The sequence below is a fragment of the Lampetra planeri genome, chromosome 24, assembly GCF_965212315.1.
Source record: "Lampetra planeri chromosome 24, kcLamPlan1.2.h2, whole genome shotgun sequence".
Classification (NCBI taxonomy): Eukaryota; Metazoa; Chordata; class Hyperoartia; order Petromyzontiformes; family Petromyzontidae; genus Lampetra; species Lampetra planeri.
In genome coordinates this window covers 8,462,499-8,523,446 of record NC_136130.1, presented here as the reverse complement: position 1 = coordinate 8,523,446, position 60,948 = coordinate 8,462,499, and the positions used below count along the sequence as shown (strand labels likewise).

The 60,948-nt window shown below is 47.8% G+C and overlaps 1 protein-coding gene across 1 annotated transcript; it reads left to right on the top strand.

Annotated features, from left to right (window-relative positions):
* The first annotated feature begins 20,589 nt into the window (after nt 1-20,589).
* On the top strand, nt 20,590-43,199 carry LOC144726839 (doublesex- and mab-3-related transcription factor 3-like). The gene is made up of 2 exons (XM_078605794.1): nt 20,590-21,303; nt 41,917-43,199. The coding sequence occupies exons 1-2, from the start codon at nt 20,697-20,699 to the stop codon at nt 43,197-43,199; spliced, it is 1,890 nt and encodes a 629-aa protein (XP_078461920.1). The 5' UTR covers nt 20,590-20,696.
* Nucleotides 43,200-60,948: the final 17,749 nt, after the last annotated feature.

The window sequence follows — 60,948 nt, the reverse complement described above, 5'->3', positions numbered from 1 at the left end:
TATGATGTCGACATTGAGCCAGACGTATTCTCAGGCTACATCTGTGGCCATGTATTGCGAACAATTTAGATACGAAGTGGCCAATACGTAACAATTATTACGTTATAAATATACATTTTTATATACGCACACGGTGTGCATTTATATACACATTCATATACACAGAGTGTTTCTATATAAAATGTATATGATACTGAGGCAGGCTATGAAAAACAAAGACATATATAAAAATCCCCCGAATAGCCTTTTTTAAAAAAAGCTTGTTGGGGCAAGTGCTGTTAGCGAGTAGCACCTATGAAGGCCTGCAGGGCACACGAGGGGGTGGGTGGCCAGAACCACGCCCGGCCGCTTTTGTCTCCCCCAGTGGCGATGTTTACACACCGCACCAGGTACACATTTTGAGGCTGAGTCGACACGCACATGAACACACACAAACACACGAACGATATATCACCTGATTTTAAATACAGGACACGTTAACTTTTGTTCAGCTCTACACGTTACAGCGCGCGCGTGTGTGTGTTTGTATACATGGGCAGACGGTCCTTTCGCCAATCCACTTCAAGGCGATGGCATTTCACAGTATGTGTCTGTGTGTACAGTATTGTAAAGCAATTTGTAATCACAATGATAGGCGGCTTGCACTCCGTTGGGATTGCAGGGGGTGAGGAAATTACTATTTGTTACGCGATTCGATCATAGTTATCGCTTCCTTGTCTGTAAAAATTGCAAGTGGCTGTGGCGGGGGGTTTCGAACGGCCCCTACGTTTGATGAACTGAATCATACGGGGACATAAGGCGCACGACTTGCAAAAACATCGATCGTGAGTGAATTAAGCAGCCGATGAATCGTGTTAACCCTTCGTGTGTACTACGTGGAAACTAAACAAATAAAGGTTCCTCTTGTTGATTTATTTGACCAAAAAAGATGACAATACAGTTTAAGTTTCCTGTGGAATAACAAAAGCACAGCGGATGGGCTTTTGACCCAAAAGTCTCCGCTCCCGAGTGCCGCTTATAACGAATGACCAATACTCATGACATTTCTTTAGCCGCGAGAATCCCAACGAGTGTCAAGAGCTGCGTTTTAATGAGGCTCTTGCTACATCCTCAGTCCACGTTGGGCATCATCTGGGCGAACCGCACACGCAGACTGCTTGCTGCTGCTGCTGTCTGTCTGTCCCAGGCCGTTTTTCATAGTACATAAAATCGTGTACTCCCGTATATTGAAACAATATAGGAGGTGAGTGGTGGCCCAGCCTAACCCTTTTTGCGCTATGAACACAGCCACCTAAGTTCGATTCCCGACCACGGCTAACACCGGCGGAGGCGAAGGAGATACCTGAACCGGTTTCTGCATGGACAATCCCTTCATTCACCAAAACGAACCGACCAGGGTGGTGAAGTATGGTCAATCAATCCCCCATGACGAACGCGGCGCGGGGAATCCATAATCCAGACGTAGATTGACAAGGGCGACTGTGCATTATTATGATTCATAGTATTATATAAATAAGTTAGTACAATTAAAAGATATGCTAGGTGCATGATTATCATCGCAGGATCCGTGAGAGTCCGCGGAGGCTTCGGGGGGCATTCATTCAGCAGTGGACTGACCGTGGCTGAGACAGCATTGGGTTTTTTTTGTGTGTGCGCGTGTATTATGAAGCTCGCTGTACGTGAAGCATATGCTTCAATTGTGGTGTGTAAACACATCAATAAATACGCCTCAATATACCTCTCCGTCGAACCCGTGACCACAAAAAAATGTGTTTTCGCCCATAAGCAGTCGTTTGTTTAAGCAAAACAAAAAGACTGTCCACCGGTTTGCTTTAACAAACAAGACTTTGAAGATTGAAACCAGTAAATCATGTAAACGACTGAACACAATATTGCTGCATAACGATTGTGCAGATAACTAATTGGTTGATGGACGAGAGACAAAAGGTGATTTTAGTTCTACGCGAAAGGGACGTTGCGGATATCAACTTTCCCTGATTTGCCGCTGTTATCTTACGTGCAGCCCTTTGTCAATCCGCTGCTGGATGAATGCCTCGCTCAAGCCGTGTCGATCCACGGGGGTTGTTTTGACCATACTTCACCACGCTGGTCGGCGCGTCTTGGTGAAGGTGGGGGAGGGGGGTGAAGAGTGCCATAATTCGTGGCCGGGAATCGAACTCGGTTCAACCGCCAGGTTCACGGCTCAGTGCGTCAACCGATGCGCCACCGCTCGGCTCGTTATTATTTATTTATTTGCCAGCGAGTGAATTGTGCGGGCGCATTGTATTGGGCTCAAAGGCGTTGTTTGCGCGAACTACGAACAATCATTGCGCTCCAGTGAGCGCAAGAGCTAATTCCCCGCTATAGCTCACCGAACCGGTACCAGGGTGCCTGCCATTCATTACCGTCGTCTCCGGATTATAAGACGCACGTTTGTACATTAAACTAAAAGTTGAGGGGTGCGTCTTATAATCAGGTTCGTGTGTGTGTGTTAGAGAGAGATAGAGAAAGAGACCAGATTGGTACTACTATTGACGCCAGGCACAAGTTGTTGTTATTTTTTTGTTGGGTACGGGCGGGAAGTGTGCGTGCTTGTGTGTGCGTGCGTCTTACTCTCGGAGGCGTCTTATAATCGAGAGAATACGGTATCACGACGACAAGCGCGTGTGCACAACAGAATCGGTGTGCCCACTGCTGACGGCCCTTGTTGAGCCCACCACCGACAGCAGTGCAAGTTCCACGGGCTACAGCGACATTTAACACACAGGTAAGAAACGATCATCTCGGAACGGTGGCGCGGTGGTGCGCGCACTGCCCTACGAAGACCCGAGTTCGATTCCTGGACGAGGCATACAGCAGCATTATATTTAGCTTTGTGTCAGTGTGTTCAATGAATACGTAATTAGCTTAATGTTTGCTCTACCCGATGGGTTGTATCACCCAGCGGGGAGTGGTGGCGCAGCGGATAGCGAGCGCACTGCGCTACGAACCCGGTCGCGTTGAGTTCGACTCCCGATCAAGGCTGACATTAGTGGCGAGTGATATATCTTCCGTTTCTGCATGGGTAACCCCTCCTTCACCAATCGCAACTCACCAGCATGGTGAAGCATGGTCAACCACCCCGTCACTGCCGACGCAGCTTGCAAGGAGGTCTTCATCCAGCAGCGGTTTTAACATACGACTGTCATTTATCGTATCGTTTGTGATGGCGCCGATAGGAAAGTATGTGGACCGATATTGTTAAGCAGAGTCTTCACCAGCAGTGCGCAGGGAGACAAATGGGGCCACGTCAGTTCCTGGTGCACAGATGGACGTACAATGCTGACGAGTCCTAAGAACGACGGGCCCGGAATACAGCTTCATTGTTTTCCTCCTGCCGACTAAATACAAAATTGATGCCAATCACTCGGCCCTTTTGATATTTTGACCCGAGCAGGAATGGTGATGTCACATTGACATGCAACAATCATGCTGAGATTTCTCTTAATACTTTAATGTTGTGGATAGATTATTATTAAAAAAAAATTAAATTATTTGTTTATATCCTGCACCAGTTTGCGTGGCAGTTGGGTTGCCTTTCCAGTCCGTAAAACCAGCGTCTCCTTTCTGTTGTTCGTGTTACTGGCCCTGCGATTTCGCTACGCGGTGCGCGTCAAGACGCGGTCCATCCTTCCTCGTGTCCTGGAAGCTTGCTTCTTCCTCCGCTTTGACGAATTGTTCGTCTTGTTTCTACAAACCACTCGGACGCCGCCGCTCACGTTACATTACGGCCGCGAGACCATCGTTTCGCCCTGCGGAGGGGGCCTTCCATCAAGGGTGCTCTTGCGGAAGGCACATCGAGACCGATTTAGCAAGTGTGGCCTTTCTCCGCAATAGTTCGCTGGGTTGTCCATCAATTGCATCCGTATTTATGCAGCATCTATAGTGCCATCCGTATTTTTATAGAAATCTTTCCGTGTAATTTCATCAATATCCACACCGTATAGTTGCATACATATTTGTTGAAATGCTTTCATATACGTGTGTGTGTGTCTGTACATGTATTTTCCAATAGATGTGTCATCTCGGATTTTTATCATTCTTTGAGGTCGTACGCATATTGAACATGATTACAATATCAGTAAAACATTATGACGACGTCAATTTGTCTATTTTTTTTTGAACAATGTTGCTTTATTATTACCGCTATTTAAAGACACACGAACGATTCAGTGTGACTCCGCTGATTCGTATTTCTGGGCGACGGCAATTTGCAAGCGGCACTCGCGCGAGCTATATTCTGTTAAACAGACTTCACATTTTTTAGTTGTCTTGTGTCTAAGACATCATTAACAAGGCAAGGTCAAACCACCGCCGGATGAAGGCACCCACGATCCCGTGTGATTGCGTATATGCCAGTGGCAATGAATACGACGTGAATACAGGCATGAGGCGGTGGGGCAGTAGTTAGCGCACTGCACTTACGAAACCCCACGGATTCAAGTTTGACTCCCGGCCACGGTCTAACATCACGGTGAAGTATGGTCATGCATCCCTCTTAACATAGACGGCGTTGGAAGGGCTCAATCCAGCAGAGCATTAACAAATGGCTAGAGATTGTTGTTTATTATTGATACTACTGATGCAATTAGTCACAACAGAGTTATCGTTTCGAGCAATGGACGATGTGAACAAAGACCATTGCTCCGTCAAAACGAATTGTTCACGGGGAAATCGCCCGCGTGCAATTACAATCATACGCCGGGTATATCGATTCGCACGCTTGGCTACGTACGGTGCGAACGAAGTTCAACGTACGTTTAGATTCTTCAATTACTTGCCGATAGATGTTTGCCCCCCCCCCCCACAGCTCTTTGATGATGATGATTATGATGATTATCACCATGAACATTAAATTGATTTAAAAACAACTTTGACCGTGTTTTTTTTAACGTAGAAATTGCCGCCAACACGCACGAGTGTCTGAGCGAGCAATGTAACTTCGCAATCGTGCACGCCGGTGGTGTCAATCCACTGCTGGATGAAGTCCACTTCAGTGCACGCGTCGGCCGTTAGGCGTTTGTTTTGACCATACTTCACCGCGCCGGTCATGCTCTTGGCGTACTGGGGTTCGTGCATATTCATACATCGTGATGGCCGTTGTCTGGAGCTGCCGTGAGGCTGAATGTTTGCAATACGGTGTAACGCAGGCACATTAAGATGGACCTGTTAACTGGTCTATACAAAAGAGGTCTTATCTTGTACCAACACACCTGGACTGTCTATTGTGGGTTGTCCCAAACCACCCAATTCGAAGCTTAATCCATGGTAATCATCGGCGCTTGGTCAATCCACTGCTGGATGAAGACCACTTGACCATCCAAGCCGACCAGCAGCTGTTAGGTGGAGATTGTCGGATCCGGAACAACTGAACGTCTGTTATATAAAAAGAGCTGTATAGCTCATCGGATTCTGATTGAACCAATGGAACTGACCACATTTGTACACGGGCTGATTTCATCGCTCCGTCTCCTCGTTATATATATGTAATAATGCTCGGCCTCTCGGATTTGGACAGGTAGATGTTTGTAAAACACGACGGTGAATGCGCCCCTAAACGTCTCCGCATTTGTCTTCACTCCCACCGTGCACTTTCTTCACGCCACTGGAGCGCCATAATCACACTTTCTCCACAGTCACTTCCGAGTCTCTTGGGGCAGGCGGGGGGGTTTGGCATGAAGCAAAATCTTCAAACCTTGCCTGTGGCAGCGCCACATGCCCTCCCGTCGCGCCGCTGAGACTCCCCTATTCATGGTACTCCCGTGAAGGTGTTCTCTGATATTCTGCACAGCTCCCCCGATGTCTGATTCCGTCGTTACCGCGTTGGTTGTTTGTTGTTGTTGTTGTTGTCCGGCATGCTGTCCGACGTTTCGCTCCACATTCTCGAAATTGAATTTAGTCCCCACCAAAGAAGCTGAGAGATGGGCTTTTTTTCAATCTCGTGTTTCGTGGTGTCTTGCCGTGGCCACCACGTTTGCTCTCTGGATGTCTCCAGTCGTCAATTCAATATTCACCTGCACGAGACATCTCTCTCTACCCTGCGACGACTCACCGACCCGCTGAGAAACCCGCTCACAACACAAGCGATGTCACAACCCCCTCGCGATTTGTGATTCCCGCCCGCGCACATGTTTGGGAGGCACAAGGGTTGGTGGATCACGTAGGGAGTTGTGAGACTGCCAAGACTCGCCGGCCCGTTGAGCGAGGTGGCCAGGAGATGGCGAGGATGGATAGTGGGTTCGTCAATCCGTCTGTGCGGCTATCTCCACACGAGCCAGTCCCTTTGTCCACAATAACGGGATGGGTGGAATTAGTCAAATATGTCAAGGATGTGCCAGCACCCTCCTGAAAACGACTCGTGCGGCCGAGGGATGCGTTACTACTTAACAATCACATTGCTTATCACATGATCAGCCAGGATCTATTCACTGCTGGATGCGTACCACCCTAAGCCGTCACCACCTCTCACGGTCTCGGCCATGCCAACGGATCAATGTGGCAATTGCACGTGAGCTGATGCAATCGCTTCATCACCCTCCGCGTCCGAACGTGTTCCCCGCCCCGCCTTTGATTGTTACTCCGTCCTTAGTCTCGACCACGAGGTCATCACTCCTCACAACATACGGTATTTCCTGTCCAACCCCACCGATTTCCCTCTAGATTGAAGTTCTCAAACATACTTCGTAACACGGCGGGTCGACAGGGAAGCTGTATCATGAGATATCCGTGGGGACATAGAAATACAATACAACACCGTTTAAATTGGATGCAAAAATTGGCTTTTGGGGAGAGAGAGAGAAAGCAATCAATCTGGATCATATTTCCTGGGCGCAGGCAACGCAGAGGATTCTGGATGTTGTCAACGGCGCTGCTCCTCCATTCCCATCGGGAATGTTTCTTTCATTATTTATTCTACATTCCCTGCCACGCGGTTCATTCCCTTGCGAGTCGGTTTGTTCCACGAGAGGGCGCTGGAAATGTTGATCCGCACATCGTTCATTCTCTTCCCAATCGGGAATTTCGATTCGCTTGGTCCCTTTAAAGCCTCGCCATCGGCTCTCCAGAACGGCGAGTCGGGGCCCCGCGCACGCGGTTATCAATCGTCATCCCCGAGATGAATAAAATGGGCATTCATTCACGCGGTGCGAGGGGGGTTGCGCGTTATGGTTACGGACCCATGCCACTTGATGTTGACATTTGTTTTTGATGGCTCTATAATGGTGCGCCCTTATTGTAGACCACTCACGGTAGCCTACGGATGATTATTATTATTATTATAATAGTTCGTGCAGGTTACAGATTCAGATACCATTTTTTTGCTCAAATGTATTTTGTCTGTCTTAATGATGCCCCTTTGTGATGTATTGATGAGTGTTTACGGCAGACCCATTATCTCTGCTACTGATTATGATTATTATGATAATATTGGTACGTATAATGCGATAGACGTATTACATGAACGGGTTTTTTTCTAAATTTAGCTTGGTCATATCATGATGCGCTTTGCGATTTTTGTCGTTGTTAGAAAAATGCTTTCAATATTCTTGTTGCTACTGATGATGATGCTGATGATATTGGTACTTAGGCTACACAGTTGTCACAAACAGGCATTCTTTTCTGAAATAGATTTTTTATTGGGCGTATCATGCGCTTAATTATTTTCATACGAGAGTGCATATGTTTATGCTGATGATAATGGTGGTGGTCGTGGTGATTATTATCAATACGATTCGCTTTGTTTGGCATTGGGATAAAGGCACGATTGGATTAATGAAAGAATGTTTAAGGGCGATTACAATACTGCTCCTGCTGAAGATGGTTCGTAATGAAGAGGGAAAGGCAGCGTTGTTTGGATCGCTTGCCGATGCATTCACTTGGCAACGCTTCGCTCGCTGTACACATCATTGTCCATCGACAGGAATAATCGAGTGTATTATTCACAGAGGCGAGGCTACTCGCAGACTGCTGCTGCTGCTGCTACTGATTCACGTGACTGATTATGGGAACGATGATTTTTTCTCTTGCTTGTGTTATTGTTTTGTGGTAACACAAACGACGTTTAGAGACCCACGCTTATTCATGTGATGTTTTGCTTATCGCATAATCCTCGTGGTGAGTTAATTTTGTTGACTTTTGTAAAGGCTTCTGATGACGACTTTGATATCGATTATTGATGATGATGATGATTATTACAATTTGAGTAAATATATCACGGCATGCCTTGTGATGCATTTAAGTAAATATTTCATTATAAAAAAAATTAGAGAACTTGCGACGCGACTGCAACTGGCGATGATGGTGATTACGATTACGCTGATGATGATGATGATGATGAATAATGATGATGATTATTGATTCGCACAAGATTCGACTGGAATAATTTGATTGTCAAATAGTGCGCCTTGTGATTTTGTTAAATTTTTGTTGTTATGCCACGAGTGATTACAATGCTGCTACTGGTGACGATGATGACGATGATGAAGACGACGATTATTATGATGATGATGACGACGATTATGATGATGATGATCAGGTTTAGCCCTCTGAGCACTCAAGTCGAAGCGACAGACGACTGCCACCGACACGCATTTATTTATTGATATTTTGTTTTGTACATAACACATGCAGGCCAATGCGATTGTATTTAATTATTTTCTAAACACACTGCTTACAGAGCTGCTGCTGTTGATGACGATTACTGGTGATGATTGTTTGATGATTATTGCGGTTACGATTTTCAGTACAGACGATGACACGGGCTATTGTTATGCACGTGTGCGTTTTGGCGTAAATTAGTTTTTCTAGGTCACGTAATGAATGCGCTTCGTGATATATTTTATTATTATTTTGCATAGACTGTTTGTCAATGCTTCTAATGACGACGGTGTCGATGATGATTGTTGATGATGTGGATCGTGATGATAATTATTCATCCGGTTTAAACTCTAGACTATATCTTTTAACGGAGAGCCATCGTTGTATTTATTTTGTTAGCCCATATAATGCGCCGAATATATTTATTTATTTTGTCAAAACTGGTAGCGAACAATGCTAATACTGCCATGAATGCTGATAGTGATGACGATGTACACTAAACACGCGCTTAGAGTGTTTGGCTGCCGTACATTTCCACATAAAGCCACTTCGTTGAGCTATCATTTGTGGCCAGGTCGCTTCTGAAAAAGAACTATACAGCTCAGTGGGCCTTACTTGGAAAAATTTAAAAAAATAATTATAATTTAGTTTAGTTTATGTTGGAAAATCGAGAAATTTAGTTGACAATTTTTGATGGCAACTTAATGGAAGCCAAAACAACAACAACAACATTCTACAACAATAAAGCCTTGCCTCTTGCAAATAATCACCGAGGTCCTGTGTCCCTTCAGAATATCCGACACGAGTTTTGAATATTCCTTACATCGCTGCAGCCACATCCCTCTCTCTCTCTATCCAAGCAAATAATGATTTCATTAGATTTACGTTAATTGAAACGTCACAATGTGTTTATGTGACGTAACCTGATGACGTCCATGCAGCGCCATAAGGGATAATCAGGGCGTAGCTTCGGGATTCATTTATTTGGGCCGGGTCTTCATTAATTGTATTCTTTTTCATTATCATAATCAATTAGCTTTTATTTTTTTTCACATTATCTTCAATTGATGATAATTTGTCTCTGTTCTTGATTGATTCTGTCTCGTTCGCTCCAATAAAACGAAAATACGCTTCACCACTGACTCGCGTCGAATGGCCAAGTTGGCTCAAGTGTCGTGGGTCGTGTCTGGCTATCTCCGTGGCTCACGATGAAAGTAAATGAAACACACTCGCTGCTATCAATGTAATTAACGCACTATTAATGTTGAGGTTTTCCGAAGCAGAGATGCTTGACTAATCACGTTCTGGAAGGGGGAGGAAGATAATTTTTAGACGCAAATGAAGTGGAAACGGTGCTGATGACTTTTCATATTGAACACAATATACAATTATACATTTTGGGCCTCGAAGCCACGACTGAACGCGGCTGTTGGGATCTTTCATTGGTACGGCGGGGTGAGCGGCCGTACACAGTTCCATCCATTGCCTCGAGTCTCGCGGCGACAAACAATGCACCTCTGATAAGCACGGTAGGCTACGTACGGTGCGAAAGAAGTTCAACATACATACCTTAATAATAAAAACACGCGCACATACACGATCCTCATTGTCAGTGAACCACAATAATTCGCCCCCTATGGATGGAGACGCTAAACGCCACGTACTCGACAGCTCTCTACGTGCACGCGTCTAGCCCGTTTGGAAATCTACTGCTGGATGAGGCTACGAACTAACCATCAATATAAACGACCAATGTGTACGATTCAAGTATGCGTTCACATCGCAGATATTTTTTATCACAAGCACAGCCGCGCATATTGTGTGTATATAATGTGTAGTACATTGGTCAGGAATTAATTTTAAATTTGCGATTGTACCTAGAATCATTATTACATTCCCGTTATTGAAACGAGCATTTTAATTAAGGGGACGGAGCGGTGGCGCAGTGATTAACGCCACCAGGAGACCCGAGTTCGATTATCAGCCAAGGTTCTAATCGGTGGCGAGTGATATCCGAGCCGATCCTATTAGGTGGCCCCACTTTCACACACCCGCATTGACCAGCGTGGTGAAGTATGGCCAAACAACTCCCCCATCACTGATACGGAATGGGGCGGCTTTCATTCAGCAGCAGATTGATAAACAGCTGTACATCGCGATCATTATTTTCAATTAAGAGTTGGGAGACGATATCATTTAATGTAGACGCTCGTGACCGAGTGAGCGATTGGTGTCAAATCTGATTATGTGTCTAGGAGGGATAGAAAGCCTACCTTTGGCACAACTATTGCCGATTCTATAAGCATAACCGAGAATCAGGTGTTGGCCACATCTTCAGAATTTCGACAGCTAAAAATAAGGGTTGCTGTGGGCTGATTGATTTCAAAGTTCGACGTCGCTTCTGCTCTAAGTCTGCCGCTTAAGACTCCCCGCATCATTGACGATCCACATTATTGGTGAACCGAGTAAATTGCCGTTCGTGGAGTGTGACGCTAGAACCGATAGAAAGCACGCAGGCGAATCTCGCTACCGGCGACTAGTTGGTTATACTTACAGTTGAATTATCCCAATAATAAGACGGTCATTGTTATAATTTGTTTTAATTCGTGGGTTTGATGTGATGTGTGTGCGTGTGTATCAGTGACCTACATACACAAGGGTAGACATTGAAGGACTGAGTCGGCGGCGGCGATGCAAAGAAACCGCACAAAACCAAATTTCACCACCGCGATTATCACAATCGACACTCAAGAAGGACAGCTTCGTAAAATAAGGACCATCGCCCGAAACGTTGTCTCACATCAATATGGTACGAGGGCAATGTTTGTAACGACAGTGGCGATTTAATTTTGGTGGGGGGGCTGATGCGTAAAAATACACATTCTTCATTATCAACAGAGGCGAGGCGGCACACAGCATGTTGGCGTGTTAGTTTGCTGTAGAACGCTGCTGCTGATGATGATGATGATTCATACGACTGACGGTGGCAACGATGATTTGGTTGTTGTTCCTGTCGCTATTTGTAATACTACGGACGATTCCTACGGGCGCAGGTTCTCTTGTGTAATGTTGTTGTTGTTGTTAATTTTCGTGATTGATTCTTGTCGACTTTGTAAATGCTTCTGCACAATTCTGCTGCTGATGACGTTGATGATGACTATTATTGATGATGATGAGAATAATAATCATTATTTATCAAATTTGTGTAAATATATCACGGCGTGCTTTGTGATACATTGAAATAAATATTTTATTATTAATTTGCTTAGAGAGCTTACGGCTGCTACTGGCGGTGATAATTACGATTATGCTGACGATGATGAGTATTGATGATTATTATTGATACCCACGAGGATAGACTCAAATTGTGTGATGAATACATAATGCACCTTGTAATTGTGTTCACTTTGTCGTTGTTACGTCACGATTGATTATACAATGCTGGTGATGATGATGATTACGACGATTATGATGATGATGATGATGATCAAGTTAATTTCTCTGAGCACTCGAATCGAAGCGACAGACGACTACGACCGACGCGCATTTTTTCATGCTGTTTTGTTTCGTACATAACGCATACAGTCCCATCGCGATTATATTTAATTACTTTCCGAACACACTCCTTACAAAGAGCGACTGCTGCTGTTGACGACGATTACTGATGACGACGAGGATTTGTTTGATAATGATTGCGATGCCGATTTGCAGTACAGACGGTGATGCGAGCTATTGGGGTAATTTCGTTTTGCTCGTCGCGTAATGAACGCGCTTTAATAATTTTGCATCGACTGTTTTTCAACGCTGCTGCTGATGACGATGGTTTCGATGATGACGATGATTGTTGATGATGATGTGGTTGATGATGATAATTAGTCATTCAAATTAGACTATAGACTATATTGTTTTAAATAGACAGGCATCATTGCAGTTGATTTGATTACCCGAATAATGCGCCGAATCTTTTAAATTCATTCTGTTGTGCAAACTGCTAGCAAACAATGCTAATGCAGCCATGACTGCTGACGGTGATTACGATGTTGGAGGAATGGGTAATTTAGTTGACAGAACGCCAAATTTGCTCGCAACTTAAAGGAAGCCACAACAACAACAAACAACAACAATCAACAACAATAAACCAGTGGCTCTTGAAAATTATTGTCTTGACCCTATATCCATTCGGAATGTCCGACACGAGCTTGAATTTTCCTTACATCGCTACAGCCACATCTCTCTCTCTCTCTATCCAAGCGAACAATGACTTAATTAGATTGACGTTAATTCAAACGTCACAATGTATGTGTGTGACGTCAACCGATGACGTCACTTCAGCGCCATAATGCATAATCAGGCCGAAGCCTCAGAATCCATTGTTTTGGGTGGCATCTTCGTTAATTTCTCATTTTTTTGTTGTCTTAGTTAAATTTTATTTAAATAGTTTTCACATTTTTTTTTGTAATTGGAGGAGAGGCGGAGGAGTGGTTCACGTACTGAGGCTATGAAACCCGACCACCTGAGTTCGGTTCCCCGGGCAAGGCTTACGCCAGCGGCGAGTGATACCTGAGCCGATACCAGGATTCACCCCCTTCACCAACCCGCAGTGCCCAGCGCGGCGAGGTATGGTCAAACAAACCCCAACGAACGAAACGACATTGTGAGGACCTCCATCCAGCAGAGGATTGACAACGGTCTAAATATTCGTGATTTTTTGTTCATTTTTTTTTACATGATCGTTCTTAATATAGTTGTTTGCGCAACGCCATGCATTGCAGATGTGAACAGGTGAATGTATTATAATTTCTCACGATTCTTGATTGAGTCTGTTTCGGTCGTTCCAATAAAAACAATACTTATTCTTACCTCATATATGTCGTCAGCATCGTGGATCGATATTTATATTATATTAACACCGTCACTCCACTCATGCAGGTAATAATATCACGTGTCATTCATGGTATGGACATGGCTATGCACTTTTACTCTCCGTGAGACAGAATATTCCTACTCACTATTTGTTTACACTCATATATTATGCCTGTTATCTGTTTTCTTCCAAAACCATTGATCGTGTATATAAAAAAAATACCTTATGATGCTGATAATTATTATCGTTCATGTCTATTGTGCGTATAACTCCATTTGTATGGCATATCAGTGTATTCAGGTCACGGCACATTTACAAGAAATGATAACAATGAGCAATACATGTGATTTTCTTTTACCAAGCTTCTCCACGCCCGTCGATATAGCAGGACCTTGTCTAAATATCCGTCCCTTCTTCACTGACGTTAGCCGTGTCAGAGTAATCTAACTCAGTCAAGCCACGTGAATAGCCAGCGTGATAACCGCTGCGCCACCGCTCCAGGGAACGGACCCCATAACCCGGTGGGTTCTCAACCTGGGGTGCACGCAAGCCCAGAGGGGTGCGTGTTACCCTTTCTGTGGGTGCGAGACGTGGCCTAGACTTTGTTGTTTGAAGACAAATCATCGAAATCACAAATTAAGCAGGGGCACGTAAGTACATCGACTTTGTTTCATCAAACCCCGTTGTATTTATTCACATTGTAGATTTTTGTTATGATTGAGCAAGGCTGCGGCAAAGGTTAAGGACTACTGCATTTACGCATCGCGCTAATATCGCACACACGCAAGTGGCCGCGTTGTGATTGTTATTTAAAATTGCCCCATTTTAACGAGACTGTAGTCACCGGGGAGTCAAACATTCATCTTTGGTCATCTTCGACCGTGCCTTGCGTCGACATAACGCGCTGATTCAAACACTGGTACACGACTTGACAGCATTTCCATATTTTCCATGTGCTATGTCGGTTTAACTGTGCAAGCCGGTGAATACTCTGTTTAATTTAGTACACGATTAATGTCGTACATGTGAGTGTACCTTTGGGGTCGTACGGTGTTGCATCTGTTAACACGCTGTGCTATAAAGCCGGCGACCGCAGTTCGATTCCAAGCCACGGCTGTTAACATCAGTGGCGAGTGATACCCGAACCGATCCTGTCCCATACAACCCCCATTTTGTTTTCACCAACCCGCATTGACCAGCGTGGTGAAGTATGATTCAACAATCCCTAAGGACTGGCATGGCGTGGGGGAGGCATTCATCCAGCAGTGCATTGATGAAGGGAACCATATTGTTAGCGAGTATTACATACTTTATTATGACATTGGAATATATTACGAGCTATATTATGATCAGGACCTACGTCATCAAGGCACGCTACATAACCTGTCACGGGGATACGTGGCGCATAGACTCGTATTGAAAATAGACAATGTTAATTAAATATAAATAGTGGCAAATGCGATTTTATTTTTTTTCTCTTCTTCAACAACGAGGTCACATAGGAGTAATCGTAGATGATATCGACCATCATGACTGACCCATGGCAACCGTGATGATGGCCAGGTTGACTCAAGCGTCCAGGATCTTGTCTTGCTCTCTCTTTGGCTCATGATTTCATAAAAACAATCACTCGCTGCTATTAATGTAATTAACACTGTGTTGATGTATAGGTTCGCACAAGCAGGGCGACTTTACTAATCGCGTTCTGGAAGGGCTACGAAGATGACTCTTGTCGCCAATAAAGTGGAACTTGTGCTGATGACTATTAACGTTTAACAAAATATATTTTCTTACAATTCGGGCCTCGAAACAACGAATGGACGCGGCTGCTGGGATCTTTCATTGGCGCGGCGGGGTGAGCGGACGTACACAGTTCCATCCATTGCCCCGAGTCTCGCGGCGACAAACAATGTACCTCCGATTAGCACAGTTGGCTACGTACGGTGCGAAAGAAGTTCAACATACATACCTTAATAATAAAAACACACGCACACACACGATCCTCATTGTCAGTGAACCACAATAATTCGCCCCCTATGGATGGAGACGCTAAACGCCACGTACTCGACAGCTCTCTACGTGCACGCGTCTAGCCCGTTTGGAAATCTACTGCTGGATGAGGCTACGAACTAATCACCAATATAAACGACCAATGTGTACGATTCACGTATGCGTTCACATCGCAGATATTTTTTTTTATCACAGGCACAGCAGCGCCTATTGTGTGTATATAATGCGTAGTACATTGATCAGGAATTAATTTTAAATTTGCGATTGTACCTAGAATTACCTAGAATCATTATTACATTCCCGTTATTTAAACGAACATTTTGATTAAGGGGACGGAGCGGTGGCGCAGTGATTAACGCCACCAGGAGACCCGAGTTCGATTATCGGCCAAGGTTATAATCGGTGGCGAGTGGTATCCGAGCCGATCCTATTAGGTGGCCCCACTTTCACGCACCCGCATTGACCAGCGTGGTGAAGTATGGCCAAACAACTCCCCCATCACTGATACGGAATGGGGCGGCTTTCATTCAGCAGCAGATTGATAAACAGCTGTACATCGCGATCATTATTTTCAATTAAGAGTTGGGAGACGATATCATTTAATGTAGACGATTGTGACCGAGTGAGTGACTTGTTGTGAATTCCGATTACGTTCTAGAAGGGCTAGAAGTCTACCTTAGGCACAATTATAGCCGAGTCTATAGCCGTACCAAGAATCGTTCTTTACAATTTGGGATTCTAAAAATAAGGGTTGCTGTGGGCTGATTGATTTCAAAGTTCCACGTCGCTTCAACTCTAAGTCTACCGCTTAAGACTCCGCGCATCATTGACGATCCACATTATTGGTGAACCGAGTAAATTGCCGTTCGTGGAGTGTGACGTTAGAACCGATAGAAAGCACGCAGGCGAATCTCGCTACCGGTGACTAGTTGGTTATACTTACAGTTGAATTGTCCCAATAATAAGACGGTCATTGTTATTACTTGTTTTAATTCGTGGGTTTGATGTGATATGTGTGTGTGTACATCAGTGACCTACATACACAAGGGTAGACATTAAAATTACCGATTCGGTGGCGGCGATGCAAAAAAAAAACTTCACCACCGTCATCATCATCATGGTCGACACTGAATAAGGACAGCTTCGGATTATAAGGGCCATTGCCCGAAACGTTGTCTCACATGAGTATGGTACGAGGGCTATGTTAGTAACGAAGGTGGCGATTTTATTTTGGTTGGGACTGATACACATACACAAATACATTCTTACAACAGATTTGTTTTTTCCAATTCAGTTAGCGAGCACCTATTAAGGCCGGGACGACACACACGGGAATGGGTGACCAACACCACTCCCGGCCACCTTTAATGTTTTAACACAAACACGCGCGCGGCTGTAAAGGGTTTTTATTGTTTATAAATTTAAATTTGATTCTCAGCGCTGAAGGAAGACGCACAGCCCCCTTTCGGTTCCCATTTGTTGGGTATTCGAGCAGCCACAGCGCGCTCGCTATGGTGCATTACTCCGAGCCATCGTTACCGTTATCATCATCATCATTGTCATCATCAGCAACATCATTGTCTTCGTCATCTTTTTATTCTTCTTCCTCGTCGTCGGCGTCGTCGTCATGAACGTCGTCACGTTCGCGACTGGCTTTTAGAGGGAGTTTGTATTTGACGCCTGTTTCGTGTGTGTATCCCACTCAAACGGAAACGCACGGACGCACCGAGCGAGTTTCTCACTTTGCCCAACATCGATGAAGAAATTTCCACTGTGGTCCGAATGTTTATTGTTTGTCTTCGGAATTTTGGTAAAGTGTCCCCAATGTCACCATCATCACCAGCGACAACGAAAACAACAACAACAACAACAACAACAACGGAGTAGTTACCGGAGACAACGCGCGCGCCGTAACGACGCCAATCTTGCGCACACAGCAGGGTAACGTCTCTGTTTGGTAGCGTGTTTATTGGGGAGCGGTGGTGCGGTGGTTAGCGCACTGCGTTCGCTATCGGACCCGGCCGCCTGAGTTTGATTCCAGGACCGCGGCTTCTATCAGTGGTCGAGGGATTTGTGGACCGGGTCCTTGTCTGGTCAAAGAAACCCCACGGCTGATATCGCGTGTGGATGGAGGCCTTCATCCAGCAGTGGATTTACGCATTTTTTTACGACATAATTTTTTTTTAAACGTGTTAATTTTTCAACGATTTTATATACGTTTTTTTTTATGAGCAACATACTTTCTTGCCTTTCAGTAGAGGATAAACAATGGCAAACTGCGCGTGATTTCTGGACGATGTAATCGTCCATGCGTGGAGCTTCATAATTGCCGTGGATGGAACATATGACTTTGATTATCAACCAATGTTAATCATTGTGTTGTAACGCGCACTGGATAGATTTAGGAGGGGGGAGTTATTGACGGCCGGTGATTTTAATTGCATAAGCGGGTCGAACCATATTGCTGCGTTTCGCGCCAGAGACATTATTTTACACTTTTCTTAGCGGTATGAAATACGTCTCCTTTTTTGAGCCCTTACGCATACAATCACGTTCGTTATCGTTGTTTTACTTTTACGAAGAGCCTGCATGGATGGACGCAGCGGTTTGTAACCAAGCCCCCGCGAGAACGGCTCCGAGTTTCGACATCGGCGGCGAGGGATATCTTGAAACCGCTCCTAGGCACTCCCGTTTCTTCGCGTGAAGCCGCCGCTTGCCCAGCTTTGGTGAAGTATGGTCAAATAGCCGCTACGGCGGAGAACTTTCGTCCAGCAGTGGATTGACACTGTGCGTTTCTGACAGGCGCTTGCGTTGTACAGCGTTGCGCACGTTGTGTTTTGCACGATGCGTGGATTGCATTCGATGTCATATTTTCAGTGCGTGCAACAGTCTGCAAGGAGCGCACTGACTTTAATCAGGGTTGTGCGAACCATTGCCTGTGATGTTAATTCATCACGCTTTCATTCTTTTCTGGAATTTAGTTTGGCTACGATTCTACGTATTTACGGCGGTGCTTACCGAGTCTGTGATAACGATGTTTGGTTCAGGTACACACTTGCGCTATGTCACGAGCACTCTTGTATAATTATAATATACTCATTTATCCATTGTTATTCTTCATATGTTACGTAGTATATAAAGTGATTATTGATGGCATTTTATGCATATATACCACAGCGTGTGTAAATATATATTTTTTACGAATGGATTTTTCAATGACCGGGAATCACACACAGATTGATCGGGTATATTTAAATTGATAGGATCGTGAGTTATTAAGTATAAACTGCTCAATTGTCCTGCGTTTGCTGTAGCTTGCTCCGAGACCAACATTACTACTCCTAATACCCTTTACACAAATATATAGATGCAGGTGCGACGCGCTGTCGTACAAACATCACGTAGCGTTCATTAAATTGTGCCAATTCGAAGTCCTTCGTCAAAAGGTGTATCCAAATGTTGTTTTCACAAAATACAAACGCAAACATCCCCCGTACAGCATTAGCAGACTATTGGGGCAAGTGGTGTTAGCGAGCACCTATGAAGACCGCCACGCGCACACGAGGGGGTGTGGGGTGACCAGCACCACGCCCGGCCGCCTTTGTCACACATGCAAATGCACACTTCGTATTTGCAGCCTTGACGGAGCGTTCCAGCCAACAGACACTACTCACTTGACAGGCGGCCTTGTGTTTAACACACACTTCCCGTGGGTATAGCATACAGTACGCGCTGTTTTCGTGCGCGTGAGAGATTACTCGCGCACACGTGTACCTGTGTTTACACGGTTATATGCGAGGCTACAGATAGCACGACAACAACAACAACAACAAACTCACCGCTTCACGCTCACCATCACCTCACGCTCGCTCGCTCACACTCAGGTATTTATGATGAAACACCTGCGTTCGACCGTTTGCTATAATTGCTACCTACAATTCCATAGCAACACGCGGATCCAGTAACGTGGTGTTTGGGGCAGCAGCGCTTCATTGCGCGCAGCAACAACCTCCTTTGTCTATATGCGCGTCTCTCTCCCTCTGTCGTTCTCAATAAATAAGCCTCACTCGCTCTCTCGCGACACTGTTATAATTAACACGCCGAGCGCGTTTGTGTGTGTGGGGCGGGAGGGGAGATGCGAACCGCAGTGTTGTCTTCGTGAATATTTTGAACGAACGAACGGACAATCGAGCAAGAGTTTAAAACCCCAGAACCCCAAAGACAGTGTCCATGCGAATGAAATTTAACGATGAGTGAATTCGGCGCACAAATATCACGCGCTCCTAGTAGAGCGCTTCGCACTCGCGCACTCACGCAGCCACACTCACACTCACGCAGCCACACTCACACTCAGGCATTCACACTCACACGCCCGCGTGAAAGAACGCCGTTATATCGTTTACACGTCTTAGATTCGTTCGCTTCTGTGTTTTGAGCCGCGAGGACAATTTCCTCTGTTAACTACGGAGCGAAAAGTGCGAATGTTCAGGTCACTTGGACTTTACAACAACAACAAAACCGACCGTAGCAAAACAAAGAAAAGTGGGTGGGAGCGAGGGGAGGGGTGAGGGGGGCAAGACGTCTCTTGCTTTAGCAATAACATTGGCCATCATCGAGGGGAGTGAGCGAGCGAGCGTGCGTGCCGGTGAGCGCATGCGCTTGCGTGGCACCACCGGAGTGTGCGTGAAACCCACAGTGATTGTGCCACCTCACGACGGCGCAACCACCCACCCACCCACCCACTCAGCAACCCACCCACCCAGCAACCAATCCCCACCCAGAAACCCTCCCTCCCCTCCCACCCACCCACCATCCCACCCCCACCGTTTCGTTTCCCCCATCTCAAACCCCACCTGCCAAGTGAGACCCATCGCACTCCGACATGACAACGGGGCGAAGCGAGGCGCGGTTGTGAGCGGCGCTCCTCTGGTCTGCGAGAGCTGAAACCGCAGTCGGAGAGGCGAGGTCGAGGCGAAGGAAACTATTCAAACAACGCGAACAAAACACAACGCGTCTGCTGGGGTTGGCGGGCCAGGACGAGTAGGGAAGAAAGGGGGAAGGGGGGGGGACGCGTTCCGCCGCACGGACAGAGGGCGACACACGCGTTCTCTGCATCGCGTCTGCTGCTGCGGCTGCGGGGGCACGGATCGAGGCGATCGCCCCGTCGCCGAACGACCCCGCGTGAGCCATGATGAACGCGTACGGCGCTCCCTATGTGTACGTGCCCGCGGCGGCCAGCGGCTCGCACCATCACCACCACGGCCACCACCACGGCCACCACCACCACCAGCAGCAGCAGCAACAGCAGCACGGCCACCCGACGCACGGCGGAGGGCAGCATCCGCAGCAGCAGCAGCAGCCTCCGTCGGGCTCGGCACCGCGCCCGCCCCTGCAGCGTACACCCAAGTGCGCTCGGTGCCGCAACCACGGCGTCCTGTCGTGGCTGAAAGGTCACAAGCGCTACTGCCGCTTCAAGGACTGCGCGTGCGACAAATGCATCCTCATCGTGGAGCGTCAGCGAGTGATGGCGGCGCAGGTTGCGCTCAGACGGCAGCAGGCGAGCGAGAGTCCTAGCCGTCTCTTGCCCGAGGGTGGTTACCGTCCCATTGCGGGCGAACTCTTCGCCGCAATTGGCGTCGGAGCTTCTCAGACGGCTCAGCAGCAGCAGCAGCAGCCTCCTGGTGCTGGTGGTGTTGGCGGCACGGGAGGAGCGGGTGGAGGTGATCATAACTCCGAAGGGAGCGCGGAGGAGAGAGACTCGAAGAGCGACGTGGAGTGCGGAGGGGAGAGGGCAGGTGAGTCGAGTGAGTCGAGTGAGCGAGCAGTTGTTTCAACCAACGTTTCGATACCTGCACCATCGTAGCCGATGCTCAAGCAGCAGCAATTGTTTGACGGGTATGACTATGCCGACGTGACTCGAAAGGGGGTGACATTTGCCCAGAGTTTTACCTACTTAGAACAAACGCATATGTGTAACATTGCACTGTTCGTCTGGAAGTTTAATTGGCTAATGCATTAAAATGACACTTTACAGTTGTATTTATTTTCGCAAATTTAAATTTCTGCCGTTTCAGGTTTATGAGAGGGGAGGGAGGGGGAATGATGCATATGGAGATGCGGCCTCTTACGGAGATGCGCTGGATGTGTTCACCAATCATCAGGCGCATGCAGCGTGTAACGACCTAAATTATTTTATATTCGAGCGGAGATTGCTTAAAAACAGAGGGGCGAACCGCGGACTACATTTTGAGAATGTCCATGAACGAGCGTTTATACAACGACTACATTCCACGCTCCTGCCCTCGTTAATCAATCACTTCGCTGAGCGTTTATAAGCAAAACTCCGTTTTGTCTCCACACGTAAATAAAGAGTTTCTATTTGTTTGATCGTTTCACTTATTTCTTTGAGTCCATCAATCGGCTTTCCAGGCCAATATTACCAAGCCGCATTTGTTTACACAAGCGGGCGAGCTCTAAACTCGTTTCGACCTTCGAGGTCTGCTCGTCGTTGTATATGACACACAAACGCTGCTGCTACATTGGCACGAACTTACTGGCAAGAAATTGTTAGTTTTTTAGCGCCCCATCAAATAATCGTTGAGTCGTTACGCGATGCACAACGCCCAGTGTTTGGTAAACGTGACAGACTGGCACGTCGGTAGCGGCGTGTCGACTAGGGGTGTCGTTGGGGGGGGGTAGAGAGGTCAGAATCCTTGATCACAGTAAGCTCGTCATATGTGTGTGGAGTGGGATTCATGACCGACATCATCATCATCAGCAGCAGCAGAATTATGCGCGTGTTTTGCACAACATTGTACAGACTCTCCAGCATGCCGATGATGATTGTGAATGGTGTTGTGAGTATTCATTGCTGAGTCAGCGGTTTGGATATGTGGTATGGACAGTATATAATGTATACTGTAGCTGTGTGGATGTAGCAATCAATCGTGGTGGCGCTGCGCTTAGATCATCAACGAATGTCTATGTGTGTCTGAGAGACGGTGTGAGTACCCTCTATATATATGCATGCATATATCTATTTGTGATCTGTACATATCTGAGATGGGTATACTGAAACGGTGTAATGGAATTGTTATATGTATTTTGAGGTGTATATTTGAAGTAACGTATCTTAGATGCGTGTGTATTGTTGTGTGTATCTAAAATGTGTGTTTATATTGAATTGAGCAGCGTTGTACGCATTTGAGATGGGATGTAGATTTGTGTGATGTGTACTTGCATTTCGAACTTAAGTATGTTTAGTGTCAATATCTTAGTAACTGGCATTAATGTACGTATCTATAAAGCTATAGGAAGTATTCAACATTATATATCTTATATGATGAAGTATCGGAGATACATATATATGACTATTTGTATTATCAGTTGTGCATATGTGTATTAAGGGAGTATATAATGCATGCGAGATGTATTTATGAATGTGTCTTGGTATTAATATGTGTATGAATGAAAGACATACGCGTACACATGCATATGAGGGTACGGTATAGTATATTTGATTATCACACCCAAGTGACATCCATACATACAGAGACTTTGCGTATAGCCGTTAACAGACTGTTGGGGCGAGTGCGGTTAGAGACTCAGCACACGAAGTGGCCAGCACCACGCCCGGCCGCCTTTGTCTCCCCAGTGCCGATGATTTACACACCGCACCATGTACTCATTTAAGGCTGAGTCGACCTATCGGAGGCCCACGACCCGGTGTTAGTCAGCTTCGTAGCGCAGCGCGCTAATCACGACTCCACCGCTCCCCGCCCATATCGCACATACACCAAAATAAATATTATTAAATAAATATTATGAAAAAAATAACAATTTACATGTATAAAGCGCCATTAAACAATCGTTGTTATTATTATGAAACACAAGTATTGTGTTGATGAATTCCAATACATACGTTGTGTTCATACTATACGCACTGGTAAGTAGATGAAATCACTGATGACGTGTGGATACATCATAGACGTATACACGTACGGTGACATTACCATCATCATCACCATCATCGTGTCATGTTCTAACCACTGCTGAATGAACGCCTTCCCCAAGATGTCGTCACCTCTCGCAACACTACTTTGCTAAACGCACTATAATCCCGAGACTAGTTTAACGGAAACTAATTGTTTATTCAAAATCCCATTTTATTAATCATCCCAAACATGTGTGTGTATATAGATATATGTTCCAAACCGCACTCCGATTAACACAACACCACATACATTAACAGTGCGTCAGCATACACCACGGCTAATGAAGCCAACCGTGTCATAAAACGCGCATGTATCAACGTTGACACTATGCAATATTACACACTCTGTTGCAGTGCTCATGCCCATTGCGTAAGTACACACGTGTACGCTGTGTAGCGTCGGTGGACGGGCATGAGTGGAGAAGCATTGTGTCAGGCGTCTATCATCACTTCTACAGGAGATGTTTCTTTTACACTCTGCCGTAGGACATGTATCTGTGTTTTGCGTGCAGGATTTATATATGTTTGTATAGGCCATAATTCTAGATTTGAAGCTTTCGTGACTGCAATGATTCATATTCTCAGGTTTTTTCGGTAAAGTCACGTAGGTAAAAACATTAAAATTAATGAAAGTAAAATAAAACAAAACAAAAATAAAATTCACGACGTTTCGGAGGCAACACAAGTCTCCGTCATGACGTTTCGGAGGCAACACAAGTCTCCGTCATGACGTTTCGGAGGCAACACAAGTCTCCGTCATGACGGAGACTTGTGTTGCCTCCGAAACGTCGTGAATTTTATTTTTGTTTTGTTTTATTTTACTTTCATTAATTTTAATGTTTTTACCTACGTGACTTGTATAGGCCATGTTTGTGCCCTTCGTGTAGGTTGCGAATGCATTCGCTGTACAAATCTCTGTGTACACACTTTGCATTTGGTATATCTTGGTTTTCATACTTGTATGCACAATTAGATATCATGTGTATGTTGACTTTATGTAGATTGCATGTACACTTCATATAGACTGTGTATCCACAGTTTATATAGAATCTGTATGCACATTTAATAGACTGTATGTACACACACATATATATTGTGCAAGTAGAGTATTTACAGCGTATATATATTATTTAGACGGTGTATTCAGTTTTTCAGAGTAAATTAACACTTTATGTAGACTGTATGTGCAATACATTCAGACTTTGTGCACGGCATGACGAGTTGTGATCGACACAATCCAACTGCGCTGGGAACTATACCCAGAGCGCGGGCTGAACACAATTTCTCGGCCACGTGCACCTTTTTGTTGTTGTTGTTGTTGCTGTGGTTTATTTTTTAGCAACTGAACCCGGTGAACATCGCATGAGCCAACAAAAAAAACGCCAAAAAACATCGCCGGATTTGGTGACATAATTGCGACACGGGAGTCACACACACACACACCACTGTACATTGTGCGTCGCGGAGAATAATTTCTCAATGTGAGCCCGAGGACACGTGGGGATAAACTCGGGTTAAACGCGCAACGATAAAAGCTCCATCGATCATCCCCATGGGTCACACAAATACACGCGCGTCAGCAGCATACGGCAGCCGCAGCAGCAGCAGCTGCAGTCGCCAACGCGTTAATTCCCCGATACACTCCTCGCCCGCTCAGGTGCGAAATTTTAGCTGCGGCCAAATAATGATGAGACGCACTGGACTTGCAATTCATAAGTCGCCGGTTCGAATCTACCTACAGTTCGACAATCAACCCAGCCCCCCCCCCCTATCACGCTCCCCCCACTGCCCCCACTCCACCAAACCACTCTCCATCCAGCAGTTCAAATGTGTATAGGTTCATGGGCAGGTCGCTAGCTGCGCGGTAAATTGTGGGCACACCCACTGTTTGTTTTCAAAGATGTATTTGTGGAGGAGGGGGGGGGCGGTCTATCTATCTCTTCTCCCAGCAGTAGCGTGTCAAGCAATTGCAGGACCGCACCTTTGCATCCACATGTCACATAACGTGTGTGTGTGTGTTTTTATACAAATCCTCTAACGCGTCTTTATTTTTTTTTGTTGGACATGCAAAACAATATAGATCGTGGCAATACTGTATACTTCTTGGAATTGCGCGTGTGTGTGTTTACATCGATGGTAATGATGTTCTTTATTTACACTCAGGAAAGCCTCGCTGAGTCTCTATTGGGATGTTTGGGATTGTTTGGCCAATACCGTTAACGAGTGTTTGGCACTTTGACATTTTGGAGTCGGGACAAAATCCCATTTAAAGACGCAGCCTGTATATTCATCCCCTGATCCCTTCCGTTTCATCCAGATTTTGTTTGTGGTGATGCCGCTTTAAATAAAATATACATTTAGTTACGATCCTGATGGGACTTCATAAAATTCCAGTATGTGGATTCTCCTTTTGGAGTTGTTGCATGGCAGATATCTTATTATATTTCTTTTGGCTAAATAATCTGCCGATAACATTTCATGCGACACTTTACAAACAATTTTTTTTTAGGAATTCGTTTCAAAGTAATGGTAACTTGAAACTTTCCTTTACGATTAAAACGAATTTTTTTTCCAGAATTAATGGAATTTCCAACTACCATCATCATTATCCATGACAAATCTACTGCTGGATGAAGGCCCATCCACAGGCCGTCCCCATCTTTCACGAGCTTTGACTGCCACTCTTTATTTTTCTTCACCATTGATCATTATCTGTGGTCAGCGATGTGTCCTACTCAGTGGCCACTTTAGTTTCCTTCACCCTCAGAGTCATGTCTTTAACCTGCGCTTGTTCTCAAATCCGCATGCCTCCTCCTCTCTTTCTCTCTCGACGTAATTCCAAGCACGCATCTTTCCCACGCTTCATTTGCGCACCGTTCATCACGTGCGTCCGTACATTCACAATCTAAACCCACTCTTTGAGACGTCACATTGTAAAAAGTTGTCTCTTTCTCTCGAAATTCATAAGCTCCTGATAATTTCATTTCTCCTCGTCTCTGCTCTGAAGTAGAATCACGGTCTGAAACGTCTGCCTATTGTGCATACATTCGATTACGAGTGAGTGTATTAATGTCCACAGTGGCCAATTACATTTTGAGCACTCTGTAAAGATAACGTAGGTTCCTGTTGCTTTAAAATGGAATAGTGTACCGTAGTAATGGGCAATGAATGTGTGTGTTATGTACACATTACTATATTAACACAGACTCCATATATGAACACTGCCAGTCACGATATCATTACTTGTGAATATTAAAATATCGGATAAGCAGAGGTAGACCATGACTGGTAACCCAATACAATGAGAAAAAAAACATTATTTATTATCCAAGGATATGATCATTTTCTTAAATATATGGAACGTTCGTTAGTTTAATTAGACATCATCATGGTCCACATTATACCGTCACCCAGAGCAATGGCAATGCACGTGACTCTCTAAGCATTAGTGGCCAAAATTAACAAAACATGTTTAGAGTAATTATACATAAAAAATATATCGTAAACAAATTAGATAGTGTGGCAGTCTATGAATATCTATCATCAAGCCACACCGCACACGGGTATCGAGTCGCGTGTGTGAGAATGATTTTGTTTTCGATTCGTAAATGTTGTATGTAATTGGGTTTCATGTGACCTTCCCCCCCCGCCCCGAGGCCGCTGGCATTCAACGATGTTACGTTTAAAATAATCGAATCTTGAGGCGAATCGCAAGCCTGCGTCGGGACAGGGGGTGAATAGTGGCAGCCGTCGAGTAACCCGTGTGTCTCTCTGCGTGTGTGTCTGTACGCGCATCGTCAGGATAAATACATAGCCCGCGGATATATTCGACAATTTGCGTACGGTGGGTGGGGTAAAGTGTGGGTGCTCCCACCTTTTTCCAAGACGTATGTCCGGCGTGGAAGAGTAGGCCAAATACCATTTAGAGTTGGCTCTCTGGAGCTCCCTCGAGCGGAGGCCCTGGCAGCAGCAGCGGCGCGTTAGCGAGCCAATTGAACGGCTACGCCTTTATCATTTTAAAGTCACAATATTGATGATAATTTAACAAACTCTTTATACGTCAATCGTCGCGCTTTACAAGGACCAATTCCTCGAACAACAGTCGCTCACCCTCCTAACAAATCTGATCCCAAATATTTTTTTGCATTTCCTTTCGCTCGCTCGATATGTTTGTTTTCTTATTCAAGGAGTTGCACCGCGCGTGTTGTTGGGCATGATGTCTGACGTTTCGCTTCGCGTGCCGGAAACCTCTTCCTTAAAGAAGCTCTCAGCACGTGGCATGATGTCCGACGTTTCGCTCCGCGTGCCCATGGGGGAGCTTATGACGCGAGCTCCTGAAGAAAACTCCCGGCACGTGACATGATGTCCGACGTTTCGCCCCGCGTGCCGGGAGCTTCAGAGTTCAGTTCTTTGAGAAAGCTCCCGGCACGGCACGTCGGACATCGTGCCGGGCAACACGCGGTATAACCGGCGGGGTGTGGGGAATTGGAGAGCCGTGGACGCAGCCACCACCCGTGAACGCCATGGGCAGCTGCGTGCCGTTCACTGGACTCGGTGAGACCCGCGTTGTAAGACGGAGGCCAATTAGGCGCTGCGGTGCTGATGTTATTTTTAAAATCTGCCGCGTCGGCGTTTATTAATAGTTTGCGTAGAGTAAGGGGGAAAAAAAAGGAACAACCCCCTCAACGTGAATTGTATAAGGATTTAAGAATAGGTTTTTCCCTTATTTCTGGCAACAAAACAGGTGTTAAGATGTTCAAACACCAAACTGAAACCTTTTGCAAGGAATCATGGATACTTGTGGTGAAAATAAACAAAAAACATGCTCTGACAATATATGCATTGTCTTTGAAACTGATTGGTCCACACCAGAGACAGCTTTCTTGAGAGCCTAGTCTCAAACGGTGTTAGACCAGAGGACGCCAAAAGGCGAACAGCACAAAGACAATGCCACTATCAGGGCATTGAGAGCTCGGGGTGAGCAGCAAAGGAGGTCCCATGATGTATAAGGATTATCACGAATTGGTTAGTTCTCGAATGTTGTGACCAACCACCAAGCGGGCTTGCCAGGTGTTGTAGGCGCGGGGCTTCGGTAGATGGCAGTGCTGATTGTCCACCCCACCCCCCTCCTCCTCCCACCATACTCGTGTCCAGCAGCGCCGTGCTGGTCATCTCTCCGGAATTCCGCGGTTTTGCCTCCTCCCACACGAAGCCGAACTCTCGCCGATAATGGAAGTGGTCAAACATCGAAAAATGTTGCGTCTCGAGACTCAGCGAGGCCCTTTCCAGTGTAAATAATTTGGCGTTGCTCAATTGAAATTGCGTATACTGCAACGCAATTAAACTATACAACTAAATTATTTTTTTATTTTATGATACCAGGTAAGGCCCCCTAAGCTATACAGCTCTTTTTCAGAAGCGACCAAGCCATCACAAACGATAGTCCAATAAATTGGCTAATCACGTGGACATTTATAGCAGAAAAATACTCGAAACGCGCGTTGATTCTAAATGGAGGGAGAAACCGGAGAACAAAAATCCACGCCACCACGGAGAGAAAGAGAGAGAGCCATGCAAACTCCAGATATACAAGCGTCAGGGTGAGGATTGAACCCGCGACCTCCTGTTTACCAGGCGAGAGAGTCAACATCTCGCCACCTCGGCGCCAATTGCATCGATAGTCGAGCTGCTGCTGGATACGGGCCTCACCACACCGTGCGGATCGTGGGGAATTATTTGACCAAACCTCACCGCGCCTGGCGAGTGGTGGGTTGGTTTAGACGGGGAGCCATAGACGCCGGTACATACAGTACTGCACAACAATACAGTGCGCTTCACTGCCCTCTCTGGATAGCGCAGCTCGTACAGTACAATCCCTTAGGCACTGGTGCATGAGGGCGTTCGGGTGTTGGAGGAGGTTATTTGACCATACTTCACCACGCTGGTTAGTGCCGGTTGGTGAAGTGTGTTTGGTGGTGGTGGAGTGCCAGGGCCCCGTTCACCATTTATACCACTCGCCACAGACATTAACCGTGAATGGGGAATCGAGCTCATACGTAGCTCTGAGCACGAACCGCTCAGCTCCATATGCAATGATTGACGTTGGCAAATTGTCTCCGGATGATAAACCCAAAAACACACGCAAGCGCGAGTTACCATCCGTGTGTGTCCGTGTGTATCCGTGTGTATCGGTGTGTATTCGTGTGTGTCCGAGTGTATCCGTGTGCGTGCGTGTGTATCCGTATGCGTGCGTGTGTGTGCGTGTGTGTGTGCGATGCGATGTGGGGAGCGGTGGTGTTGCGGTTAGCGCGCTGAGCTGCGAACTCGGTGACCCGGGTTCGATTCCCACTCACGGCCAACGCACAGTGATGATTATCTGAACCGGTTCAGGGCCTGCCGCTAGATCGACTCAGCCTCAAACGAGTACCTGGTGCGGTGTGTAAATGTCGCCGCTGGGGATACAAAGGCGGTCGCGCGTGGTGCTGGCCACCCACCCCCTCGCGTAGCGTTCCGGCCTTCATAGGTGCTCGCTAACAGCACTTGCCCCGAGCCTATACTGGGGATCTTTGTCTTTGCTGTGATGTCCACCGCGGGTAGGGCCGGTGTTGTGGGTAAGATTTCGTCAACAGTAAAATGAGAGTGATTGATTTAGAAAACAATAGCGGTCGTTTACAGCCCTTCGTCAATCCGCTGCTGGATGAATGAGCTTCTAGCGGAGGTTTTTGGACGATACTTCACCACGCTGGTTCGGTCGTGCGGCTTGGTGAAGTGTGGTGCCACTTGCTGTAAGCCGTGGTCAGGAACGCAACTGGCTTTCCGTAGCGCAGCGCACTCACCATTGCGCCACTGCTCCCCCAATTTGATTTCATATTAATCTACGTTCATTGTCAACTCGTCCGGGAAGTGACATTTTCCCCGTTGTTTAAATTAACAATTTAATTCACAATTAAAACGACAACGACAACAGCGGCAATGTAAACGCAATGCTATTGTTTTTTCTTGCATGGCGAATCAACAGCCATGCCCCACCCCCCACCCCCTGAGTCGACCTGTGAAGGATGCCCAGGAGGACCGGTTCAGATAATCATCACTGTGCCGTTGCCCGTGAGTGGGAATCGACCTGACTCTTAGCCGCAGCGCACTAACCCGCTATCCGATGACACAACAACAACAGCAGCAGCAGCAGCAGACGTCCATTCGCCACTAAGTGGCGGCCACGTGAAGTGTCGACGGCTCGCCTGCTGACAAAGGCGGGTCACACGGGACAGAGCCCGCCGGCAGGTGCCACGGCTTTGACTGACCGAGATGACCGGGGGCCCGACGTCACAGCCCAACGATTCGGCGTCTTGTAATGCGCGCCAAGGGCGACGCCTCGCGCGACGCGCGGATGGAAATGATTCGTCGCGTTATAACCCCCCCCCCCTCCGCAACTCGCCAGCACTCAAATTAGTGTTCACATGGCCCCGGGGGAACAATCACCGCCGGCTTGCTTCGGAGTAACTTAGCGAGAACCCCATCCACCCACCCCCACCACTCTGATTGAAATCCTTCCGTCGCTCAAGTGTGGGCGAGGTTTATAAGAACTCAATAAAGGGAGAAGAGAGACGAGGGAGGGGGGTGGGTAAGCGGAGGGGGGGGGGGTTTCCACCCTTGAGTTGTAAAAAAAAATCAACACAACGGCCAAGTGAGGGCGATTTCACGGATAAGCGAGCTCCAATTGCCTTCAAACGAGACCCAAATGCCGTTTGCATTGAGCCTCGCAGCTTTTGTTTGGAGGGGAACGCGAAGGGACTTTGCGAGTAAGAAACCCCCGGGGCAAGTTTCTCCAGAGAGGTATGGGGAGGAGGAGGAGGGGGGGGTGATCAATCCCTCCACAGCCCCCCCCACTCCTCGACACGTTAAACCCAAGATACACCGTCTACAAAATATGGTCGCAAGAGCGACCCGTTAATCAACCACGATTAGCAGCACTAACAGCACCAGCGCCATCACTATCATCATCAGCAGCAGCAGCAGCACAAATAGTAACAACACTGTCACCATCATCATCTTCAGCAGCAGCACAAATAGTAACAACACTATCACCATCATCAGCAGCAGCAGCAGCAGCAGCACAAATAGTAACAACACTATCACCATCATCAGCAGCACTGACAGCAGCAACATCAGCGCATTCTGCAGCAATACAAAAACAACAGACAGCAGTTGCCACTGGCATCAGCACGGGTGCGTTACCACATCACCAGCAGCAGTAGCACCACTGCCATCATCACCAGCAGCTGGGATAACCCTGCTGAAGACCCACCCGACCTTCTAATTTATTCCGGTCAACATCAAGAAATGTTGGTACAATCGTTGTTTTACGGTCATGTTACAGGGTTACGTGGGCAGCAATGGAAGTGGGAGGGTGGGGAGGGGAGGAAGGGAGACAGGGAGGGAGGGATGGAGGGATTGACACTTCACATAAGTCTCATCGCCACGGTTAAAGTTGTGTCGCCAGGTCACCAGTGGGCCACCCGAGACTGTCATTATTACTCCGGCGACTACAACTACATTTTTGGGTTTTCTCACCCAGCGGCTCGGCTCGGCGGGAGACACTCGGACACCCGACACCGCATGGTGTGACCGCAAGCCCCGCATTTGCCGACGTCGCCTCTCGCCACAGCGCCCTGGAGCCGAGTGCCCGCGTCGAGATTAGGGGTCGCGCCAGCAGACACGGCGACAAGAAAGGGGAAATTAATTGAGACGTGAACTCGGCCCCAAGGGTTTTTGCCGCGCGACGGCAGACGGAGAGGGAGGGAGGGTGGGTGGGTGGGTGGTGGGGAAGACGCAATCTGCGAGCTGCCCAGGAATGGAATTCGTGAAGCCGTGGGGTTGTTCGGAATGTGCGTTGGTCTCAGGCGCGCGACGGGGGACGCAGTGACTGCTGAGTGTCGTGGGGGTCCGGACCCCCCCCACGTCCCGCTCCTCCACCCCCCTATCGCCCCCCCCCCTTCACCACAACAGTTGTATGAATGTTGGACTTCTTTCGCAACGTGCGCACGGTAGCCGTGTGAGTGTATGTTTGAGTCTGCGTTCTTCTTCCGTCAACAAGGTGATATTGATACAGAGTATGGTCAAAACGGAAACGTTCAATCCGTGGTAGAACACAGAAGTTGGCTCAGTACGGAGTCCCGGATCCCATCGTTGATGTAATCGATACCACCGGGATCCACTCACGAGTCGGGCACCCAACTCATAAAGCGTAGCTGTGACCCTGGTGTGCGCGCACACACACACACACAATGACCGCACACACACAATTGCCAAGGGGTGCACGCCAAAAACCTTGTCGGAAATACCAGCACCACCAACACTAGCACCAACAGCAACAGCAGCTGATATTCGCCACTAAGTGGCGGTGACGTCTCCACCGCATTTGTGCCAGGTCAGTTGCACTCCGAGGCCACATGAAGTGTCGAAGGCTCGCTATAAAGGAGGTCACCGAACAGATCCAGGTGCCATGGGTTGACTAACCGAAATAACTGGCAGATGCACCACCTGTACCCCCCCCTCCCCTACTGTGCTAACTTGCTTTATTTTATCCGCCCGGCGGTCCGCTCGTTGTTGTGAACGTCGCTCCCCTGCCCTCCGCTGTAGTTGGAGAGCGACTGCCTCCAACTGTCCAGTAGCGTCTTTCACGAGCTTTCGCCAGAGGCCATTCTTGCCACCGCTGATACCAGTCTTCGACAAGTCCACTCCGCTTCACATCCTTCTGCACCGCATCAGTCCATTTCTTCTCCAGTCAGTGCCACTCCCGTCTAACCCCGTCTATCCGGCCAAACAGAAGCTGCTTGGGCATGCGATGGCTGGGCATGCGGGCTAGATAAGTCAACGCATCCTCGCCTGCTGTAGGAGCTCACCAATGGTACTGTTCAGATTTTTCAAGGGTTTTTGAGCTCATCACACAATGCATCCTGGTTAAATCCAGAATTAATCGTAGTAGGCAAGCCAGCCTAAGTGTTTAAAACCGGCGCAGATATTCCTTCAGAGGGGGGTACACTTTCGCAAGCATAGAGAAGGAAGGGCATAACTGTAGCAAATAACACCAGGAGGTTTTATACGGAGCGACCGGCCTGGTAGCTTTCACACACAGCATCACGCAGCTAGCTGACGAAAATAATACCGCTCGGCTAATTCTGAATGAGATCTCTGCTGCCAAAGCAGAACTAGTCATAAGCACACTGCCCAGTTATGGGAACTTCATTCTCTCCGCAACTGCCCCCATCATTCATTGGGAGTGGAGGGGGTGGAGTGTTTGATGATATAAAATACCCAGGCAGGTGCTTTGTTTTTGTGGAGCTAATCGTAAGGCCCCACCTCTTAGCAACACGTTCTAGGTACAGCAGCAGTCTCTCCAAATCCTTCTCAGAATGAGCTGCAATTACGAGATCATCTGCATGTTTAACGTGGTTGTCCAAAAAGGATCACACCTGGGCATCGATCAGTTTCTCATTGTATCTATACCAGATGGTAATTCCACTGACACAGCTATGGAAAGTCTCTCGAATTTCGTGGTCAAAAAATTTGTTAAATAATGCAGCACCCAAAGGCCGTCCCTATCGCACCCCAAGGTGCACTGAGAATAGCCCCGACTCTACCCGGACCTGCCCACCATCATGAAGTTCCTAGATTATTGTGAGCATGGGGTCAGGGGCCCCGAAAGCGCGAAGGATAATCCACAGCCCAGGCCTGTTGGTGGTATCATAGGCCTCGACTCACTCAGCTCCTCACCACGCTACAGGCCACAACCGTTTCTCTTCCAGCTTCTTTCCTCGCATTGCTCCACTTGGGAATTCCAATCGCGTCGTCTCTCTTCTCAAAGCCTTGCAATTGCGACCTTGCTCAAGTCGCGAAACGTCTTCATTATTTTTTATATGTCACAACTTTGATCGTGTCGTGCTGTTGCTGGACGTCTGAGGTTTTTTTTTTGTGTGTTGGTCCTTTGGGCCTTGTAGCACAGCAGCTGTTATTAATATACGACAGACATGGCCAGGGCCGGATTAAATTTGAGGGGGGCCTAAGGCTGATAGAGTGGTTTGGAGCGGGCTATTTGTATATTTAATTCAATCCCTTGACTGTTGTACTACTGCTGCTGGCACCACCACACATGGCAGATTGAAGTCAAACACCCCATGGATAAAGCTTGACTTAAAGCTTTCGTTACTGCAGGAATTCATATTCTTTGGTGAAGTCACGTAGATAGGTTAAAAAACAAACTACTACGACGTTTCGATCGCAACACAAGCGATAGTCATCAGGTGACGATCGCTTGTGTTGTGATCGAAACGTGACTTTACCGAAAGACCCAAACAATACCCCATGGATAGTTTAACACGTAGGCTTCATCAGGCGACAGACATATTTTCCACAAATGGGACTGTCGCCTGATGAAGCTAATTGTAGTTACTGGCGAAACGTCGTACTCAGATTGTAAATGTTGTGGCTTGGCTCTCCAACACACCGGTGTGCTGTACTAGTGACGAATTGACACGTTCTGTTTACGTGACAACCCTTACTCGTTGGCTGTGTCGGGTGGTGGCGGGTTTAACAACACATTTATATATTTACGCGATCTAACCCCAGCAAAAACCTGCGTTATGGACCCCATGGATACTCTGCTTGGTTCCTTCAGTTGTGGTCTCTCTACGTGATGCCGCGTAGACTACCCTGGAGCACGCAGCACACCGCTTCAGTCTGCGCTCCTTCAACAGAAGATGAACAGAAAAACCACGCCAACGAACCTCTCTCTCTCTCTCCTAAAGCCCTCTCGTCGCGGCCAGGAGCAGACCACGACGTCGGCATTTTAGCTGCCGAACGCACAGGCTTGCCATAGCACGCAAGACCACAAGAGTGAAACGCTAACCGTCAAGCCCAAAACGAACACAGCAACTGATTTAACATTTCGACTGGTAACTGGAAGTGATAACACACGCAAAGGTCGCCCGTGTAGCCTTTAACAGGCTGTTGGGGGCAAGTGCTGAAAGCGAGTAGCAACAGCACCTATGAAGGCCGGCACTGTGGCACACGAGGGGGTGTGGGACAGCACACAACGATATACAACGGTGGCTTTAATGAGCAAAATCCGCTGCAGGAATAATCATTGGTGCTGCGGCATTGCGCATCAACTATTACGAAGCATACTCTTAGGTTTCTTCGGTAAAGTTACGTAGGTAAAAAATAAATAGAAAAAATAATAGAAATAAAATTAAAAAAATCACGACGTTTCGGAGGCAACACAAGCCTCCGTCATCAGGTGGGACCGTCACAGCTAAATTTACTGTATCAAGTGAGGAAAAATCCAAAATACCAGCCCTTAAATGACGGAGACTTGTGTTGCCTCCGAAACGTCGTGAATTATAATTGTATTTCTATTATTATTTCTGTTATATTTTTTATTATTAATTTTTATTTTTTACCTACGTGACTTTACCGATAAAACCTAAGAGTATGAACCCTTGCAGTCACGAAAGCTTCAAATCTAGAATTATTACGAAGCAGTCTATAATTTTATTTTATTCCGTTTGAGTGGTGTGTGTGGGGTGGGGGGCGAGGGAAGTGGGGGGGGGGTGGTCCCCGCACCTTCGAAAGGCACGACCGTCTCTGAAAGTTCAACGCACGTGGCTTGGCGCACGTGAATCTCGCCCCGCGCACGGTGGCGTGGCGCGCAGGGGAGGTGGAGTCCCCCCGTTCACCTTTCCACCCCCTGTGTTTTGTTGTTGTGCCGTAAATGTAAATAATTGACCTCTCTTCTCACCGCTCCACGAACCCCAGGAGGTGAAAGATGTCGCCCGATGTTTACCGACACCGCGACCTCCTGCAACGTTAACCAAAGTCAATCTCGTCTCAGCAGTACTTGCCGCCTTTCGTTCGCGTAGATTCCCAGTGCGTCCGTATATCTCGCCCAGCCTAGTCGGATCTCTCAAGCTGTGCAGGTCAGAGTCAGTTTAACACGTGGCAGGCTTTCGCGACCAATATTATTCATAATATAGGTTTTTTTGGGGGGGGAGGTTTAGATCACGTAAGTATGAATGTGTCGTAACCCTCCAGCACCCGAGACAGCCAGTAAGGTTTGTCAGTTACTACTTCAGCCCACCGGTGTGTTGGAGAGTAAATCCACAACATTTACCATTTGAGTAGTACGACGTTTCGCACGTAACAACATCCGGCATCATCGGGCGATTTGCCAGAACAGTGAAGCAATCCACTTGCTGCCGGTCTTAAACAGAGCGAGTAAGAGCAATATGATGAATCCATTGAGAGATTGAGATAAATACTAATTATTTTAACAGCTACAGGGCTTAGTGCGGCCTGGAAGCGTATTATTAAGTAATACATCTTACAACTGCATTCCTTCTAGAGGAAATGCATGCTAATTAACTGATTACTAATCTACTATATAATTACAATACCCCCCCTCCTACGCCTCTGATCTCTGCACCTGATAGGTTAAAACCAGAGAAAATTGTAGGGCTACGTTGTGGGTAACATCTATTGTTGTACTGCACTATACTTCCAATGCTCCAACAACTACGCCTCCCCGTCGTCCCCAATCCGTACATGACCATAAAGGTGAAGTATGGTCAAATAACTCGTTTAAGGCTGGTTAAGGACTGGTTCAGATAAACCCCAAATCATGTTGCCCGCGGCTGGGAATCGAACTCGCAAACACAAAGACACAGACACACACACAAAGACAACACACACACACACGAATGGAATTTCCTGTTATATATTTATAGGCCGTAGGAACCAGGGCTGTTAGCAAGCATCTATTGAGGCCAGTACCATCACACCCGGCCACAGTAGTCTCTCAGTGCTCATTTAAGGCTGAGTCGAACTAGGGGAGTTACAGCACCAAGTCAGATAGATATTCGCCGTGGTCGGAATCAAACTCAGGTCATAGGGAACGTAGCTACCGCTTCCGTCCCCCCCCCCATCATCCAAACACTCACAAAGACAACAGATAAAGATGGCCCGTATAGCCGTAAGAAGCTGTTGCGGGCAAGTGCTGTTAGCGAACACCTATGAAGGTCCACAGCAATCGAGGCGGTGAGTAGCCAGCACCACACCCAGCCACCTTTGTCTCCCCAATGCTGATGTTCTACACGCCACGCCAGCTACAGTTCCGATTTAAGGCCGAGTCGACTAATGGGGGAGGGGGGGGGGATGCCCAGGACCGATTCAGATGTCCATCACTGATGTTGGCAGTGATGTATGTGTGTGCTAACCGCTGCGCCAGCGCTCCCCAACACACAAGACAAAGGTCCCCGTATAGCCTTCACAGACACACAAATAGAAAAAAAAATCCCCCGTATAGCCTAAACATACTGTTGGGGCAAGTGCTGTTAGCGAGCACCTATGAAGGCCGGCACGGCACACGAGGGGGTGGGTGACCAACACCACGCCCAATCGCCTTTGTCTCCCTAAAAATAAATCACACTAGGTACTCATTTAGGCGGCTGAATCGACCTAGGGGGAGCCCAGGACCGGTTCAGATAATCGTCACCGGTTTTGGCCGTGAGCGGGAATCCAATCCGGGTCGCCAGGTTCGTAGCGCAGCGCGCTAACCGTTACCCCACCGCTCCCCACACACGCACACACACACACGGCCAAACAAATTGTGTCCAAGCCGTACACCGTGAAAACGACGCGTGTTTACACACTTTGGCAGGACAAGTGCCAGGAACAAAAAAAAGAATGAGGCTGAAGTTGGGTGGAGGGGTGGGGGGTATGGGTGGCGGGGTGTGAGATGGGGGAGGGAGGGAGGGGAAGTGGGTGAATAGAGAATGGAGGAGAGCGAGAGTTTGAATGAGTGAGCGAGCTCCGCTACGAACCCGGCCACCCGAGTTCAATTCCCGCTCACTACCCAACCGGTAGTGGTGAATATCTGAACCGGTGCTGGGCCTGCCCTAGGTTGACTCAGCCTTAAATGGGTACCTGGTGCAGTGTGCAAACATCAGCACTGTTGGTGATGACCACACCATCCACCAATGCGCATTTTTCGGCCTTCGTACAGGAAGGAGGTGCTCGCTAACAGCTCTTGCCCCAGCAGTTCTGTGCAGGCCAAACGGAGTGTGGGAAGGGGACCTTTGTCTTTGCTGTTGAAGGAGGGTGCTTCTGGGAAGGAACCACACACACACACGCACACACCCGGGGGAGCGGGAGGTGGGGGAGGGTGGGAGTACGCGTTTCGCAAGCGTCCATTCATGTCACAGTTTCCGTGTCAATATCAACCGCGAACTGGAACACGCGAAATCCATCACCATCGTCATCGTCCTCCGCGTCAAGAGTACACAGTGGGAGTCGCTTGTAATCCATTGTGTGTCACGACTCGCCACTTCGCATCCGGACAAAGTGCTGCTTGCTCGACCTCACTGCTCGTTACAACGTGACCCCCGTTACTACAAACACGCGTGTGCTTATAACACGTGTGTGTGTGTCTGCGCGCTGCACTCCGAACCCGGCAAACCGAGTTCGATTACCGCCCACGGCCAACATCAGGGACGGTTGTCTGAACCGGTGCTGGGCCTCCCCTAGGTCGACTCAGCCTCAATGAGTACCTGGTGCGGTGTGTAAAATGCATCGCCACTGGGGAGACAAAGGCGACCGTGCGTGGTGCTGGCCACCCCACCCCCTCGTGTGCCGTGCCGGCCTTCATAGGTGCTCGCGAAGAGCACTTGCCGCGAAAGTTTGTTAAGCCTATACCGGTGACCTTTATCTTTGTTGTGCGTGTGGCGTTGATATTTTTTTTCCTCCCTCACCCCCCACGTGAGTGACACAATTGCACCATGACCCGCGGTGCGCAGTGTGAGCGCGACAAGGGGGTGGGGGGGATGGTTGTCTCACTTGTTTGAGCCACGGGGCTGCTTTGCCAGGAGTTGTCTCCCCGCATTGCGATGTTCGTACGTAACGCAATTACAATTACTCGTGGATGCGTTTGCATTCGGCGGGAGGTGATGGAAAGGAGGGGGGGGGATGTGCCCGGATATACCTGCCAAACTCCCACGACGAGGCGTTGTCACTCACAACTGCGCAATTGTATCATTCCGCTTGTGCAACCAAGGAAAGCCGCACCGAGTCTCACGGCTCGCTTTCTGGAGGGTGATGTCAGTGCGCCACGGTGGTTTAGGAGATGTTAACTCCCTCGCCTGGTGTACAGGAGGTCGTGGGTTCGATCTCGACCCTGACACTTGCTGTATATTTGGAGATTGCGTCTCTCTCTCTCTCTCTGTCATCATCATCACGGTGGCTAGGAGATGTTAACTTCCTCGCCTGGTGTACAGGATGTCGTGGGTTCGATCTCGACCCTGACACCTGCTGTATATTTGGAGATTACGTCTGTCTCTCTCTCTCTGTCATCATCATCACGGTGGCTAGGAGATGTTAAATTCCTCGCCTGGTGTACAGGATGTCGTGGGTTCGATCTCGACCCTGACACCTGCTGTATATTTGGAGTTTGCGTGTCTCTCTTTCTGTGGGTCGAGTGGATTTTTCTCCGAGCCCTCCGATTTTTGCCCCCACATTGAGAATCAACGTGCGCTTAAAGTATTTGGCTGCTATACATCAGCGATCAATGCAAAGACCTAAGAGATAACAATGATAAAGTTAGCATGATTAGTATCATCACGAACTTATTTCTTACGTCACGGTGATAAGGTGTTAACTTCCTCGCCTCGTATACAGGAGGTCGTGGGTTCGATCCCGACCCTGATGTCTGTTGTACATTTGGAGTTTGCATGTTCTCTGTCCCCGTGGTCGTGTGCATTTTTCACCAGCTCCTCCGGGTTTTCCCTCCCTATTTACAATTAACATCCGTTTAGATTATTTGGCTGCTATAAATTTCACGAGATAAGCCACTTCGTTTGAGCTTTATTTGTGGCCAGGTCACTTCTGAAAAAGAGCTTTATAGCTCAGTGGGCCTTACCTGGTCAAATATTGTTTTTTCTTGTTATATATTAATATTATTTTATTATTTCCCTTCTACGTGACTTTACCGAAAGAACCAAGAATAAGAATCCCTGCAGTCACGAAAGCTTTAAATAAAAAAAATATAAATAGTTTAGTTTTGTTTCTGATGTGCCTGTGGCACCAGATATTCTGAGAAACTAAGTCAGTCCTCCCGTTCACTAAGTAAATAAAAATAGTTAGTTACTGATAGACTGGCACGTGACCTGTTGCCACAGCCATTGCATACTGGATGTCGTGCGATGGGTGCAGAATTACTTTCCAGATGGCCGAGCTGAACAGACGCGGCCGAAATTCCTCCCTGGTTATAATTCACACAGTGAGAGAAAGAAAGAGAGAATAAAGAGACAATTTTCAGAGGTGGGACAAAGTCATTGTTATGCAAGTCCAAGTCGAGTCGCAAGTCATCAAATTCATGACTCGAGTCTGACTCGAGTCCAAGTCACATGACTCGAGTCCACATCTCATAGGTGGGACAAAGTCATTGTTATGCAAGTCCAAGTCGAGTCGCAAGTCATCAAATTCATGACTCGAGTCTGACTCGAGTCCAAGTCACATGACTCGAGTCCACACCTCTGACAATTTTAGACGAAGGCAACGATGAAGGCTCCTGAATCTGAACCGGAACGTTGCCAGGCAAGCAAAATGCTCGTCACAAATGAATCATAAAACCGCGCCGATCTCATCAAGGAGCACAAACCATCACGTGGATTCAGGTCATCCTCGCAGCAGCGGCTTTTGGTTTGACCATCGGACAAAGACGGTGGTCACTGCATCGCGCGCACTTTAAGATGCGCTTCTGCGGCCGTCTGGAACGCTCTCAAATCCTATATTCGGAAGCTGCTTGAGTTACGCATTTTTAAATCATCTCGATTGAAAACTCATTTATTTAGAATTGCCGTTTGTGTTTAGTTTGTTGTCCTTTGCACGCATCTCTGATTAGTGCGGTTGGCTACAATGTGGGGATATTCTAGACAGTGTGGGGAAAGCAGGAGCAGCTAGGGATCCCATCGATCTCGTTCATCGTCCAGCAGCTTCGTCATGACCTTGACCCCCCATGACCTTTACCCCGCCATGACCATAACCCAGCCACGACCCTGACGCTGCCACGTCCTTGACCCCTGCCACGACCTTGACCCACCACGACCTTGATCCCACCACGGCCTTGACCCTGTGCCGTGACCTTGCCACGATCTTGACCCCACCACGGCCTTGACCCCACCACGACCTTGACCCCGCCACGACATTGACCCCACCACGACGTTGACCCCGTGCCGTGACCTTGACCTCGCCACGACCTTGACCCACCACGGCCTTGACCCCGTGCTTTGACCTTGACCCCGCCACGATCTTGACCCCTCCACGGCCTTGACCCCCACTCGTGTCGCCTCTGTGCTCTGAACCGCAGATGACTTCGACCGAAAGAGCGACGACAGCAACTCCAGCGATGGCGGGGACGAGCTGGTCTCGCGGAAGAGCTCCAGGCACTCCCCCGTCCCGCTGGCTCTGCACGGGGCCGCACGCGCCCACTCCCTGCCGTGCGCGGGCGACGGCTTCGCGTCTGCCGACGAGTCGAGCGACGTCTCGGAATCCAAGGGCCCCGGGACGCCGTCGGGGCCCAAGGAGCGGTCGGCGAGCGTCGAGACGCCCTGCGTCGGGGAAGGTCGAACGGCCTCGGCGTCGATCAGCGAAACGCTCCTGCAGCATCATCATCATCAGCAGCAGCAGTTCGCGCTCGGAAGCCTGCTGGGCACGTCCGCCCCTTCCAAGACCAACCGACCACCCATGGAGCTGCTGACCAAGATCTTCCCGGGGCACAAGCCCGCGGTGCTGGAGCTCATCCTCAAGGGCTGCGGCGGCGACCTCGTGAGCGCCATCGAGGTGCTGCTCTCCAGCCAGAGCGCGGGGACGCACGCCGCGCACGCCGCCGCGGCGGCCGCGGCCGCTGCGGCCACGGCCGCCGCCGCCGCCGCTTCCCAGCCTCACCACCACCACCACCTGCACCACCAGGTGCTCTACGACATGCGGCGCGCCAGGGACGACGCGGCGGCGGCGGCGGCCGCAGCGGACGGCAAGGCCGCTTTCACGCTGCCCGGCGATCGAGCGGCCCTGGCCGGGTACCCGGCGCTCTTCTCGGGCTGGTCCATGGGCTCGGCCTTCCGAGCCCCCAGCTCCTTCCGGCTACAGCCGGCGGCGGTGGCGCGCGGCGGCGGCGGGGCCAGCGGAGGCGGCGGCCTTCTGGGAAGCGTCGGGGTCGGGGCTTCGCCCGCGCACCTTGCCGTGTCGCTCCAGCCGCCCCCCCTGCAGCAGTCGCAGCAGCAGCAGCAGCAGCTGCGCTATCCGCTGCCTCCGGCCGTGTTCCGCCCGGCGCTGTCGGCCGCGTCGCTGGCTCCGTTCGGCGCGTCCGGCGCGGACGTGGCGCTGTGGGGTAGCGTCAGTCTCGCCGCAGCCCAGAGCCACCACCTGCGGGGGCCCTACGCGACCGTGGGGGGGGCCCTGGGTCCGGGGGGCCCCGGCGCGCTCATGCGAGGCTACCCCTTCCTGGGGGGGGGGCAGGGCGGGGCGGCCGAGTGCCTCAGGCTGACCCTGAGGGAGCAGGACTCGCCCGACGACGCGTCGGCCGACGGGAGGCCGTCTCCGCCCAACAACGACTCCGCCGTCTTCCTGAGGTCCATGTCGCCCTCCGAGTAGGCGGCTGCTGACGACGAGGAGGTGTGGGTCGGGGGGGGAGAAGCGACGTCTCCTGCGCGTCGGCCACCAGTTAAATAGTCGGAGCGGCGATCCCCCCCTGCCCCCCCCCCCCCCGTACGCGGATGAGCGACGGGGGCGCGATTCCAGCAGCCTCTGTCCACACCCGGCATGCCACATCGAAGCATACATCTCGCAATGAGCCGTGGCTCACCGCGAGGCACGTGTGCTACCGCCTACTGAAGTCTACCAGCGACACGGGAGTTGGTCTGTGAGAGGAATTAAGCCGAGGCGATAAATATGGGGGGGGGGGAGTTTGGAGGAGAGGGGGGGGGTGACGCTCATCTTCGCTGGAAGTGTCGTGGGCGAGAGGTGGAAATTGGACATTGCTCTGGTGCATGGCGGAACGGTCCCATCCGTAGATCAACGGCAATGCGCATGCGTGAATCGTAGCCGTCGACGAGGACGTAAAAAAAAACAATCTCCGTAAGTAACGGGATTCGTGCCGTTTAACACAAATGTTGTTTTACGTTCTGCGCTGCGAAAAGGGTGAACGAGCAGAAGGTGGGTTTGTTTTTGATTCTGGACACTCGCTCGGCTGCGGGCAGCGATTGCTGCGTGTCTGACAGATGGAATGGACAGGGTCACTCTGGTTGGCTCAAGGCGCCGGACTGAGTTGTTACGACGCACGGCTGTGTTGAGAGGGAACTGATTCACAAAACTGCCAGGAGTCAAGAAGTGTGGGACACACACACAGAGACCGACTCGGTGAGACGGGAAATGGCTCATTAACGATTGTAAATAGAATGTGAAACGATTAAGTTCACAGTGAGGTGGGTTAAGTAATGATCACGATGATGATGATGGTAGTATGCCGGTAAATTGTGATGTGAAGATGATGATGATACGAAATCATTATTTGGCTTACGAAATGCTGATGATGAGGATGGCGATGCAAAATAATTGTACTACAAACATGTTGATGATGATGATGGTACTTAATTCCGCTCTACAATATGACGACGACAACGATAACTACCATGACGACGATGACGACAACGATAACGACGCGAACGCGTGAGACGTCATAGACCACAAACGATCATGACGGATTGCGTCACAAGTGACGGGAGCCTCACGTGACCCTCAAGGCACAGCGCGGCCACGTGGAGTGCGTTACCGCACTCGGCCAATTGGATACGAGGAGGCTTCTTCGGGGTGTCAATTGCAGCGGACGCCGTTCAACAACGCGTGGTTTAGACGCCGTTTTTAACCGTTTCCCCCATTTTCCAGGAGCCCTCAAAAATTGGCGGCCACTGCTTTGTTAACCCTCTCGACTCCGTGTCTTGACACACAACATTTGGCGGCCGTCTTAATCACCAAAAAAGACAAAGATCCCCCGTGTAGCCTTAACAGTCTGTTTGGGGAAAGTGCTGTCAGCGAGCACCTATGATGAAGGCCGGCAAGGCACACGAGGGGGTGGGTGGCTCGCATCACACCCGACCGCCTTTGTATTCCCAGTGGCGATGTTTGTTGAATTCACCGCATCGATTCAGATGTCCAAAACTGATGTTGGCAGTGAGGGCAGTGTGCTAACCGCTGCGCCAGCGCTCCCCAACACACAAGACAAAGGTCCCCGTATAGCCTTCACAGACATACAAATATACAAAGATCCCCCGTATAGCCTTAACAGACTGTTGGGGGCAAGTGCTGTTAGCGAACACCTATGAAGGCCGGCACGGCACACGAGAGGGTGGGTGGCCAACACCACGCCCGGCCGCCTTTGTCTCCCTAGTAGTGATCACAAATCACACCAGGTACTCATTTGAGGCTGAGTCGACCTCGGGGAGTCCCGGGACCGGCTCAGATAATCGTCACTGGGCGTTGGCCGTGTGCGGGAATCGAAGTCGGGACGCCAATGGCATCACTGGGACCAGAAGTTTCCAGCAAAGTGACACATTCTTGGGGGGTATTTTTGGGGGGGAGGGGGGGGGGATAGTGTCGTCACGGTCGAGGGGTAGCACGTTCGCTGCTCGTCTCAGAGGTCCGCTGTCAAGATGTTCAAACACCAAATGGATACCTTCTTTTTTCTTGCGACCAATCAAGTCTGCATCAACCACACGCACTCATGGTGGTCACGCACACAAACGCATCGCCTTTGAAACTGATTGGCCTGCACCAGAGACTTGCCTTCTATAATGGCCTCGTCTCTCTGTGATTGCCTTCCAAAGTTACGTATGTCTTTGGTGTCTGAGCATCTTCACACCCGTTCTATTGCCGGAAAGGGTCAAACCTATTCTTAGTTTTCAGACACCTGTCACTTTGAGTCCCGGACTCTAAACCTGACTAGACTCGAGAGGTGAGAACTCCAGACCCTGAGTTAAACAAAGACAAAGATCCCCCACCCCCCGTGTAGCCTCAGGCTGTTGTTGCGGCCAAGTGCTGTGTTAGTGAGCTCCACCGATTGAGGCCGGCATGGCACACGAGGGGGCTGGCAACATCACGCTCGGCCCACCTTTTTCTCCCCAGCTCTGATGTTTTACACACCACAGCACCGAGTACTTTACTCGTTTGAGGCCGAGTCGACCTAGGGGAGGCCCAGCACCACACACAACAAAGATCCCCCGTATAGCCTTAACAGACTGCTGGGGGGAGGCACGTGCTATTAGCGAGTAGCACTTATGAAGGCCACACACACGCACACTGACGTGTTTAATATATTATATATATATAAAGAAAGGAAATGTGTTTAAACAATAATTATTACGACTTCTCGTTGCTCGCTTGGGTCGCGCGCGCGCCTGCGCGTGTGTTGTTTTTGTTGGTAAATACTGCCCCTTTTGCTGTGCGTATCAATTTGTTGTTTTGTTTGCGTTCGTCGGGGTTACATCCGTCCCGACCTCCCCTCTTGCGGAAAGGCTTTAGCGGAGAGCAAGCCCCATGCCCGCGATGTTGTTGTTCTGTGCTTCGTGGGAACGTGGACATTGCTCCCGACTGCGCGGCGAGAGAGACCTCGAGGCGGAGATCCGAGACGAATTTCCCCAGCCGTAGCCTCTTATAAATACTGTACAGCATATGTTTTTGTTTTCTTTAAGGCCAGATTGTTATTTGATTGACGACGTTGCGGACAACGGCCCCTTCATCATGTATGTCGCTATGAAGGGCTGTTGGCCTGAAACGTCGCCCATTACATTTCAATAGGCGGTTGGCTACGTACGGTGCGAAAGAAGTTCAACATTCACACGTGACACATTTCTGATTGTTTTTTTCTCTCTCTCTCTCTCCCTCTTTCGTGTCTGACCGGCCACAGCACCGGCTTTGACGGCCGTGTGGCAGAGGTCGCAAACGGGTTTTGATTCCTTACCCGTACCCGTACCCGGCCGGGTACAGGTAGCCGTATCCTACCCGTACCCTACCCTAAATGAGTGACAAACGGTTACTCACCAGTGACTCACGGCCTACCCGTACCCGTACTCGGCCGCACCAGGGTCGCAAACTGGCACCCGTAGCCGGGTATCGGGTAGGGTATGGGTATCGGGTACCCGGTTACGACCTCTGCTGTGTGGGTTGTCCCTTTTTTTTATCTGACGAGCGACATTCTGCAAGATCCGTTCGGCTCGCGTGCCCCCTGCTGCCCGATCTCATGTTCGTCACGCGCACCGCAACTTGCGGTCACTCCGAGACCTGTGGTTCTTCATCTGGGGGGGGGGGGGTGCGCCCAATCCCTGGGGGTTGCGAGATGCCCCTTTTACTGGGGGGGTGCGAGACATGAACAGATTTTTTTTTTTAGAAAGTAAATCATCGAAAATACAAATCGAGCACGGGGCCCGTTAGTACAACTGATTTTGTTTCATCGAACCCTCTGTTTTTTTTTATAGCATTATAAATGTGTTGTTTTGCTATTGAGGGCCCATGGGGTCCATTGGACCACCACTTTTGATAGCCACTGATGCCGAGGGTTGCCGTAGTTCTCAAAGTGATGATTCGGGGGAACGAAGTGTGGTCTCCACTCCACCGCTGGTCTGAGATGCTCTCCCACGTGCTCGGGGAGGGGGGGGGGGGGTTGGCTGTGATACAAATGCAGTTTCAGAAACAAGAACGGAATATTTATTTTCCACTGGAGGAATCCGATGAGCAATGAAGCTCTTTTTCACAGATTTCCAGTCGGTCGCAGATGTCCGGTAGGTTGATCCGTAAACAATGACAACGTTTGTACCTTTTGTTTAGGACGTGAATTAATATTTTACTCATGAGATTTTATTTAAAAATGAAGTTAGGTAAACTACCCTGAAAATACTCCCCTTACCCGAAGATCTAAATGCCCCCTTGAAATCCTTATAACTGCGCAAATTTGTTTTTATGTTCCGGTAATGAATAATTTCGTATTGCCGGCATGTTTAGAGAGATACGTGAATTCGTTTTGTCACCAGGGGTTAGGGTGAAGGGGCTGTGTGGTGAGCGGGAACACTATTAACTTCTACAACAACAATTTTAACTCCTACAACAACACTATTAACTCCTACAACAACACTACTCACTTCCACAACAACACTATTCACTCCTACAACAACACTATTCACTCCTACAACAACACTATTCACTCCTACAACACTATTAACTCCCACAACAACACTATTAACTCCTACAACACTATTAACTCCCACAACAACACTATTAACTCCTACAACAACACTATTAACTCCCACAACAACACTATTAACTCCCACAACAACACTATTCACTCCTACAACAACACTATTCACTCCTACAACAACACTATTCACTCCTACAACAACACTATTAACTCCTACAACAACACTATTCACTCCTACAACAACACTATTAACTCCTACAACAACACTATTAACTCCCACAACAACACTATTAACTCCTACAACAACACTATTAACTCCTACAACAACACTATTCACTCCTACAACAACACTATTAACTCCTACAACAACACTATTCACTCCTACAACAACACTAATAACTCCTACAACAACACTATTAACTCCCACAACAACACTATTAACTCCTACAACAACACTATTCACTCCTACAACAACACTATTAACTCCTACAACAACACTATTCACTCCTACAACAACACTATTCACTCCTACAACAACACTATTAACTCCTACAACAACACTATTCACTCCTACAACAACACTATTAACTCCTACAACAACACTATTCACTCCTACAACAACACTATTCACTCCTACAACAACACTATTAACTCCTACAACAACACTATTCACTCCCACAACAACACTATTAACTCCTACAACAACACTATTAACTCCTACAACAACACTATTCACTCCTACAACAACACTATTAACTCCTACAACAACACTATTAACTCCTACAACAACACTATTAACTCCTACAACAACACTATTAACTCCTACAACAACACTATTAACTCCTACAACAACACTATTAACTCCTACAACAACACTATTAACTCCCACAACAACACTATTAACTCCTACAACAACACTATTAACTCCTACAACAACACTATTAACTCCTACAACAACACTATTCACTCCTACAACAACACTATTAACTCCTACAACAACACTATTAACTCCCACAACAACACTATTAACTCCTACAACAACACTATTAACTCCTACAACAACACTATTCACTCCTACAACAACACTATTAACTCCTACAACAACACTATTCACTCCTACAACAACACTAATAACTCCTACAACAACACTATTAACTCCCACAACAACACTATTAACTCCTACAACAACACTATTCACTCCTACAACAACACTATTAACTCCTACAACAACACTATTCACTCCTACAACAACACTATTCACTCCTACAACAACACTATTAACTCCTACAACAACACTATTCACTCCTACAACAACACTATTAACTCCTACAACAACACTATTCACTCCTACAACAACACTATTAACTCCTACAACAACACTATTAACTCCTACAACAACACTATTCACTCCTACAACAACACTAATAACTCCTACAACAACACTATTAACTCCCACAACAACACTATTAACTCCTACAACAACACTATTCACTCCTACAACAACACTATTAACTCCTACAACAACACTATTCACTCCTACAACAACACTATTCACTCCTACAACAACACTATTCACTCCTACAACAACACTATTCACTCCTACAACAACACTATTAACTCCTACAACAACACTATTCACTCCTACAACAACACTATTAACTCCTACAACAACACTATTAACTCCTACAACAACACTATTAACTCCTACAACAACACTATTAACTCCTACAACAACACTATTCACTCCTACAACAACACTATTAACTCCTACAACAACACTATTCACTCCTACAACAACACTATTCACTCCTACAACAACACTATTCACTCCTACAACAACACTATTCACTCCTACAACAACACTATTAACTCCTACAACAACACTATTAACTCCTACAACAACACTATTAACTCCTACAACAACACTATTAACTCCTACAACAACACTATTAACTCCTACAACAACACTATTAACTCCTACAACAACACTATTCACTCCTACAACAACACTATTAACTCCTACAACAACACTATTCACTCCCACAACAACACTATTAACTCCTACAACAACACTATTAACTCCTACAACAACACTATTAACTCCCACAACAACACTATTAACTCCTACAACAACACTATTAACTCCTACAACAACACTATTAACTCCTACAACAACACTATTAACTCCTACAACAACACTATTAACTCCCACAACAACACTATTAACTCCTACAACAACACTATTAACTCCTACAACAACACTATTAACTCCCACAACAACACTATTAACTCCTACAACAACACTATTAACTCCTACAACAACACTATTAACTCCTACAACAACACTATTAACTCCCACAACAACACTATTAACTCCTACAACAACACTATTCACTCCTACAACAACACTATTCACTCCTACAACAACACTATTAACTCCTACAACACTATTAACTCCTACAACAACACTATTAACTCCCACAACAACACTATTAACTCCTACAACAACACTATTAACTCCTACAACAACACTATTAACTCCTACAACAACACTATTAACTCCTACAACAACACTATTAACTCCCACAACACTATTAACTTTTACAACAACACTATTCACTCCTACAACAACACTATTAACTCCCACAACAACACTATTCACTCCTACAACAACACTATTCACTCCTACAACAACACTATTCACTCCTACAACAACACTATTAACTCCTACAACAACACTATTAACTCCCACAACAACACTAATAACTCCTACAACAACACTATTCACTCCTACAACACTATTCACTCCCACAACAACACTATTCACTCCTACAACAACACTATTCACTCCTACAACACTATTAACTCCTACAACAACACTATTAACTCCTACAACAACACTATTCACTCCTACAACACTATTAACTCCTACAACAACACTATTAACTCCTACAACAACACTATTCACTCCTACAACAACACTATTAACTCCTACAACAACACTATTAACTCCCACAACAACACTATTAACTCCTACAACAACACTATTAACTCCCACAACAACACTATTAACTCCTACAACACTATTAACTCCTACAACAACACTATTCACTCCTACAACAACACTATTAACTCCCACAACAACACTATTCACTCCGCAGGGTTTCCCAAACTCCACCTCTCGCAGCTGACCACCACCACCACGCTCCGTCTTTCCCGCATTTACCAATCGACTCCTTCCCATCCAAGTGCAAATTAACGCGTTCCACGCTGAACACGCCCGATAACACTGGTCAACACACTTTTTCTGGCATAAGGTATTCCAACGGGTTTAATGTAATTTTGGGGTGCTGATTCCAAATCTTGCATCAGTTTTTGTCTATCACATCAGGTTTTTGAGATATCAAATATTGCATTTTCAATAAAAACGGCAGAAGAAAAATATTAAATCAATTTGGATATCTACGTAAAATTATATTATAAACACACTATCCTAAAAATACAGCACCATATTTTAACACTAAAGCAGTCACTGACTCACAACAACTTGCAATCATAAGTGACAGAGTTAATTTCGGGTAAAATCAATGAAAATGGGGAATGCCGATAGCATAAAAATGAGATGTGATAGAGCAAATCTGAGATGAGATTTGGAATCAGCACCCTGAATTTAGTCTAAAACAGCTGCAAATGTCCAGGCCAGAAATGTTTTTTTTGTTGACCAGTGTTATCGTTAAACAACTCCCCACGCGACGCGCTAAGCAAAGAAGCGCTGTCCGCGTTCTTCGAGCCGATTCAGATGAATATCGATCGTTGTGTGCGTGCGCGCGCGGCCACGTGCTCCTGATCCGCGTGCGTTTGTTTCCCACTTGACGCGCACAGCGTGAATTGTGTCGGCGCGTCACGTTGAACGTGTTTAACAACCATCCGGTGCGTGCAGCGTGACACCGGGTCATTGTTTTTTTTTGTATCTGAATGGGGGAGTCAAGTTGGTGAAGGAGCTTGGGAAACCGCGCATTAACATTCGATTCCCGTCGGCGATGCCTGCATCGAATTGCGTCCGTAAAAGACCAACGGTTGTTTTGTTATCTCCCCACTCATTGATTAGTTTGTCTTTAATTGATTAACGCCAGAACCCCCTGCAGGCACTAGAGGCCGCTACATATACCACGACGTTGAAAAATATATTTTTTGTCAAAACGAATCGATTACCCATAATCGATAATTAATGGAATTTGCCAGCGGGAATAATCGATACAACTCAATGGGGTACCGTATTCTCACGGTTATCAAATGCTCCGGGAAATAAGACGCACCCCAAACTGGTCCCCGCTATCAATAGGGCCATACTTGTCAACCCCTTATCAGTGCCCATACCTTATTACAGACCAATTCAGACCTTATTGGTCACCCCGTGCCCTTATAAATCTCAAAGTTCATCCTACAAAGTCCCATCACAAGTGAGAAACACATTTTTTTTTTTACAAAATATGCACGTATTGAAACGGCTGTACGCCGAATGGACCTGAAAACCCAATTTCCCTGTACAAGAATATGGGGTATACCGTATATGGGTTGACAGCTATGATATACAAACTGGTCATATGCATGCATACCGGATTATAAGACGCAGCCCCAGCTTTTGCTTTAAAATACCCCGGGGAAAAAATGCTTAATTTAATCCGGTTGAATCCGGCAATGCTATATTTTAAATATAATTACGTAATTCGTTTATTCGGGAAAGCTTCATTGAGTCTCAAGACATTTTCAAGAGGGTCCTGCAACATTGGAATGGTTGGACATGTTGTTTTCATCGTTTAACACGTAGGCTGTCACGACCAATATTATCCGTAAGAGGTGTTTAGTTTAGATCGCGTAAATATATAAATGTGTCGTTAAACCCTTCACCACCGACACAGCCAATGAGTCAGGTTTGTCACGTGAACAGAAACGTGCCAATTCGTTACAAGTCCAGCAACACCGGTGTGTTGGAGAGTAAACCCACAACATTTACAATTCGAGTACGACGTTTCGCCAGTAATTACAACCAGCATCATCAGGCGACAGTCAGAATTGTGTAGAAATCCTCCTCCTGTTTCGGTCTTAATTGACTCTGCGAAACGTCGTTCTCGAAATGTTAAACGCGCGTGGGTTTACTCTCCAACACAACGATGTGCTGTGCCAGTAACGAATCTCCGTGTTTTGTTTACGCGGCAAACCTTGATAATTGGCTGTGTCGGGTGGCGGCGGGGTTTAACGACACGTTTATATTTACGCGATCTAACCGAGGCAAAGACCTCCATTCTCGCGTGTTGCTTCGCACGAGAGATGCAAGCAGAGCTCCCGAAGAAAGCTCGCCGCGCTTGCGACGGAACAAACGCTGGCGACAGCGACACACAACAACAATGAGATTACTACTCTTCGGTTCTTTCGGTTAAAGTCACGTGGGTAGAAAAATAAAATAAAATAAAACAAAAAATAATATATCACGACGTTTCGATCGCAACACAAGCGGTCGTCATCAGGCGGAAAAAAATAATCCAGCAGTGGAACTGTGGAACTGCTCGATTTTTTTTAGGACGATCGCTTTGTGTTGCGATCGAAACGTCGTGACATTATTTGTTGTTTTCTTTTATTTTTCTACCCACGTGACTTTACCGAAAGAACCAAAGAGTACGGAGTCGAAAGCTTCGCATCAACAGTGCCGTTGCCGCGTTGTGTATGTTCCGAGTCATAAATGTACCTTGTTTTAGTTGTTGATGTTAACATATCTGTTGCGTCAACTATTTCACGGATTTACTCATTTCCTAACCACGAGTTGGGAAGGGGTGGCGGGGTTCGGGGAGGGGAGGAGGGGTGGGGGAGTGTGGGACAAATCAAATCGAAATGAAAAGTGAATGCAAATGATTCCCACGGTGTAAATATCCCACGTAAGCGCGCACACACACGCGGACGCGTCCTGCCTGTTGCTTGTACAATACACAAAATAAACAAGTAGTTCACTTAAATGGCTGGAATTTAGATCGACGCTCGTTAGTGTTAACTCGTCGCTTCTGTAGCAGACGGAAAGTACACAATAAAGGTGTTTGCAACCTTCGCTTTGTGTTTGTCGGTGTTGCTAAAAGAGAAAAACTGACATTTGGTTCAAGAACACGGTCGTTCGTCAACAACAACAAGAAACTGAACAAAATCTGCAAAGAAGCACGGAGAGATGCACGCTTGTCATTACAGTGATGAGCGCAGATTGTTGACCACGTCGCTGTTAATTGCATGAATTAAACTGTTCATAAGTGTGGGCATGGGAAGTGAAAGCCGCTATACGGAATGGCCATGGAAGGTGGTCAGGAATAGTAACGGATTGGCAGCCAATAAACGGAAGGCGGCCCAAAGGACGTTCAGCGGGGAGATGGAGGCGTTGTGCAGGCGTTCGGTCGATCATTCATATCGCAGAATCGTGGTAGATTTCAACGGCTTGAGAAGGCCTTCGTCCAACAGTGGGTTGACCATGGCTAGCTAAGATTGATGATTATGATTACCACTAATATTCGCAATGAGTGATGTATTCCCATATTTTTTTCATATTGGATCATCCGATTTTCGGATGATCCAGTATGAAATGTCGTCACTCGAATTACGTCAATTCCTTGCTTTGAATGCCAAAGGTGGTGTCACAATATAAAGCTGTGTGGCGTCAACTTCATCAGCACCAAAACAGGTTTATGTTATTCACGTAATGTAATTGATCCCAAAATCCGGAATAAAAGATGCTCCAAAATGGTCCTTAAATGTCCGATTCATATTTTCTTGAACGTAACTAAAAAGGTTACAGTGAATGGTAGATGATGATGATGGTAATGATTTACCCGCCGAATTGCCCCCCAAGAACTCCATTTAGGTCACGCGCATAAACCACAGCAGGAGAGTGAGTGGCATTGTAAAAAGTAGCTGCATAGGAGATACAATCAGGTTCATGTAAAGCATGCATAGAGAGGGGGGGGGTGGTACATGCACCTCCCTGGTACAAAACAGTTGACAACGCAGCATTGAATAACGTCGGGCTGTGTATAAATACAAATCCGGAATTACCAGTCCCTCTCTGAAATTCCACACGCGCAAACTTGAGCGCCCACGTCGCGCTAATTGCGGTGAGCAAAACGCGTACGGCTCCCTTCGCCACAGTTCAACTCTGGCTCGAGAGCTCGGTGGGAGGAGGGGGGGGGGGTGACCTGGTGTAGTCATTACGACGACGTAACAGGAGCTCGAGTGGCGGTCGAGAAACTGTGGTCCTCCGCGTACGCCTGGGGGGTAGCGGTGACATCTATTAGGGGGGGACCCGTGACATCTATTAGGGGGGTAGCCGTGACATCTATTAGGGGGGGACCCATGACATCTATTAGGGGGGTAGCCGTGACATCTATTAGGGGGGGACCCATGACATCTATTAGGGGGGTAGCCGTGACATCTATTAGGGGGGTAGCCGTGACATCTATTAGGGGGGGACCCATGACATCTATTAGGGGGGTAGCCGTGACATCTATTAGGGGGGGACCCGTGACATCTATTAGGGGGGTAGCCGTGACATCTATTAGGGGGGGACCCGTGACATCTATTAGGGGGTGACCCGTGACATCTATTAGGGGGGTAGCCGTGACATCTATTAGGGGGGGACCCGTGACATCTATTAGGGGGTAGCCGTGACATCTATTAGGGGGGGACCCGTGACATCTATTAGGGGGGTAGCCGTGACATATATTAGGGGGGGACCCGTGACATCTATTAGGGGGGGACCCGTGACATCTATTAGGGGGGTAGCTATGACATATATTAGGGGGGGACCCGTGACATCTATTAGGGGGGTAGCCGTGACATATATTAGGGGGGGACCCATGACATCGATTAGGGGGTACCCGTGACATCTATTAGGGGGGGACCCGTGACATCTATTAGGGGGGTAGCCGTGACATCTATTAGGGGGGTAGCTATGACATATATTAGGGGGGGACCCGTGACATCTATTAGGGGGGTAGCCGTGACATCTATTAGGGGGGGACCCATGACATCTATTAGGGGGGTAGCCGTGACATCTATTAGGGGGGGACCCATGACATCTAATAGGGGGGTAGCCGTGACATCTATTAGGGGGGGACCCGTGACATCTATTAGGGGGGTAGCCGTGACATCTATTAGGGGGGGACCCGTGACATCTATTAGGGGGGGACCCGTGACATCTATTAGGGGGGTAGCCGTGACATCTATTAGGGGGGGACCCGTGACATCTATTAGGGGGGTAGCCGTGACATATATTAGGGGGGGACCCGTGACATCTATTAGGGGGGTAGCCGTGACATCTATTAGGGGGGGGGCCGTGACATCTATTAGGGGGGTAGCCGTGACATCTATTAGGGGGGGACCCGTGACATCTATTAGGGGGGGACCCGTGACATCTATTAGGGGGGTAGCCGTGACATATATTAGGGGGGGACCCATGACATCGATTAGGGGGTACCCGTGACATCTATTAGGGGGGGACCCGTGACATCTATTAGGGGGGTAGCCGTGACATATATAGGTTGTACGCGAGACTAATCACGCGATAATGATAACAAAATTAATCTCAAGACATTCGTTGAAAAACTCTGTCTCAAAAAGAAAAAGTGTGTAATCGGTGAGGCCAAAGAGGTAGAGAGATTTGTGATTGTAGTCGTATTATTACTTGTGCACCACCGCCAACGCAGCGGCATCACCGATATATCGTATATTTATTTACGCAGTGAAGGTGGTCACGCAGAGATGCTCGGCACTGCGTAATGGCACTTGCAGTTCTCAAGCTCATTGCGTGACTGTTGTGTGGAATCGGGCGAATCCGTGAGCATGGACAGGATCGCAATCAGAATATTTATACAAGAGGAATCCGATAAGCTACACAACTATTTTTCACAGATGCCCAGTGCTCTGAGCTTTTCTCGAGATTTATCTTATTTATGAAAACATTTTTTTTTTAAATTACAAATTAACAAAATATGTTCTGCAACATATGCAGTGAGCAAGCCCAACAGAGAATCTCTCCGGTAACCACATCCATTGAACCCCCGCTCGCCCCTCCCCTCGCCCCTCCCCTCGCCCCCCCTCGCCCCCCCCCCTCGTCCCCCCCGCCCCCTCTGCAGAATGATGATGGTCAGCGAGCCGGCGAAAACGGTGCAGCCGTGATTTTGTCAAATTATCATTATAGTGTAAACATGGCATTGTACATATAAAATTATTACATTTTTCCGTTTCTGATTTATTAAGCTCGTGTTTACTTTATTTATTTCTTTACAGACTTGCTGAGCACTAGGCCTCGCGAAATCCAACACGTCCAGCGACCAGCAACAAACAGCACGATCGACGTGATAAACAGGCTCGAGTTCAGCGCGTTACTTGAATGGACGAGCGAGGGTTATTATCACAAGGGCTTGGGCTCCGGCGACGGACCGATCGGTGAACGCCGTGAATGCAAATGCGCCCTTCGGTACGTTCTCACCGATTACATCAGAGCGACGCGTGCTCCCTGCATGCTCGGCAGGGGCATGCACGGCAAGGGAGGCTTACGTGCGGAAGAAGCTCCGCTACATAAACCAGAGAGAACGCGAGGCGCTCGAATCCGTTCCCGAAGAATCTCCCAGCGCGCAGCGGCGAAACGTCAGACAACGTGCCGACAGAACGCGCGGCACAACCCCGAAGTCGCATCGGTGAGTTCATCGAATATTGTTTTAAAAAAAAAAACGATCTCTGACTCCAAGTTAGCTTACGAAAAAATGTTATAGATATACTATGTTCATTGTTATTACATAGCCAATGTGTTACCCTTTGAAGTATCGCCGAGTCTTTAAGACACATGTTTTTTTTGTTTAAAAGAGGGGTCCCTGCTGAAACCACTCTGTTTATTTTCGCTTACGGGACGGAGTGGCCGGAGAGAGCCAATCCGCGCGTGAGAAGGCACCACTTGGTAGCGACTCTTTTTAGATATACACACACACGCGATATATACACACGCAATATATATAGACACACACACACACGAGCAACAATAGAATAGCCAACGCGTTACTCTTAATTTGCGGAGGAACACGTGTTTTTTTTGTTGTGAAATGAGAGCGCGTTACATCGGTTGGCGTTCATTAACGCCGCAGAAACACGCGTTCTCGAGACATCAGACCAACTCACCACCACAACGTTGTAAGCAGCATTCTGGTCTGCGGATCGCGATGATGATGATGGTGGTTCCACGTGGAGAGAGAGGGAGAGGTGGGGGAGAGGTGGGCTATGTTATTACATCGATCGCTACGCCGTAAGTTTTCGCGAACGTGCAGTATAGATCTGTCGCCGATGCGTTTTCGTGTTTTTCGTTTGTTTGTTTTGGGTGTTGTAACGGTGTGGCCACGACGTTTCGCTTCACGTGCCTCAGAGCTTCCTTAAAGTAAACTAAAATTACGTAACCGAAAGAGAAAGAGAGAGAGAGAGAAATTAAATCAGTGTCTAAATAATGTGCCGGCACGTGGAACGAAACGTCGGGCAAAGTGCCGAACAACAACAAACAGTGTCTAAATAATGGGCTAGTCCATTTTAAATCTCGCACCACAATCGAACCACCACCACCACCATCCTCATCTCTCCTCGTTCCGAACTATCGGAAAAACCCCTGCAAGTGGACCGCCTGTCCACGGTGATCCATTTACAGACACACCACTATCTCCCCCCCCCCTCCTCATCCCTCCCTGAATGTTTGTACAACCGGTGACTGAATAAATGTAGTTAACAGCGGCGCCTCCATATCTCTTAAAACGTTACAGAGGGAGAGCATTGAAATATGTAACGACGCCAATAATACCAGCAACAAAAAGTTGTGCAGTATTGAGGTAGGTTGTGGGAGACGCGGTGGAAGCTTTGAAATAAAATGTCCTTCAACCCTTTAATTATATAATTACTCTCTTTTATTGTGTCAGCGGGGTAGCTACAAGTGGATCACTCTGTGTGTGTATCTCGCGGTCGTCGGATTAGACGCGGTCGGGTTACACGAGCCACCGGACGGAATGGAATATTCTGGGCCATGTGCTGCTGCTGCTCTATGGCCTTGCCTTTGCACCCCACCCCCTCCACACACACAACAACAACAACAACTCCATCAGTTTCTGGTTACCCGACAGAACGCGTGATTATTTTATTTGCAATTCGCTTGTAAGTGGCATAAGTATAAATAATCAGACGCATTAAATCAATCGTACTGTATAATGTTCAAATTCTTTCGCCGCACCGCACGTAGCCAAACGTGGCAATCGTCGGTGCGGTGGAAGGACAACAAACTAAACACGCAAAAAAAAATCGGTTCTTAAATTATTTTTCAATCCGTAGATTCGACGGCAATCTTCAACTCGAACATCACGCGCACGTGACGAGCTGGGCGGAGCGGTGGCGCAGCGGTTAGCGCGCTGCGCGAAAAAAAACAAAAATGAACCGAACCCAAGTTGGGTCTCTCAACGATGGCGAACATCGATGGTCAACGCGACACCCACAGCGCCCCTCCTCCCCTCCCCGCGTCTCCAACAACCCTCACGAACGAGCACAAGTACGGTACAAAAAAACTAAACGACCCACAACTAGCGTGGGGGAGGCCTTCTCTCATCCAGCAGTGGATTGGCAACGGACTGTGCGTACTTACGTGACAGCTCAGGGTTGAAGGGAGAGAGAGAGAGAGTGAGACTAAAACTCGGCACCACGGACCAATCGGAGATAGAAGCCGAGTCCGGCAAGTCTCGTGTCTGCAACGCGTGGCCACGTAACCTCGGCGGACAACAAACACATCCAAACCCATTACAGTTATTAGGGGTGGGGGAGGGATTCGATATAAATCAAGGGCAGTGGACGGTGTTAAATGGATTCTACTTCCAGTGGGGTAACCCGACCCACGGCCACTACCGTGATTGCTGCTGAGCAATGCTGTCCCATTTGACGTGTGCCCGCGTGCGGTGTCTCCTTGCAGCTCTTTGGACGATTCAAAATCTCGCTTCCCCCGCGAGCGACAACCGAGGGAGGTTTTGCAGTGGGCAGCTGCTGCAGTACCCAAATCATCATCATCAGCCCCCACCGCCGCCGCAGCAGCAGCAGCAGAGGCAGCCGTGGTCAATCCACTGCTGGATGAAGGCGCTACTCCTCGTGCTCACCCCCCACTCGAGCCGACACTATAATCTTGCGATCGTGCGATGTAATTTATTATCCGCCTAACACATTTGCTGCTTGTATATTGAGTTTGCATGTTTTCGCCGTGGTTGCGTGGATTTTTTTTCTCCGGGTCAACCGGGTTTTTCCTCCACATTCGTAAAATGCATTGACATTTAGATGATTTTGCTGCTCTAAATTTCCACCTGATAAGCCACTTTATTGAGCTATCATTTGTGGCCAGGTCATTTCTTAAAAAAACAAGTTAATACCTCAGTGGGCTTTGAATCGTATGATGGGGATGGTTTAGTTGGATTTGTATGTTTTCGGGCAATTCATTTCCTGTACTTTGCACTCCTATTGTGTTGTTTTTTTGCATTTTTTTGTTGTTGTAACGTTCTTATCTGCCCCGACTGGACACCTCCGGTATAAATAAATATTCTGAGTCTGATTTTCCCTTCTTGGTGTCGTGTCCTGCCCAAGCCCACTTACCCATCCCAAAAGTTAGATTCATGCCTTCATTTGCCCCCCGTAGGATCTCTCACCCACGTGTTCCTCCGCTTTCTGTCCCTCCAACGTAAGTCCTTGCATGTATCTCTCGATTCGTGTTTGAGCACTTTTTAGCTTCACTTGTGCACTCTTCGAGAATTTTCCGTGCTTCCGAACAGCACGTCACAGTGGGCAAGTGTACACCGATAAAAAGCCTTCTCCTTTGGCCACGTTGCTATGGGTAACTCGCTTTGCAGCATCAGATTCACATTTGCAAAAGAACTCCAGCCGGCTCTCGTCTATCTCTTTATGTCATCAAAAAGAAGCGTGCCTAGGCCGTCAGCGAGGATGGGAGCTTTATCGGTCTTAATCTGATCACGCCATCGGTAGCCAGCACCACGCCCGGCCGCCTTTGTCTCCCGAGTGGCGATGTTTACTACACACCGCACCAGGTACTCATTCGAGGCTGAGTCGACC

Coding starts and splice junctions, on each gene's coding strand:
- LOC144726839 (XM_078605794.1), top strand. CDS start 20,697: ATGATGAACGCGTACGGCGCTCCCTATGTGTACGTGCCCGCGGCGGCC. Junction 21,304..41,916: donor GTGCGGAGGGGAGAGGGCAG/GTGAGTCGAGTG, acceptor TCTGAACCGCAG/ATGACTTCGACCGAAAGAGC.